Source organism: Botryllus schlosseri, chromosome 10, assembly GCF_051294905.1.
Source record: "Botryllus schlosseri isolate E-star chromosome 10, Bs_hap1, whole genome shotgun sequence".
Taxonomy (NCBI): domain Eukaryota; kingdom Metazoa; phylum Chordata; class Ascidiacea; order Stolidobranchia; family Styelidae; genus Botryllus; species Botryllus schlosseri.
In genome coordinates, this window is record NC_137245.1 from 116,467 (window position 1) to 188,555 (window position 72,089).

Genomic DNA, 72,089 nt, shown 5'->3' on the forward strand with positions numbered 1-72,089 from the left:
TTATTATTATTATCATTGTACACAACAGTGGTGCTTTTAGCCTGTTTAAGGCTTTGTGCTCCACGACATGACAGTATTCGAACTGATCAATGCATTTATTCTTGTCTTTGACATTCTTTCCACTCTGTCATGCATCGGCTCGCGATTCATCGGCTCTTTAGCTGCCGACTTGTAGCTCGCCTCACTGTGATTTCTGGGCTTTTTAAGTCAGTGCAACTGCAGTGAGGTCGGCGATGAGGAGTAAATGAAGCTTGTGGAAGTAGGCTTGAAATCCTGCCTTCTTACTCTGCATTCCCAAGCCTTCCTGACCTTTGCGTTGGAAGGATATGAATGGGAAAATCTGTTCTTCCCCAGTTCATTGCCCTTGGTGGCACTGCATTCATAAACACAGTAGTATTTCGGCACTATATTTCAGTATATGGTATTAAATATTTTATTTCCTTTCCTAATTTCATTATTAATGAAGAAATAAACATTTAACTGTAATCTTGTCGTTTTTATACAGTCTACACGGCTATAGGAATACATCGTAGTGCCGACTATATGTTGAAGTAAATGCAGCGTCCTCCGTTACTGCGTCGTATCCATGGCCATTGTCTCTCGACCAATCAGCGTAAAGTTTGGTTTACGGCCGTATAGCGATACATCAGACACAATGTTATATAATAAACAGATATACAACGATATCGAAACGACCAGGCAGGATTTCTTAATTTTGCATCCATTTCGTCTTTCTTTTAAACCAAGGGTGGCCTACCCGCGACATAAAAGAATAAATATGCCTATGTGGCTTTGTACAATGTGGACGTAATTCAATTAGCATACGGATTGGCGGCGTCTACATACCATTCGAATTTACGAATCGACCCGCAACCCGACATGCAAAATAAATAGCATATATTCACAGATGAAGTTGGTCCTTCGTTGAAACTATCTGGTAAATCAACATAAAGTATAAACTATAGAGCAGTGTGGTTCCCAACGTGGGCGATATCGCCCCCCAGAGGGTGATTTGGTGGCCTAGGGGACGAAAATGACGAAGGGGGCGGAAATGGACAAAGGGGGCAACAGGTCGACCGACATCGAGCCGGAAAGTCGACCTTATATTTTTAGTCAACCCGCCGATGATTACAGATTGTATACCGATTTTTCGGTTCACAAAATCTGGGGGGCGATGAGTCGAAAAAGGTTGGGAACGAACTATAGAGTATTTTTTGAGCGAATTGATTTTGTAACTTCAAATTTTTATTCGCGCTTCGCGCTATGCAGTGCGAATTGATATATTGCACTTCTTTGTGAGTTTTGAAAAGCTCTCGGTTCTACTTGTAGTTGCCCATTCCCGCATTCCAATGGTTCGCGCAAGTCTGTTTCGATGCACACTGTATTTTTCGAGATTAATCAGTAACGTCTATCAACATATCGCTAAATCTCGTTAAGCGAAAGTGAAGTTTCGATTCATTCCAATTCCTATATTGATTGCAAAAATTCAGATCGTGCCCTGCACGCGCGCACCTCAACTAGTGAACACATGGCTGACGCCTCCTAAATTACCCCTAAACGATTTATCGATCGTTTGTGCTGTTATGGTATATAGGGAATGCTATCAAGGACATTGTTGTTGGCCACTGGTTTTGCGTAATCTGCAACTGCAATGTGGATTGTTGATGGAAACAATATGCTAACCACGAAGGAACATGTCAAATTCGTGGCGTTCACTATTCTTTGGAGTGTGATCCTAAATGAAGTCGTTGGTGAGTAGTAAACATCTGGTGCTCCGTCTACAGTATAGTAACAGCATTGAGTAGAATATCCCGTTATATATGTATTTATTGTATATCTATATGCCTACTTGAATAAGAACAGAAATATGATAGTAGGCTATTTACTGCAGATGGGCGTGGCTTCTGCGGCATGACTCGGATGTTCGCACGAACCCCAAAGGCTCGCTCGAGATGAAGCCGCACACTCTAATCATACAGCAGAAGTCGCGCTGATCGGCAGTAAATATCATAATCCTTGTGAATATCCTTGGTTTAGTTCTTTTAGCATTGGTGTTGATGCAGTGTTCATTTTGTACACCGGTGTTGTATAGTATTGCATCGTTTTGTGAGTAAAAGTCGAAAATTTGGGATGCACTTGAATGCCTGCAGATTAGCGTCAGGGTTGCCGAGCTAGCAAAGTTTAAGAGCCACTGATAAATATAACTTAAGCACATACAGTCACAGCGAATGGAACTTCCGTCGCTTTGACAATGACTGATGGGCACAATTTATTGCTTCTTGTGACAAGAGTTTAATTCAACGATATAAGTGCGGCAGAATTGACATGTAACTAATATCCCTCGTTCGCTAGAGCGGACGTTTACATTTTAGTAAACTATAGCAAGCTGGATCTGGATATCGACATTATGATTATTTGCGATTCTAAATTTACAATTGAATAGTAGGCCTATATTCATATTGAAATGAACCAGAATATTTTCGGCTTACACTCGTCAGGGGTAATCGTTAGCAACTAGTAGAGAATTGAAAATTACAGCGTATATCAACAATCGTAGCACAAAATATGACGTCACCAGCATGACATATGTCGAATACGAGAGCGTTCATAGTACTAGTTTTAGATGATACACGAACTCTTTCTGTTGACACAGCCTTTGCTGATGTATTTTGATAAAAGTCGACTCCAAGGCACGCAAATGAAAGTGTGAACGACCCTTTCTAAATTTATAGAAAGTAAACATTACCACCATGAGCACCAATCTAACTGATGTTTACGATGTTGCAATGTGATTGACAATTTGGCTTACTTTTAGTGTTGCCCATTTCCTTGTTATTACTGATATGGTAGGCCTATTCTGCAGTTCTATATTATTCGTTACTACGTGTCTACGTTGCTTCTGTTTCTGTGATGAATTCCTCCCCTGACAATGAACCAGTTCACACTTGGTTTTTGTAGGGTGTCTCCTGTTAGAATTCAACATACGGACAGAATTTAGCGATATTGATTTTCGTGTGGCATGCATCTATAGTCATAGAGCTTGTTGACGTTGACCATATATGCCAGTGGTTCTCAAACTTTTTTAGACACGCCCAACGTTATGACAGTGAAAAATTTCGCGCCTCCTTGTCGTCAAAATTTCAATTGAACGCAGCTTCGCGCCCCCCAGATTGAGAACAACTGATATATGCTAATAAGTGTGACGTTACTGCTACTTACAGATTATGGACTGTTAGAACTTTTACTTTTTAGTTTTAGAAGAGTGTGACGTTTAATAGTTGACCCTACACTGTACAGAAAAATCTTTCAGGAATAAAAATGTGCTTTCACACCCTTCCAATGGGCGAAATCGAGTCAAATACTCCAATTGTGACAATATATGCTAGGGGTGTAGCGCTGTTTTCGTGTACCAAGCTCGAGAAATTTCAAAACGGTGGTGCACGCAAACAGAACCATCTACACCAGAGGCGGGCAACTTCTCCAGTCGGCGGGCCGGATATTGGAAAATTAAGTACTTGGTAGGCCGGATTCCTGAATAGATGCATAAATCACGTATTTATCCGCCAATATAGGGAATAAATCATATTCTTTGTAAACTTTATGTTAACAGCATAGAGACCAAAACCAGCATTCAATGAATTAATTCGCGTAATGTATACTTCAATAGCTGATGAAGTCAATGAGACATCCGTGGTTTCGATCAAAGATTTCAACAAGTTCTTTGAACTCTAGCCGCATGTCGGACGCAGAAACTCTTAGTAAAGACTACACGTGAACATTAGTTAGATAAGTGGTTCTCAGACGTTTTTAGACACGCCCCCTTTATGACAGAGATAGGAATTTCGTGCGCCCATTATCGTGATATCACACAATATCAAAATATCAAAATGAGCTACCAAAATATGCTAGCAATTCTAACAGATAGTTTGATGGCATGAAAAGTCATGGATGTTGATGGGATAATTGTCGAATATGAAATGAGGAATATACACAGGGGAAAATATATGAGCTGGAGGTAAATCGCGTAGTGCGCGAAAAAAATTCCAGTTGACTGCGACTTCGCGCTCCCCTTCAGAGGCTTTCACGCCCCGCCGTTTGAGAACCACTCAGTTAGATCGTAACGAAGCTTTGTCTTGTTAATGTTCATGGTCGAAAATGGTTGCTCGCACACAGACGTAGACTCGCAGGTTATATTAACATGGAGGGTCGAAAACTGTCTGCGGGACGCTCAAAATCCCGTCGCGGGCGGGATCCGGCCGGCGGGTCGTATGTTGTCCGCCCCTGCCCCACACCGTGTGATATATCTTTATAAGAATAAGTGTATGAGTCATTTTTACCCATTAGACGGGTGTGAAAGCCCAATTATCCACCTATACATGGTGTTTAACTGATTTCGACTCTTAGCTAATGTGGAAATCAAATAAATACACCTATATTTTCCACTCACGTATTTACAGTGGTATTCATACCCGCGTACCGACCGTAATATACGGGTGTGAATATCTACCATTGCTACACGAAGCCAGAACCTAGTACAGACTTCCACCACCACCATGTAAATCTAGCACATTTTAATCCAAATGATGCATATTGCATATAGACCGCGATATAATTCTGAGTTATGCTCTGTTGGTATGTAACGGTCTTTAGGGTGTGGATACACACACTTTTCGCTGAGGGTGTACCGTGTATTTTAATAGAATCTGACCTGAACCTTAGATTAGTTTGCGTTAACGATATATTTCGGTTTGATTTGATATTATCACCGTTTCCTAACCTTCTGCATACAAATGCTACTATACTTTGTGTCCTGCAAGGTTCAAAGATGGAGGAGGATCTGGGAGATTTCCTATTTTCGAATTATACGAAGCATGTTCGTCCCTCGAAAACCGTGAATGGCGTCGTCGAAGTGAAATTTTTCATCACGTTTCTTCATTTGATCAGGTGGATTATTAGCAATGAATCTGCAATGGGCCGTAATCTACCAGTAGAATTACTCGCGGTATAAGTTTCTATATATACAGAGGTGTTTAAAGTAGTCAGCGTTGCTACTCAAGTAGAAGTAAAAGTATGTCGCAAATTTCTACTCAATTGCGAGTAGCAGTAGAAATTTACAATTCCTAGTAGAAATCAAAAATGGAGTAGAAATTTTCGTATTCAAGTAAGTAGTTTGAAAAAGAAGATTTGGTTCACGTACTTTTGACAGGTAATTGAATGCCAGTTTCGAAATGACATGGGGTGTCTTTGCAACGAACACGAAATGAGTTGGTGCAAATTTTCAATAATATATTCAGCGACATTTATGACAATCTCACTTAGCAGATTTGTAAAAGCTACCAATCTAGTTAGTTTCAAGTGGCGTGATAGCGTAGTGGTATAACCCACAGCTACAATACCAAAGGGTTGTGGGTTCGACTCCGACGGACGTCGTCTCCAGAACTCCTACCTAAGTATTGGAGGTTTATCCAGGCTCCGCCTCGCCATTTCATCAGCGTAAGCGGTGTCTTAAAAAAAGCTCAGAAGTGGGCCGTGCCACAAGTCGGCAGCTACAGAATTAAAAAAAAAAATATCGGCCTCGTGTGAATGGCCATGACCATAGTACTCGACAAACACCACGAATACCGCAACCAACAATAGCAACTTAGAATTGACGTTCATATAACTACCTCATTTTTGATTAGTTCTACCTCTAGTTCCTGTTGTTGATTTTGAAAATGGAGTCGTCTTAGTTTCAGTTTTAGTTGTGTATTTAAAAAAATATTTGCTGAACAACAAGTAAACAGGTAGGCTATCATCGTTTGGCGTGAATCGTAGTACCGGTGTTCTGTTGTGTGATATTCCTGCAGCCGTTGCTAGCAGCATCTTCACTACTAATAGTGGGTGGTCAGGGTGGCTGTGAAGTTTCGAAACGTGAGTAGTTCTATTTCTAGTTCCGGTTGCCGGATTTGAAAAGAGGGTATAGTTCTACTTCTTAGCTGAGTGTTTTGAAAATTGAGTAGTTCTAGTTCTATTTGCGCGTTTTCAAAAGTGAGGTGCTCTGTTCGAAAAAGCGAGCAGTTTCAGTTGTAGTTCTAGTTGCGCATTTGAAAATCTACTATAGTTCGTACAAGTCTGATGCTTAGATGATCTTAAGTTCCGTTGTCAACAAAAATGTGAAAATGTCAATGCGCACCATGTCCTCGTTCCCATTCTTGCATTGAAGTGTCGATGAAAAGTCGGAACAAATGACAACATCACAATACATCACACTACGTTGGAACGACCCGAGGCTGAGATGGAATCCGGCCGATTTCGGTGGCTTGTCTGGGATCCGAGTGCCGTCGGATTTCGTGTGGAAACCGGATTTGGCGCTGAGTAACAAGTATCAACTAGCTCTAGCTTGTTTTTGTAGAGCACTGATTTTTGAACCTTTTTACACCGAATTGATTTTTTTTATTTCTTACCAGTTAATTACATCTTGGTTCTAAAGTGCCGAGAACGAGTCGATGTTAGTGGTGAATGTTTTCACCGGTTATTCAGATGCGAAATTTATATTATTTAGAAAGTTCGTGTTTGAAAACGCTGACTCGAAAATGTAAGACGGTCCAAACAATTGAGAATTTGCAAATCAACGATAATGGATTTGCTTTTGTTCAAAATCTAAGTAAATACTGAGGCAGATAAGCCACTTGCGCAGTCTGGCCATTGTACTTTGTTATGCCCTAGTATTGTGTTATGCAAACACAATTTTCAATATTTTCGTAATAATTTTCCAGCATAGACGGTAAATATGACAAGTCCGTCCCCGTGAACGCCGTGCTCAATTACACGGGGGATATCGAATGGTTGCCGCCTGCCATATACAAGAGTTCGTGTCAAATTCAAGTGGAGTATTTTCCATTCGACTGGCAAAACTGCTCACTTCGGTAATAGACATTTCGTGATCATGACTTGTACAAACTATTGGAGTTTGAAAATACGAAACTAGAACTGGGGCTATTCAATTTTCAAAACTCGCAAATAAAACTAGAATTAGAAATATACTCCCTCTTCAAAACTAGCAACCAGAACTAGAAATTGAACTAAACTGTAGCAACTACTCACTTTTCAAAATCCATAACTTGAACTAGAACTAGAAATACTCATTTCTCAAAACTACCAACTAAAACTAGAACTAAAACTACTCAGTTTCCAAAAGTTGCTACTTGAACTAGAACTAGAAATAAACACTTTTAGAAATCCACAACTAACACTAGACCTAGAACTAGTCATTTCTCAAAAATAGCAACTAGAATTGGAACTACTCACTTTCTAAACGTTGCAACTAGAACTAGAGCCATATAGGCCTACTCTCTTTACAGAAGTCACAGCTTGAACTAGGACTAGAACTATACTCACTTTTGAAACCTCACAACTTGAACTAGAACCAACGGGCCTTAAACACCCGCGACTATGACCAAAATGAAACTAACTATGGATTCAATTCCGTAGCAACTCGCTCATTTTTGATTTATTTTTAAATGCGTAATTAGAACTGTGAATACCAAAAAAAAAACAGAAGTTAATTGCCTGCCAACTAAGTAGATTGGAAGTGTGTACAAGTCTGGATCTCGTATATGCGAAGATATCAATGACATGTATTCTTTCTGTGTGCAGATTTCAAAGTTTTACGTACGGCATGGACGAAATTAATCTCCACCCAGAGTACAGAAAGGCCGTGGTTGACAAGGAAGCATATACCGACAACGGTTTATTTTGGATAGTATATTGATATTGAAACTATCTCATTGAGCTGACATTCTTGAGATGTAATCGTCAATAATTAGTAGTGAATTGCAAAGAACTTTGTATATCAACAATCGCATCAACAATAGCTGAGTTCTTTTCAATTCTGCACTAAGTTGCTGACGATAACTCCTGACGAGTGTCAGCTGAATATATTCGGATTCATTTCAATATATTATCTAACTGTATTTTACGGCTCTGTGTATCCAAGAGTCTCTTCAAAATCGTTTGTTTGTTATTTATAATCCATTTCAATTTCCCAGTAATAAACTGCACTATACGTTTTCAGGAGAATGGGAAATCGTGCACTGTCCAGTCAGAGTGAACACAAATCCGTCCAATCTTGAAAAGCAGGACGTCACGATGTATCTGATTATCAGAAGAAAACCGCTTTTTTACATCATCAACATCATAGTACCGTGCGTACTTATTTCGTCTCTGTCGGTCGGAGTGTTTTATCTGCCGAGCGAATGCTGTGAAAAGACGAACATGAGTATTTCGGTTTTATTGGGTGAGTTCAACTGTTATACTTGTACCAACTACCTTTAGTTAGTTACCTGTCTAGTTAGTTGACGGTAAACTAAGTATACTGTTTTTGTTAACAACAGTTCTTATTCTAGCTGCGTAATTTGCAATTTGAGTAGTTCTAGTTCTAATTGCGGATTTTGAAAACTGAGTGCTTCTAGTTTAGCTCATCTCGATGCCACAGAGGTGGGATGACACATTTCGAGAACGGTGACTTTCTAAGGATAATGACTGCTCTCAAAATGTTGTTTTTGCACTTCCAACTTCTATTTCAGACCACATCATATTTAGAGCGCTGTCCCGCTATAATCGGACGGAGAGAGCGCTTGAGATAAATGTACAATGCACGGACTAGGCTGGTGTATTCTGATCAAAGTCGACTCCAAGGCACTCAATCGAAATATGACCGGCCTCTTTCAAATATGTCGTCTCGATCATTTTTCGCGCAGACAAGATCATCCCAAAAATCTTTGCCAATTGCATAATTAATGATATTTGCATTTTCTGCATATACACTCAGGGGGTGAGTCAAGGGGCCAGCCATTCGCAGAGCACGATGGGCGTGTTCATATAAATATAGGGTAACGCTGCTGCGGTCCTGGAAATGTTGTGTCGTTTTCCCCAAGTTAACAAAATCCCGGGGTCATTTACATTCATAAACTACATGACTTCGTTGAAGTGCAAGAAGCACGTCTTTGCGTGTTGCAGGGAGCAGTCGGGTTGTCGTAAAAAATCACGTTGGTCTCCACGATGTAACACAATCTGACTTCAAAAATCAATATATTTCCAAAGCTGATGGAAATAGGAATTCGGGTGGAAGCTCAAATTGTAAAAAGCAAGTCGTTTAGTTCAATTAGAACTGGGAGTAGTCTAAATACATAACGACTCATGTAATAGTAAGCAATACTTATTTCAGTACTAAAAAAAAACAGAATTACTTTGCTACGGACCACCTCTGGTTTACCATTTGGAGAAACCCTTGTATTGACATAATTCGATTCACGCTACTGCTTAAAATCAAATATACCTCGCGTGTATAGTGAATTGATAATGTTTGATGACCATCGATCGACGATTAGTTTGCTGATTAGAATTGGTGCTTGTCGTGAAGACTTACCGAAACAAATCGATGTCCAATTTACTCGGCGAAACCCGCGTATTCCGCGCAATCCAATCATACGCACGAACGCGTGGGCCTAGATTAAGTCTTGCTAATACCACACATATTAAACCGATAGTCAAAATATATGTCATCTAGCCTAGCATCTAATGTTTCAGGACAGTTTTATAGCCATTGTTATGTTGGACATGAATTAAAGTATGCTTAACGAAACCTGTAAGCATAGGTGGTCAGTAACGAAGTAGGGGAGATGGAGTACCGATGGATCAAAAATTGGAAAATGATCTCTGGCCCTCAAATCCTCAGCCTAGAATAGCAGATCTTTTGCTGTCTCAACACTTTGATACAAGCTCTACATATCGCGGACATTTACATGAATATCCTCCTTTTCAAAAAATGATAATAAGCCGTACGCTCAAAACTCAAATTTTTCAACTTGTTTTGTTGTGTAGCAATCTAAGCTATAGCAAGCAAATGAAGAATGTTTGTTCGCCACCTTCAAGAATAAAGTAGTTTGTATCAACTCAGATCACGTTTTGATTTCTGCCGAAATTTACAAATTTAATTCCTCATACATATTACCCGCAAATCGACATTTGACTTTCGTAATAGCGATAAAACATCACAGGTAACTCTGGTTTACACCCTCTATATATATGTAGGCGTGTTTCTGCTGTTAAGTGATTAGTTAGTCCAACTATTTTGCTTGATTTGGCTATGGTACCACAGGTCCCCAACCCTATAAATATTGTAATTGAGTTGAAAATGCTCCCCTCAAGAATGATATTGATTCAAAAAAATATGTGCCATGATATACCCTGATACAAGCTTTACACTTGCCATCAAAAAATATTTCGGGTTTGTTAGTCTGGAAGGTGATATAGAAAAATGTAAATGTCGATCCAAATTTATTTCACAGCCCCTAAAACGTAAACCATCTGTCACAGACACCATAACTCACCCAGGTCAAAATGTTTTTCATGTGAGGAAAGATTCTGTCTGCATGCCATTGTAGACAAAGTCGCGTACTGTAATCATGGGGTTATCACAGATAATTTTTCAAGTATTTTCGGTCCCAGTGTCTCCCCTACTTCTACATTTCGAAGTACTTCAAGTTGATTTCGCCTTCTCGCACTAGTTCAAGTGCGTATGATTTTAGACTGCTTCTACAGCACAGTTTATAGTTATTTTAGGAAAATCTAGGCCTAGAATATTTACTTTTTTTACTTACTTGTAAATCTATACTTGAGTATCGACGGTGACTACTTTGACCAACTCTGCTCCGTACTACAATGTTGTGACATCACGAAAATTACCGAAAAAGCATCATGTCTGTCATGATTCTGTTGTAAATCTAAAATCTGCCTCTAAAATTCGCAATTGCCAATCATATCGAATTTCCATCCTGGTTCTATGGTGTGATTCTCAATATATATGACTGGGACGAATTTTATGAGGTGTCAAAATATCAAAATTTTGTCATAATTGTAGCGTTTGGTCAAAACATTGTAAAAATTGTTAACAAAGTCAAAAAAATTATGCAATCTGCATTCCGCTTGTATCGTAGATCATTCGACATTTGACATCTTTTAACCCACTTAATCGGCCTATACCGTTGTAGGCGGCCCATTGTCTGCTCATTATGAATCATAAACGGTCAAATGAAACAAATAACTTGACATAGTGTTATGCTCAACGTACCGCAGTGGTTCTTTTCTCAAGAAGCGCATGATGATAAATTGTGATGTAGAAAACATTGTCAGAATGAAGCAACACGGTTTGTCACCAGCAGTGTACTCGTAACTTCAGTGTTGCCAGCCAACAACCGTGGCTGTTAAACGATCTTTCTCCAAACACTGTCTAGCCAAGAATGCAGAAAAGTATCTTTCGTTGTACCCAACAAATTTTTATTATTTCTACCATAATGCGTGATGTAAGTAGTGGAATTAGTGGCGAGATAGCGCAGTGGTATAATCCGCGGCTGCAACACCAATGGGTGCGGGTTCGAGTCCGACCGAGGTCGACTTCTGAATTAAGATATCTAAGTGTTGGAGGTTTACCTAGGCTCCTCCTCGCCGCCTCATCCGCGTCAGCGGTGTCTTACAAAAGCCTAGAGGTGGGCCGTGCTATAAATCGGCAGTTACGGAAAATAAAAAGAATATCGGCCTGGTGTAAATGACCATAGTAGTCGACAAACACCATGAATACCCAAAACAAAACAAACAAACAAGTAGTGAAATTCTTCATGGGTCCATATTTCGTTAAAGTAAAGTATTTTCATGTAAAAATTTACGAGTTTCTAAGTTGAAAAGTTTTTACAGGCCAAACTACTTCTTAAGGACTGACAGCTCAAACCAGAAATGAACATAAGAAATACAATTATAATATTATGTGCGAAAACGCAAAATTACATACATCAGGGCAAAATGTTGTCGAAATTAAGTTTTTTAACGCCAAAATCTTCCATTTTTCATGTAGTGTATGTATGGAAAGATAAGGTGTTTTCATATATTATATATACAGCAATAAAAATACGTCTCTTGAACCCTGACTGCATTGCCACTCTTCACCACTATGATGTTTGGAATATCGATTGATTGAATCCTGTGGTGTTCACGAAACGTATTCGAGCGCGTGTGTCCATTTAATGATTCAAAATCTCATTAGGTACATGATCTTGTTCTGATAAAGGCGATTTATAGGTCAGTTGGAGTCAAATAATCCCGATTGAAACATTGAAATGCAAGGGTCAGATCAATGACCAACAAGTTGACATTGGTATCCGTGGCAATATTGCTGAACGCACCGCGCAAAGACTAATTCGAAGTTTTTTTTTCGTCCCATCACATATGAATGAGGTGAAATGGTCACAGATTCGGATAACTAGATAATTATAGATCATGATTAGACTCATTAAAGCGAAATGCCGGTAATGTAGTTCTTATCTAACTTGAGGAGTGTTTTACGCTCACATTCGAATTTCAAATTCATTTCTGGTTTTCCTGAAAATGCTACTGGAGAACTACATAGTGCGAAACGAGTCAAGCTTGCTGTACGTACATGCATTTGTACTGTTGGTGATCATGAACATCAACTCTAATTTGATATGAACTGAGCTTGACTATGGTTGTACTTCTTTCTAATTCACAGTTCGTAAATTCAGCCATCCAAATTTGGATTTAATACGGTAAAAATACTGTGTAGCCATCATTCCAATCTAATTTGGAAACGTTGGACATTTTTTAGTCGTTCAAGTCTGCATGCAGCGATTGAAGTGCTAGCCTTGCCGATCATACATGCAAGGTTGTAATGACTCGAGTCAGACTCGAGTCACGATTTTTTTGTGACTCGACTTGACTCGAGTCATTTTCTTGAAATGGGAAAATGACTCGACTCCAGTCAATATTTGGATTGACTCGACTTGTACTCGACCCAAGTCATTGACTTGGCTTATTTTATATGACTCGAATACGAATAAAAATCGCGAATCGTAATGGCTTAATGGCTAGATCAACGCATCTGACGAATTCTGCTGACATCGCTATTTGTCACCACTGCTTTCGTTGCACTTAGTCTGATATCAGATAGGCCGTAAAAACAACAGACAATGGTACATAGTAGCAATACATTGTACAAAATCATCCAGTGACGAAAAGGTAATAAATCCTCCGCAATCAAAGTACCGTACTCAAAACTTTTCAATTATACAAGCAAAGAATCGAAGCAAAGTTCAAATAGAGCCAATGAAATGACTCAGATGGTTCAGTACTTGGAAGAGACTGATAAGCTCACGTGTAGATTTGAAGGCGATGACTATTTGCATTTTTGGGCGACTAGAAAGAATGGAGTATCCAACGCTCTTCAATGAGGTTCAAAAATGCTTGTCAATTCCTGCATCTAGTGCACCAGTGGAAAGTGTATTCAGTAAATGTGGATGTATTCTAAGGCCATGCCGCTTTAATATATCTGAGGATCTGGTATTTTTGAAGTGTAACTCATCATTGATTTGATCTGCCGTCTGTGAAAACACACAAAACCCTCCGTCCATTTGACGTTTTATTAGGTATGTGCATTGTGCACTTGAGTAATAAGGAATGGCTATAATGTTGTGTGATGTTTGTACAGTAGGGCTGTTCAAATATAACTTCTTTTTTATTTTACTTGATGGCTACTTGATAAAATTGTTATGTTGCATTAAAAGAACACTGAATCTGGTTAAATTTTAAAAAGTAGAATCAATGATATGAGAAGAGAAAATTTTGGATTTGAAAATTAATGGAGTAATTTTAGTGAGAAATTCTTTCGTATGATATTATTACATACTAGTGGTAAGCCGACTATTTTTTCATATCCAAAATATCATACTCTGATAACTTCGCTTGTTCTTGTTAGAATTGAGCCAAATTTGCTATGAATCATATTTTTACACAATCTAACAATATCGTGAGGTAGCCAGTAAAATTCCAAAATCTATATTCGTAATTAATCCAAAATTTTCTCCCAGTGCATTACTTTCTACCGGTCGGAATTGAGCCAAATTTGAGTTTTTTTAGGCAATCTAACAATTCTAAGAAGTAGTCGGAAAATTGGAAATTTTTTTAACTGCCCCAATTATTTCTCCAATGCCGTAACTGCGATGTAGTCTGTAATGCAAATGGGAAAACCTTTAGTAATATCAAATGGTATCTGTTTTTTGTCACTGCACATAGCTACATACATGCTTTTACAGCATGCTGGCCAGGTGAAAATACCCCTACATAAACACGCATCTGTTGATTCTCTATTACCTTATTTGTCGACGTGCATTCGTAGGTTCTCTATCAGATAGTATGTAGACTTGAATTCGTTGGTTCTCAATCAGCTATTTGTGAGCTGTCGTCGATGTGGTCGTAATAGAAACTGAATGCTGGTATTTGTGATGTATCAGACTGACAAGACAGATATTTGATTTTAAGTTCTAAGATTAGTAAAGTTATCATATTGGCGGCATGTCCCGTCTATCTGTAGCATCGGTAAATGAGGCCAGGAACTGTCCGTAATCTACCAAAATAAACATGTGCCAAGACTGTGGTAGGGACAAAATAAGCATGTTAGACAAGCAAGGAATTCGATATCACCCAAGCAGGATTGAAAACATTGGATGAACATGACTTCAATACTGTGACTTGGACTCGGACTCGAGTCATAACACTATGACTTGGACTTGACCCGGTAAACGGTGACTTGGACTCGGACTCGACTCGGTGATGAATTGAAAATGACTCGACTTGACTCGAGTCAAAACCACAAAAGTAAGATTGACTCGTGACTCGGAACCATGTGACTTGGTTACAACCCTGCATATATGCGGTGAATATGTCTATATATCTGGACCTTTGATTTATGCCTGCAATGTATCATATTCAGGATTACCGGTTTTCCTTCTGCTTTTGGCTAAACGTGTTCCAGAGACTTCACTAGCAGTTCCCCTGATCGGAAGCTATCTACTGTTCACTATGTTCACCGTTACTTGTTCGGTGATATCCAGGTAATGATGATGAAGAATAAACTAAGTTCGCGGCCCAAGACTACGGTGACTTGCTCAGACCTATATTTTTTATTCTGATTTTCTTTTTTTGCATCGTTCATCCATTGCAGTATGGATCGAATCCATCGTCATCGTCACACTTGTTAGCGATTGTACAGCATCTCCTTGTTTTTGTGTTTCAATTTCATTTTTTTCACGCCCTGTGACAATCATCATTATCAATCTGCGTTTTTCGTTCTCTGTAATCGCTAGCTTAGGTTTTTTGTTTACTTTGCGGAACAAACAGTCGTGATTGTTACATGATTCAAATCAGCGGTCGTCGACTCATCATGAGTCACGGGCCACTTTTGAAATTTCGTAGAGGACGCGGGCCGCAAGAATGCAATATCGAGACAAAATAGAGGCCTAGACCGCACTTTCAGCAACGACGTTTTAAATCTTTACGTCAGTAGGCTACAACGCTGTGCTCTCTAACATGGGCGACTGGCATAGTTTCAACAAAAGAAGTAATATTTTCATGAAGAAATACAAATTCAACGAAAATAGCATTATCATCGATTTCATTTTATTTTGAACTATGAGCTGTACACGATACCTGACGACGCTTTTCAGCGACCAAGAAATCGATATTGACGCTAACGAGACACTATACTAGCTGAAACACTATCTCCTCGTAAAGCGCAGGAGCTTTCTTTGAAACGGCAACAATTGGAACTGATATCATTTTGGCATTTCAATTCGATTTGATTAGCGATCTTCCAACTTCTGAAATCATATTTGTACTCCATCTGTGCTTATTCTATTCTGCCATGCGTCATTTGGTGTTGTGTTTGAATTATACCGCGATATACTTGAGAGGTAAATTCTGTTTCCTTGTCCCACCTTCTGGGCGTGAATACACACTCTTCGCTATAACAATATAAGGTAAAGGTAACGTCGCACACTGTAAAGAAAATCGTGTATTTCGCCGATTTTCGTCCTACCGTAGAGTGCGAATCAGGAAAACGGCACTTTCAGGTATCAAAATGTATCATGTATCAAAACGCCCTTCCGATGGGTGAAAATGAGTCGAATACTCCAATGCTCAATGAGGTGTATAAAAAGCTAATTTTGAACAGCCCTACTTTCTACCCATGGATTCAGAGCGTATCTTTATTACAATTATTCTTTCTAATTCGAATTTCCTGCCTTGCAGCGTTTTCGTATTGAGCATACACCACCGGTCTCCTCTTTTACACAAGTTGGGCAAGAAAACGCGCCAAGTTTTTCTAGAGTTTTTACCACCGTTACTATGCATACCCACTCAAGCTCTTCCGCCGCTAAAAAACATTTCGAAACCGAATCCTGTGAAAGAGGTAAAGAATCAGAGATCGATGTTACATGCCGAATCGAATATGGCAAGTATCTTTTTCATTCTCTCTATTTATTACTGATATGATGCGGATTAGCATTTATCTTACATGCATATTATTCGCTAGTGGATAAGCACTCTGACATAGAGTGGTAACCAAGTCACAATATCCCGAGTCATATGTCATTTTCTTTTTATAGCATTGACTCGAGTGGAGTCATATTCAATTCACCACCGAGTCAAGTCCGAGTCAAAGTCAGGGTGCAATGAGTCGAGTCTTAGGCCTAGTGTTGAGACTCGAGTCCGAGTCCAAATCTTATAGTCCGCAGTTCATTATCAAGATCAGGTCATGTTCAGCACACTTCTGTGAAACTTTTGAGTAATATTGAAGGCCTCGCATTTCGCATTCATAATATAATCATTTTTTTATTGTTCACATGTTTATTCAAATAGATAAAAAAAAAAGGGATGATAATCTAATTTGGAAAAACCTGTGTGTCTATAATTCTAATTCTGACGAGTGTCTGCCGAACACATTCGGGTTTCTTTCAATATCCTTATATTATTCAATTGCACATTCATAATATTGCTTTTTCGTGCCTTGCAGTCTGGCAAATCACATTCATCACAAAAGAATCAACCAAGCCTTCATCAACACATATTGAGAAACCAGGACGATCAAGATTGCAGTGGCGTAGATATCATGGCTTTCGGGAGAAAAAGTATTGGTATCAACGCGGTACCTAGAGTGCCCGCAGACGAACTGAACCAAGCCCAATGCACTTCTGCATGTCCGGGAAAGATGTCGGAACAACACGAATATTTCAGACTTACATGCAATAATATCGCCAATGACAGATCTGAATATGCTGTCAATTCCAGAAATCTTAACCCAGCCGAGAGGAACAGTTTTGTTGAGGAAGAACGATTTGATTCGGTGCTTGGACGTTCAGCTAATGGGAGGTTTGACTCAAACGTAGCCGGTCCAGACGCCACTTCTACGAGTCGAAGATCGAGAATCTCAGACCGCACAGTAGACGAGTGAGTGAAATAGGACAATAGGTACAATCATTGCCGTAACTGCCGCACCCAGAACCTCGAATGGGGGAGGGGGATTATTTCGCAAATCAATATAAATTATAGAATATCTTGTGGGAGATTTAACACGGCTGCAAAATTTCCTTCTTGCTTAGCGCGATTTAGTAGCCTACCATTTTATGTCTACTTTCTAATATGGGAAACCCTCAGCGCCCAATAAAAAAGTACGCACCATTTATTTCAAAATAGGGATGCCAGCACGGGCCATTAACGCTTCACGACATACCAAGACGTCTGAAGTTTCGGCCAGCAAACGACTCTGCGAAGTGTATTACCAACAACAACGTTTGCCGAAAATCACCGCCGCATGTTGGCTGAAACCATCAATATATGGCCAATTGTTCATCGTCCATAGGCGCTGATTAGTCCTGCGCTTGCTACCAGAAGTCACCATCCTCAGCTCTACCAATAAATATGATCATGTGGACTAAGAGAGGATGAGAAAATAATAGGAATAAGTGCAATTACCATTATTATAGACAAAATTCAATTCTTGATATGAAAATGTTTCGCGTTATGCGCGACTGCGCACAAGTATATATTGTATTGTATTGATAAGGTACGACAGCGGTGCTTATAGCCTTATGAGTAGGGCGGGTTTTTTGACATTGTAGCGTTGGGTTAAAATTTGCCAAAATTGTTTACACAGCCAAATTTTTCTTGACCTCTGCATTTCATTTATGTCGAAGATTTTGCACTGCCGGTGAACTTATCATCTGATATTTTACAGCTTGTAGCCTACTTTATAGGCCTACCGTTGTAAACGGTCCATCGTCTGCTCATTTAGAATCATAAACGGTCAAATGACACAATGAAACGCCAACACATAGAAACTTGCTAGAACCGAGACTTGAACCAACAACCATTGGTGTCATGACGGTGTCGTTTAGCCCACTGCATCACTCGCTTCATCACATGTAGCCTATATAGGCCTATAGAGCCCCTATAAAAGTAAAACGTGCTTTTTCTGGTAGTGATAGAAAGACCCACCATGTCAACTATTTTGCAAATAACACATCCGTTCACTTATGTTTATATCATTCACAATTCAGCGAACAATCCTCCGATAAGACGGACCAGGAAACAGATTCTCTTGTGCAGGAGGATCCTACGAATTGGACACACTGTCTCACGGCTGTTATGGTCATGCTGGAATTTGCAAAGTTTAATGACATGCGAAATACGGTTAGCAGTCGATGGACACATGAGTTTGATACCTTATTTCAAGTTGATTTTGCAGAAGTCCAAGCATTGGAAAACCATAGCGATGGTGGTGGACTATATAATGTTCAGAGGATTTCTAGTTTTTTATGTTGCTGGAACTCTTTTCTTCGCGATCAAGGTTAGTTATAGATCCAGTAACTGTCATACTATAGAAACTAACTGCGGGTGGATTCTAAATAAGTGACTTCACTTTTTGAGGACTTCTACAAACCAGAGATTTAGTTAATTTACCGTCAACTAATTACTGTTTTTTGAGTAGTTCTACTTCTAGTTCTATTTGAACATTTTGAAGAGTGACTAGTTCTAGTTGTAGTTTTAGTTTCGCATTTTGAAAAGTGAGTAGTTCTAGCTGTAGTAGTTCTAGTTGAGGATTTTGAAGAGTGAGTAGTTCTAGTTCTAGGTCTATTTGTAGGTCTAGTTCTAATTTCGGATTTTGAAAAGTAAGTAGTCTGTACACGTCTGACTGCTGGGCAACCAGATGCAGCTAGCATCCTCTTATCGCTTCGTAAGGAGACATGATGATGTCATAATTAGTTATAGAAATTAAAATGGGTCTCGTACGAAAGCCGCTCTCGAAAATATAAATTATATCTGGTCAGGGCTCTGAAATACCCCAGAATTCCCCTCTTGAAAGTCGAAAATTGGCGTAGTTTGTTAAATCGGAACAACGCCCATAACGATGGCCTTTTTCGGCGTCCCGTGCCGTCTTCTAGCCAGAGGTGGTCAAAGTAGACAGCATTTTTACTTATGCAGAAGTAGAAGAAACGTTCTAAATTTCTATTCGGGTTTCAGTAGAAATTGAGACATCCAGGCGAGTAAATAACTAAGTATTGTCGGCCTAGTTTTGCACAGAAAACTGAAAACTATCAGGTTTAAGTAGAATTGGTTTGAAACATATCAAGTATGCAAAATCTAAGTGAAGTAGAAGTTGAAGTACTTTGTTTTTGGCCAACTCTGGTTACATTGTCGATGTTTCACTAGGCTAGGCCCAAAATCCTGCAAATATAATTTGTTACAACTGATTCTATTTCAAGGCACTGACCAACTACCCACCAGAGCATCCGTTTCACAGCGGAGATCATGGCTATGTCAGCTGCTGGGACGATGACTCAAACTCGCATTAGTCTGAATCCAGATGAAGATGCACTCCGCGAACATAGCGAATATGAAAGGCACAAAGAAATGAAATGAAAATGCATTGCTATTGGAAAACGATGGCCTGAAGACTATTGATTACCTGAATTTTTGTATTTATTGATATTTTAATTAATCCACTCATTTTGACTTGGTGGATTACAAGGTTTGATTCATGTCGCATAATAAGAAAGGCACGATCTGAATACACAGGTAGTAAGAGTGGTACGTTTGCAACCGATGAATGTTAAGCTACTTCAGCAATTCGGTAAATTTTTACCTCAACGAAAAAACAACTCATGGTTGTAAAGATTTGACTTGACTCGAGTTATTTCCGTAAAATGCGGAAAATTACTCAACTTGACTTGAGTCAATATGTGTATTGACTCGACTTGTACTCGACTCATTTCGCATGAATTAGCCAAGTCATATGATTCTGGACTAGGGCGGCCGAGACCGACATTTCATTGTTACGTCGAAGAATAGTAAGCTACCTCACTGTTGATATCTCGTCTATCAGTACTGGCACTTGGAAATGCGGCCAGGAACTGTTGAAAGTGAGGAAATTTAGTATATTACGAATGCGAAGAATTCGATGTCACCCGTGCAGTGTTGTGAAAAGTGGATTTAGAAAAACTTGAACTGGAAACTGAACAATCAACACAATGACTTGGACGAGGACTTGACGTCGTGGTGAATCGAAAATGACTCGACTTGAATTGACTCGAGTCAAACCTACCAAAGAAAGATTGACTTGTGACTCTGAACCTATCGACTTATTGGTTACAACCCTGGCGATACTTCTATTGACCGGCTTGTGAAAATAACTTGAAATGTGACCTGCTACGATACATGATTTTTAATTTCCGATACTCCAAAACAACTTTACAAATCACAAGATAGATCCCAATGACGGACCCCGTAATCTCTGCGGTATTTGAAATGCGTGTGATTTCAGAAACAGATTTTTATACATGCATTGTTGTAATGATTTCAATCATTATAATTTAAGCAAATCTTTCCAATGGACACTTATCGCTGGATAAACGTGATTTGTATTTGCACCAATACAGTGGTTCCCAACCTTTTTGTCTTCATTCCCCACTTCAGATTTATTCCGAGCCTTCATTCCCCACCAGGACCGTAACCGCTCGGCCCCGCTGAGCCTGTACGCTTTTCCCTGCAACTTATCAGCTACATTGGGTCTACTGTTTAATGCGTCGGCTTACTTCGACTAAACGCCCGAAGCGCGAAAATTTATATAATTCGTGTTTGAATCGGCCGGTTTGATCGGGAATTGCATATATTTTGCTATCAATTTTATCCCCTCTCTGCTCACGTAATCAGATTGAACGGTAAAGCTGAATGAGCTGTGTTGGAAAAGATAGGACCCCTAAATAAGAATTAAACATCTTCGGGTACACCCGTTGGTATATTGACTTCGTCACACTATGCTATTTCGTTACCTCCTATATATATCTGCTATGTCAAAAGATATGGAAATCGCCAAAACTAAAAGGCACACACGATTTCAAATTGGTATTGCTTTACTGGCAAATTATTTTTCCCTGCGGGATGGCATTTGTCCTGTGGGGTTCAGATCACTAGAACAGGAACATTCGGCGCCAGCCATTTAGCGATTTAAAAATATATGTTGTATATTGAATATATATAACGAAGTTTTGGGTCACCACATGGGCATTCCTTCTCGGTCAAGGTCTTCTCGCTGCTGATCGTTCTGGCACACTTCTCGGAGTTGCATGTTACATGGCCTATAATTTCATATGCCTTGGTGCGTCCTGGCGCAGTAATGACCGACGCCGAAGTCTCCATTTCTATAAATTCTATAAATTCTACGTATTTTCATGGGGGAAGGGTACCCACTAATCAGATATTCGGCATTATTAAATCGCACGCCCAGCGCGATAATTTTTTGAAAAAGTGGCATAAATTTCAAAATAAATACTTCAATTTATATTAATTCACGAAATAATTTTGGGCCCCTTCGAGCTCTCCCCCCCCCCCCAATTAGGGGGTTTGGGGTGCGGCAGTTACGGTCCTGTTCCCCACTACCCCGCACTTTTGTCATCACAGAGCAGCTATATTTGCTTGTTTGAGTACACAAGACACACAACCACACCAGTACGCAAGACAACCGCCAATAACTGCATCATAAAACGTATTGTGAACCAATACCAGTAACGCTCAAAATTTCGCGAAAGCGTTATTTCACGTCAGACTAGTCGTGCTGGATGCGTTTGTGAGTTAAAAATGAGGTTTTGTGAACAACACGCAATATAATTTTCGATACATACATTCCAGAGCAGTCAACTGGTAACGGTAATTGCGCATGTGTCTCCGTGAATTTGTTAACTGTCCTGTAAATAATTTTGAACAAATGCGTCTATTCCCCACCAGAAACCCTTGAATTCCCCACCAGTGGGGAATTCTTCACCGTTTGGGAACCACTGCACTAATAGAACACTCAGTTTATGTAACGATTCCGTAATCCGGCCCGCCAAAGGAAGCAGTCTTCTACCCCTCATAATATATGTCGGAAGCTGGAAACACATCACACTGCACCGGTCCGCCCAAATAAGACATATATATATATATACTTTAAAAACATTTAATCCATTTTATAATAAGAAAACATAAAATGAACGGTTGGTAGGTTTTCAACAAGACTTAAAAATCCATAGTCACAGAACACGAGAAATGGCCATGCATTTCTGGTACCAACATTACAGAACAATAGATCGATGCTCGTTCTTATAAAAACAATCGTAGATTTTAAGCAGATTTAATTCTACGCAGTGGATCTATGACGACCCCGATCAATCACGGTGCTCTAATTCACAAGTATTTGCTCGTTCACGATTATCACCACACACAGACGGAAAAGGAATCAATTCATAATGGACAACTTTGCGGACGCTTACAATGGGAAGCCTCAACAGCGCAAGAAATATTTCTGTTTGTCCGGAATACGCAGATATCACCTCACAGATATGCGATTTTTACTAAGGCATCGAAAAATGGAAGCTGCAAGATTACTACAATGGGAAGTATATCGAAACTATCATTGTAGTTGATAAAGTAATTCTTAGCTGCAAGGACCGTATAATTTTATTACTTTAAAGAAACTTATCTCACTTCTCGACTTATACCATAATAACTAATACTCGAACTATTGTGGCCAGCGCTAATATGAAGTTGCCAGTCTCAAGATTGCGTCAACGGTACCGGGGGCGGTGGGTATTCGGGCGGAGATGGCAGTTGCGGTTGCGAATCTAAAAATACATTATCACTCTCAGCAGCAGGAGACCAAGGTGCCGGGTTCGCCCCAGATGATTGCGACACTTGTTGAGCTGGCATTTCAGTGCTATGACGCTGGGCAACATTCCAGTTATGTACTTCGTACGGACTTGCTGGATTTTGATGGTTTTGTGCTGATCCAACTTGATGAGTACATGCAGTCTGTGGGGAGACATAATGCCCGTAAAACACATCACCGCTGTGCGGTCTGATAGCGCGCATCTGTCGTTTTTTGGCGATCATCTGCATGACTTGCATGTCCGTCGAGTTCAAGGACGCCATGCTACGATTGGTGTATTCGTCGCCTAGGTTCGAGGTCACGTGGCCCATTGATCTTTCGTTCGTCCAGTTTGCTCTTGGTATCATAGGAAAACGTGGGAAAAATCCTGGTTTTTGAGACTTAGGCACGCAGTAGTATGGAGATAAATCGACTTGACTCGGTCGCACTCTTTCCCAACCTGTGTCTAAATCAGGGTAGGGCAATCCTAGATTGCTGCGTTTGTGATAAGGCACATTTTCGCGCGAAATTCTGTTTTGGTGACTTCCACAAGGTTGACAATGTCTTCGACAGGTCCTAGACCTGGATTTACCTTCCACCATGCGGTAATAATCGTACCAGTTCACACAGGGGTGCTTTGAGATGTAATCCCACCAGGGCATGTTTTCTAAATGCTTCAAAGTGTCGCCTTCTGTACGTTCGTTGGGTTTTGGCGTAGGCACACGGTATGAATTTTCTTGCGTAGTTTGGTTTTCGACCTGATTTTCAACAATTGGTTCGTCCATAGTATCATTTTTTGATTTACGTCGACTTGCGATGCATGTGCATATCCACATGAAAGCCAGTATGATAATAAGCACGGCGATTACGATGCTGGAGTACAAAATCACGGCCACGCTGTAGGGTACGTTTGGAAACATGTCTTTCGGATTTGTGAGTATTTCCCACAATGACATGTTGTTGTCTGGCACAGTGTCATCCGTGTTTATGGTGTCTTGAGACGTATTCTGTGCTGGAAAGGAGAGGTTGAGTTTGAGATATGATGCGGAATATATTCAGGGGTGATCAATGTAATCTCTGTTGGTACTCAAGTAGAAGTAGATGTAACGCCGTAAATTTCCACGCAATTAGAAGTACTGTTAGTAGTAGTTAGCAGTGTTGGGATGACTCGAGTCATGACTTGACTCGAGTCAGACTCGAGTCACCTTTTTCGTATGACTTGACTTGACTCGAGTCACTTTGCTAAAATGACTTGACTTGACTTGACTCGGCGTATCAGAAATGTGGATTGAATCGTGACTCGGAGCAAAATTCACGAGTCAATTTCAAGTTATCGGTTTTGATAAAAATCACTGTATCTTGCATATGTTCGGATTGTTCGCAAAACGCTGGTATAACCCAGAAAGCGACCAATCATTCAATGATCGTGCGTTTAACTGAGCCTCCATTATTCTCTCACAATTAAATTGACCACAAACGAAGTGATCGAAGCTTGCAGCTTACGTTGTCGTAAACTAGTATAGTAAAGTAATTTCTGTTCTCTGTCTATACCTCAACCAAACCTCTTGTTCTATTGAAATTGAATTCGAATATAGTTTATATAGTCCTGAACCATTGGCGCAGGCTGGAATTGTATCATATCATTTCGTAAATGGGTAATGTATTGCATTTTATCAATTCGTTTCTCAATTCTCTATTTTGGCTTGTTACTATAAACTGACCGATACTGCGCTTTCTTGCATGTATATTTAACTCTATATTCGTTCATCGGTTCAAAATCAATGACCACTCAATATGCATTTCAGAAAGCTAGCAAAATGCAATGGCGTAACCATGCCTCATACTTCGAAAAGGCAACTTGACTTGAATTGTGACTTGACTCGTGACTTGACTTGACTTGACTTGACTCGACTTGACTCGAGTCACCTCCAAAAATCGAGTGACTTGACTTGACTCGAGTCACCTTCGAAAATCGATTGACTTGACTTGACTCGAGTCAAAATGTGCAATGACTCGAAATGACTCGTGACTCGAAGGTAGTGACTTGATCCCAACACTGGTAGTTAGCAAGTAAATCATAAAAAATGTTAAAGTGGAAGTAGACTAAAAAGTACTTTCTGCTACTCAAAATCCAAAGTTTACGAAATTGTGTTGCCTAAAAAACTGTTCAGGTAAGAGTGGGCGTAGTTTAAAACGTGACCCTTGAGTAAAACTTATTCGAAGTCAGGGGTAATCGTCAGCAACTAGTAGAGAATTGGAAGTAACACTGTATATCAACAATCGTTCACACTTTTATTTGGATCCCTTGGAGAGTACTTTTATCAAAATACGCCAAGCGCCACCCAAAGCCTCCACCTGTACCTCCATAAGGAGACCGTGCAACATCAAAAAATAATACATTGAGCTCGAGCGTTCTCTTCGCTTCGATTATCCGAAATTTCATGTTGGTGATGTCATATTTTGCGATACGATTGTGGATATACAATTTTCTTTCCAAATCTCTAAGTTGCTGACGATTACCCCTGGCGAGTGTCAGCCGAAAATATTCGGGTTCATTTCGATATCAATATTCCATTCAATTGTAAAACTTATTACAAAACCACCTACTTTTTAAAACTTTTCTACTTTTTAAATCAAGTCTAATCTAAAACGCGGGTAATTTTGCCTAAAAATATGGTAAAGTAGAAGTGGAAGTAGTCCAAAATCATCCCCAAACTACTTTCTATCTTTGATAATCCAACGCGTTAAAAGTAAGTAGTTTTGAATAACATAATTGGAAGTGGTTTCAAAACATAACCGCAAGCATAATTGGGAGTAGGCTAAAATCTACTTGAAAACTTCAAAAAAGAACAAGTACTTCGCGACTGACCCCATCTGAGTATAACATTGAATTTTCCTCTACAATCCTACCTTGTGACGTCATATTATGTTCGATTCCTCCGATTCGTAGTTAGAATTCGATAAATGTTGACCGGTCGACGATGTCATCCGGGCTTGGCAGCTTCGGCATTTAATAGCGCGAATCTGTCTTCTAAAATTGATAATCAATTCATTAAGAATTTGATCGTTACTATTCCACAATCGTAAGAATTGCTTCCTCTGAGGCATCATTCTCAATTCTGATTCTGAGTCGGTTATTATGCTTCGAGTCGAGTTATACTCGAGTATCGCTCATTATAGCCTCATAGCAGTATGATATGGACAGTAGGGCTCTTCAAAAATGACTTTTTTTCTCAAATCGTACTGGCTACTTGATAAAATTGTTAGGTTACCTAATTTAAGCCTACACACAAAATTTGGTTCAATTTAAACCAGTAACCGGTTTGCTACAGGAGAAGAAAGTTTCTATTTATTATATAAAAATAAATAATAAAAAATTTGAAAATTTTCTGTTCACCCCATGAAAGTGTTAGGCTGTCTATAGAAACGATGCTCACCAAATTAGGTTCAATTCCAACTAGTGGAAGCGGAGTTATTGCCGTCGAAAAATTTGGATTTGAATAAAATAGTATTTACGGTGACCGATTCTTGGTTTATTTATTATAGTTGTGCTCACCGTAAATACTATTTTATAGTATAGTATAGTACAATAGAACGCCCAGTCGAGTTATGGCACAGACATGCAATTTACGAACTGGGGACAAAAATAAAAAAAATAAACCCGAAGCTATATAAAAACGCAGAAATACATAAATTTTCTACCCCAATAAGGTTGACTGAAAATCTTGAAATCATACAAAAAATGGCGTGGAGCGATGAAGACTGGAAAGAAGCAACGCAAAATAAACTATACAAAGCAATAAAAAAAATGAAAGAAAATACGCCCCACTCTAGAACACAGAGCGGAGAAAAAATAAACTGGAACAAAATCCTGCAAACAAAAATCTTCGGACACAACATCATTACAAACGAAGAGATGGTAATAAACTTCAGGGTAGCCCGCAGTGGCTACATTTTCGGAGACAAAAGGAGAGAGAGAAATCTTATATTAAACCAAAATCAAAAACCACTAGATCTGAGATGTAAATTCTGCAATTCACGAGATGACAACATAGACCACATCTTTTCAGAATGCAGATATATACAGAACATAATTCGTAAACTAGAAAAAATATTCGATATAAAACTGACTAAAAACGCCATAAAATATAACATCAAAACAACAAAAATAGAATGGATGATCATTTCTATCATAAAAAGAACTATTATCAAACTGAAAATCGCCTTAGATATCGATAACCGAAAAGTCTCCGAATAAAAACCCGAAAAAAAATACTGGGGAGGATAAAAAAACGACTAGAAAACCTCCCACATAACGTGCGGCAGACGATAGCGCTCCAACAGGTAAGCGCACATATCGATACGATATGACCTAGCCTGAGCGTGAATGAGACTGGAGTCTTTGGTTGTACTAAGGTACTGCCGCCAGTAAACAGTAAAACAAAAATAATGAAGAAAAATTAACGAGAAAACAATTAGAATTATTTAAATACCGTTCAACCCCCTGTGTTAGAACAAAAAATACCGTTTAACCCCTTTGTTGGAAAAATGGAAAAAATAAATAAAAAAGAAGAACCTCAAAAACCCCCAGACCGGAGCAGGCACCTATACCAGATGTAGAGAGGGCCTGCGATGGCCTGGGTATCCGGAGAGCCGCATAAAAAAAAATGAGGATCGTTTCTATAGACAGCCTAACACTTTAATGGGGTGAACAGAAAATTTTCAAATTTTTTATTATTTATTTTTATATAATGAATAGAAACTTTCTTCTCCTGTAGCAAAGCGGTTACTGGCTGGAATTGAACCAAATTTTGTGTGTAGGCTTAAATTAGGTAACCTAACAATTTTATCAAGTAGCCAGCACGATTTAAGAAAAAAAGTCATTTTTGAAGAGCCCTAATGGACAGCCAACATAGCCTATGTACCTTTCATGCGATGACAAAGACTATTATGCCCGTTCTAAATCACATGAAAGATGATTTGAGATTTTTTCGTCCATGTCTACTTCATTGCACTTTGTGACAATGCTGTGGGTCAATCACGGATTCACAGATATGTGTTTTCTACGAACGCACGGAGCTTTGTACTGCATTTTCTGTATCCTGTGATACGACAAACCTTGGTTTCAAGACTTCTACAGTGGAAAAAGTATCGAAAATATTATTCTCGTTGTTAAATTAACTCCTAAATAGTGACAATGAGAGCATTATTTCAGTCCTAATCCAGTCCTACTTTTAACTTTACTACATTGCAATACGAGCGCTCGAATCGCTTATAGTGTTGGTTGAAATGATTTCAGTTGATTTGGCTCAACTGATTATTTGAAGTGCCGAAATATGGACGTCAATGAAACAGTCGTCGAGCACGTCCACGTGCAAGTCAAAATACAAGCAGATTAGTCGATATATGTTCCCAATCAAAATTGAATTTTTGCATTGCTCATTTTCTCAATGACTTTCGCAACTGTTGTTGAAGTTGGGCAACTTCCACTTGTGGCCTGAGTGTTTCTATTCTATTCTTATATTTTATCGTTACTTCATGACCTTTTTCGTAGTATCAGACTTGGTTTTCAGCGTGTCCAAATTAGATTAAAATTAGAATTATAAATACTGTTTCTTTTTCGTATTAGAGCCTCCTTAGAATTATAGCTATACGGTTTTTTAAAATTAGATTCGAATTATAATTAGTGAATTTGAGAATACTTGGAAATGGAATCAAGTTCAGTCCATATTAAATCACACTTGTTTCCCATAAGCATAAGCCGCTTGCGATATTTCTTCAAACTGCGACATCGACTCGATATTATCTACGAGCCGATCATTATAGTCGGTCGGGCTGTAGCTAACCCAATCAGCTCGGCGCTCATACTAAACTCGAAAACGAGTTGTTTCTACATATACGGAAAGTGGATATGCAAATATGCCTCATATCTCAGACCATGTTGTGACCAGCTTGGAATACTAGATAATTTTAGTTGTCAAATCAGACTAATTAGAGTGAAAAGCCGGTAATCTTATCCAATCTAATTTGTGAAATGTTTCTAGGCTCTCATTTTGATTCTAATCTAATTTCTGGTCGTCCTGGAAATACTACGGGAGAACGAGCCAAGCTTGCTATACAGACATTTGCCGTTGGATATGAAGTGAACGTCAAATGTTTGTTGCAGCTCCTTCTAATTCGGAATTAAATTCAATTTCCCAGTTTTTGCGAATTTATAATTTTAATTCTAATCTAATTAGGAAAACGGTTAGGTAAAATTTAAATTCCAATTTAAGTTGGAAAAGCCGATAGTCTTTAGTTGCCCAACTTCGATTGTTAACGCAAATTCGAATTAAATAACCTGAACCTATAAGCTCTGAGCTGTACCTACGCATATTGACTATGACACAATTGTACAACGCTACGCTGTTCTAAAACTGTATTGAACTCGACATTATCTTACACAAATTCATGCTTACTATGGAGATATACAGGGAGTATCGCATTCGTGTATTGTGGATAGCTATGTCCCGTTATAGCGTACAATATCGTATGAAGCAAACCACATCAGACGACTACGCGTAGGCAGCTCTAGTTTCAGATAAAGGTCCTTCACATTAGGAGTGAAGTAGGCTCATGGTAAATGTATCTGGCAGGCATTAATAAATGAGGCGAATGGAGATCACTAAATGAACTAATGGGAGTGTGACCCTCACCACACGAGAGTACTTATCGTAAATGATCTGTCATCAAGTGAATAGTCGTAATTTCGAGAATAGAATATCATTTACCTTATAGTAACTTTATGTGATGCGTTCTCTGATGAAATAGGTAGGGACATAGCCTGATATTAGTTGGATTACATGTCGATATATTATATATAATAACACACTATCTCACTGTATTCCGATGCCATTAAATTTCGACCCGGACAACTAGCTTATTCTAGTTGTTTAATTATACTAATTATAGGGAAATACCGGTGAGCTAATTCCAATATAATTTGTGAAGTGCTTCTATGCGTTCATTTTAATTGTAATCTAATTTCTGGTTTACCTGTAAATGCTATAGGAGCCAAGCTTGGTGTGCAGACATTTGCCATTCTCATGCTGATAAGAATAAACTATATGATTTGATGCAAACTAAACTTCATTCAATGTCCCAGTTTTCGCGAATTTGGTAATTCTAATTCTAATCTAATTTCAAAAAGAGGCATTAGCTATAAATCTACGTTGAAAAAACACTGTGTAGCTATAACTCGAATTCCAGTCTGATTTGAAAAATAAACTCTGAGTAGCATTGTTGGTAGTTTTTGCAATGCTATTTCCCCTCATATTTTTAAACTATATTGGTTGACATTTAGTGTCATGCAAATTTTTGCGGGCAGCTTGCAGTCACCACCGCTGAGCATCGTCGGTTTTGTGGAAAATCTGATTTATGACACTATCAAGTAAGTTTCAGACAGCACCATAATTGGATTAGAAAATGTCATATTCATTTCCCGTGGCAATCCAGTACGGTGATGGACAACAAAAAACTATAGGTAATTTTCAGCTTTCCAAATTAGATTAGAACTGTAATGATAGCTACGCATTTTTTTCAAAATTTGATTAGAATTAGAATTACTGAATTCGCAAAAGTTTTTAAACTGAATTCAATCCCGCATTAGAAGGAAATACAACATGATTCAAGTTCAGTTCATGTCAAATCAGAGTTGAATCACATGCGCATTACGCATGAAAATAGCAAGTGTCTGTGCACCGAGCTTGGCTCGTTTCGCGCAATACGGTTCTCCTATTGTAGACTACATTAAGAACACCATAAATCAGATCAGAATTCAAGTGAGAGCATAGAAAGTAATAAGCGAACTCATAATCGTCATCCAGAATTAGGACCTAAGTGTTGGAGGTTTATCTAGGCTCCTCCTCGCCATCTCATCCGTGCAAGCGGTGTCATAAAAAACTAGAAGTAGGCCGTACTACAAAGTCGGCATCTGCGGTATAAGATGAAGAATATTGGCCTGGTGTAAATGACCATGGTAGTTGATAAACGCCATGAATACCACGTGGCGAGATAGCCCAGTGGTATAATCTGCGGCTGCAACACCAATGGGTGCGGGTTCGAGTCCGACCGAGGTCGACTTCCGAATTCCGATATCTAAGTGTTGGAGGTTTACCTAGGCTCCTCCTCGCCACCTCATCCGCGTCAGCGGTGTCTTACAAAAGCCTACAGGTGGGCCGTGCTATAAGTCGGCAGTTACGGAAAATAAGAAGAATAACGGCCTGGTGTAAATGACCATAGTAGTCGACAAACACCATGAATGCCCCAAAAAACAACAAAACAACCATGAATACCACAAACCAAACAAACTCATTAGCGACAGCACACGGTGACTGTAAAATCGAACCCGCTATTTCATACGGCTGTTATGAACCAGCATATTTGAATCGCAACATTGTTATGGTAGATTTGAACGACATACCTTTGCGATACGAATAGATAAGACGTGAAGATAACGTATATCGCGCACGAGACTCCCGCCACGATAAGCACAGCGAGTTGCCAGTATGATAGTGATGCAACCCCATTTTCTGCAAATGAAATAAGCTATACTCATCGTGCGATGTATATTCGCAACATACCAGGGATATATCTACAACTCCCTAAATATAAAAATTCCTCGTAATACACCAACGTGTTGAACAGTGAACAGCTTTATAGCCATTGACAAGCTAGGACATGAAATGAAGTATAGAATGGCTCCATCTGTACACCTATAAGCTATATAAGAAACATATAAATATTCCAAGTGTATCAGTCGCAGATTATAGATCTCCTACTCCCTACTACCGTGTTGTGCAGTATCGAAAATCGCCGATATTTTTTACTTCTCATGGCCTATGTCGATACTGCAGGGGTTCTCAACTCGCGGGCCGCAAGCGGCCCACAGACGATTATTTTGCGGCCCACGGCATCTTTCATTATGAACGTAATTGCTACTCTGCCACGGGACTGTTATGGCAGACCGATGTGTCATATTTGTCGAAGTACAGTTGTTGTAACGAATTGTAGAAGCTTAAAATGATTCCACGATAGTTTCTTCTGGAGTTATACATATCGCGTGATCTTAGAGAAAACGTTGCTAGCTAAGTTTCAAGCCCAACAATCCATATTTCGAGGTATTGGTAAAATTGCCGACGACGTTACATACGTATTGTTCAAAATTGCTTGGAATAACGCTAAACCCAAGAATTTGCTAGAGGTGTGACTTCAATAATACTTTAACGTACTGTACAAATATTCGCTGTTTCCGGAACTTAGCAGCAAGACCAACATCACCTGACAAATTTCGAAGCTACAGTTGTCTGATTCAACCGTCACCATAAGAGTAACAGCAGTGTCAGTTGATCTTTTATCACATGTTCTGAAACACGTTGTCATGTAGACTACTTTAGCCTAGCATTGGACGAATCCATCGACTTCTCACACATTGCATAGCTAATTATCCAGGTGTGTTTTATCACACTGGACAATGTGGACATATTTCCAGAGGAAATGCTGACGGGGCAAACGTGGGGATGAGATAATATGTGAAAAACATCAACTTGACAAAGCTCACTTCTGAGCTGACTTCTGTACCTATAGGTGCAGGGCTCCAGTCATGGAAGGAAAGGCAAAAGGGTTGATTGGTTTGCTCAGAAATTACCCCGAACTGCCAGACTTCTTCTGATATCAATGAGAGCTCAAAGTGATAATGGCCTCTGTAACGAAAAAGTTACCTTAATTCTATACTTGCTTGTTCACGCATTAAAACAGAGATTTTGATTCTCTAGTGAAGGGGTTTGGAGGTGCATATACCATCTTGGCAACGAATGCAATGCACACTCCATGAAGGGATTTACTTGCGCCGCTGGGAGATGGATATTCTCACAAAAAAAAACAGCAACTGCAAACTTGCGAACGCTGTCCATTATGGCTTTAGAGCAGTGGTTCCCAAACGGTGGGTAATTCCCCACTGGCGGGGAATTCAATGGTTTCTGGTGGGGAATAGACGCATTTGCTCAAAATTATATACAGTCAAGTCTACATATTCACGGAGAGACATGCGCAATAACAGCGTTACCAGTTAACTGCTCTTGAATGTATGTATCGAAAATTATATTGCGTGTTGTTCACAAAACCTCATTTTTTCTGGATAGCCAATGATGGCGTCACAAACGCATCCAGCACGGCTAGTGTGACGTGAAATACCGCTTTCGCGAACTTTTGAGCGGTACTGGTATCGGTTCACTTCACAATACGTTTTATGTTGCTGTCAAAGGCGATTGTCTTGCGTACTGGCGTGGTCTTGTGTCTTGTGTAGTCAAACCAGCAAATAACTGCTCTGTGATGAGAAAAGTACTGGGTAGTGGAGCGGTTGGATAGTGCTGGGTCGAGCTCAAAGTATTTTTTTTTAAATTTATGCCACTTTTTCAAAATAAATTTAGCGCTGGGTGCGCGATTTAATATTGCCGAATATCTGATTATTGGGTACCCTTCCCACACGAAAATGGAGAGTTCGGCGTCGACCATTGCTGCGCCACGACGCTCCAATGCATATGAAGTTATAGGCTATGTAACATACAACTCCGAGAAGTGTGCCACAACGATCAGCAGCGAGAAGACCTTGGCCCAGAAGAAATGCCCTTGTGGTGACCCGAGACTTCGATATATATACAATATGCATGTATGTTTAATTGGCTAAATAGCTGGCGCCGAATGTTCCTGTACTAGCGATCTGAATCCCACAGGACAAATGCCATCCCGCAGGGAAAAATTATTTGCCAGTAAAGCAGTACCAATTTGAAATCGTATGTGCCTTTTAGTTTTGGCGATTTCCATATCTTTTCACATATCAGAGGTCACGAAATAGCATAATGTAACGAAGTCAATATACCAACAGGTCCACCCGAAAATGTTTAATTCTTATTTATGTTTCCTACGTTTTCCAACACACCTCGATCATCTCTACCGGTAAATCTGATTACGAGAGCAGAGAGGGGATAAAAAATCGACACCAAAATATATCCAATTCCCCATCATATTGGCCGATTCAAACACGAATTATATAATTTTTTCGCGCTTCGCGCGTTTAGTCGAAGTAAGGCGAAGCACTAAACAGTAGACCCAATGTAGCTGATAAGTTGCAGGGAAAAAACGTATAGGCTCAGCGGGGCTTACGGGGTTCTAGGGGCGCAAGACTAACGTTTTTTTGGCGGGACTCAGTGAGTCTGTTTTATCAAAACTTTTACATCATTTCAACACACCACAAAACTGAGATACAATGAAAAGATAGGAAGATGTCGAAACAACTTGGAGTAGTCTTTGAGATCAGAAACCCACCTTGACTGACAAAGAGCAGTTGCCGTCCTGGTGGGGAATGAAGGCTCGGAATAAATTTGAAGTGGGGAATGAAGACAAAAAGGTTGGGAACCACTGCTTTAGAGTGCATAAAAATGTACTAAATACCCGTATAAGACTGGCAAATAGGCTGTAGTAGCCTAACTTTAATAATAGCCCATTGATAATGTTCTGCGGCCCGCAGCTTCTTTTGCTGTCAAAATGCGGCCCGTTATCCGAGGGAAGTTGAAAACCCCTGCGATATTGCGTTCAAAGTGTAATATCGACTCGATATGATCGGTGAATCCATAATCGAGCTCTACTTACGACATGCATCGCACGTCAGAGAAGCCGACCATACGCCATTTTGTTGACATTCGGCCACCCTGAAGGTATCCTCGTGTTTGTGCTTGCCAGGACAATATATCCAAATGGTCTGTCCAGGATCAAATGTTTCTTCAGCAGAATCAAGACTACATGCAGCGTGGCTTCGGTAAGTGAATTTGATTTGTGAACGACCATCTGTAATGTACAATAAGAAAGAGTAACGTACAAGGAATTGATGTCAGTATAATTCTATGTATGTGGTACCATTTCGTTCGGCTTTCTTGCTGATAGAACGGGTTGTTATCTCGATTGAGTCCCCTGGTTTCGTGGGGCTTGAAGTGGCGTCGGAGAGACCTTTTTGTGCAGTAGATCCGAGGTCATCTATAACTACCAATTCGATGATATATTGGTTTTATTCAGAACTAGTCAAAGTAGTCAACGTATAGAAGTAGTAGTTACGCCTTAAATTTCTACTCGGGTACAAGTACAACTAGCGATTTACAAGTAAGTAAAAAAGTTGATATCTCAGGCCTTAAAATCTGAAAACTGAAAGTAGAAGTAGTCTACAACCATACCCACTTGAAGAAATAGTGCGAGTAGGAAAAATCTACTTGAGTACTTCGAAAAAAATAGAACTACTTTGTGACTGACTATTATTATTCTGCGGTGATCAGAAACGAAGTAGCTTATTCCTACTTTTTGGAGTTCTCAAGTAGGTTTTGCCAAGAAGTTATGTTAACTGACTATTTCCACTTCTAATTACCAATTTAGACGCTAAAATTCGGCGGAGCGGCATCAACTGCACGAGTAATTCGATTCTTAATCGAGTTTAGGCTGCGATTCGAGTAGCGAGAGACGTGTTTTCTAGTAATGAGATTATATTTACCCTTCACCATGCTATAAATTTTATCAACGGGAATGATAGCTTCAACGCTATTTTACATTGTAAAAGTCTGTGGACCTCGATTGGTCGGATCGCAGCATACGGAACATGTACATGCAAATGACGTATATGTGAAGCAGGGCTGTTCAAAAATAACCTTTACCTTGGTCCTGGGGATTCACTGATTAAATTGTTTGGTTTCCTAAAAAAAAGCTGCACACAAAATTTTGCTCAATTCCAACCAGTATACGCCGACGCAGAGCCAATTGAATTTAAATTGAATTGAATTGAATTCCCGGGATCCAGAAAAAGGTATTTTTGAACAGCCTAATGTGAAGTGATGATCAAGCCACAACATTGGCACAATTTGTAATGAAATAGGCAAGGTCAAGCTGGGTGATACTAGAAAACTCAACTCGATTTTGCCAGGCCCCACCCGTGTCCCCATGATATATCTGTGACAAGTCATTTCAATCTATTCGAGTAGAAGCAATTTGTTACCAACCACTTTTCACAACCACAGCGACTGATATCAGATCCATCCTGAGGAATAGTAGAGTAATCTTACAGCTGGCAAAATGACAATTTTCTTCCTCATCGCTAACCTCACTGCCATAGCAGTGTCTCAAGAAGCCCAGTATGACGGTGAGCGCGCCAGTAAGAAATCGGCAGTAAAGTACAAGTCCGGATGCATGAAAGAGAGAGGACTGAAGTTGGGAGCGCGGGAGTGTGGAAGTCGTCAGGAAAGAATACGGAAGCAAAAATCCTGTACATTACTAATATCATTGTCGTGGAGTACATGACCTTAATAGGCGATAAACACCACCGTTGTATGTGTTAAATAAACAAACAAACAAATGACAATTTTCTAACCTGTTGTTCGGAACGCGAGCCGAAATCCTGATCTTTGAAGTGAATCGTCGCTCTTGAACTTGATACGAGCCCAAGTACCAACGTTCGCCAGTATCTTCTCCGTAGATGATGTATCGCTACCGCAATATCGCACCGTCTCAATACCAACGTGACTTATGGAAACGTAGTCATGCCTGGAATGAAAGCCAGCGTCAACCGAATCGAGTGTGATATTAATAACTGTGATGATGACGACGTATTCTGATCGATATATGTTAACCACGCGAAAGAGCACTCGTGTTGCTAAACACAAAGATGCATGTACAAAATATTTGGGGGTTTCATGTTTATTCAACGAGATTCAATCATTATTTGTATACGCTAGACGGCGCATGCCTTCCTGCATTTCCTGGACAGTGGACAAATCTATTAAGAAACATTCTAGATATAGCCGTCTAAGGGTATTCTGTGTATCGGTAGTAATCTGCCCACCGGACATTCCTCACTGTATTTACCAATCTTGTTGCGTCATCAACTATCTTGTTCGATCTAGTAGTGTATTAGTTGTGTTATCACCGGAATATAAGGAAGACAGCCATTTAGTCCCTTCAAGCTAAATATGCTACTGACTACTTTAAGATCGCGAGCAGTCGACGAGCATGTCCACATTCAAGTCGAAATACGAGCAATTACTACTAAATAAATACAGTCCATCCTCAAGATTGCCTGACCACGACTGACCTATCGATCTCGCTTTCCATGACACGCCGCCCTATTTTCTTGTCGCTTCCTTTTTCTATACTATCTTCTTTACTTTTCATTCAGTGTGCATTAGGGTTATGACTAGAAAAAAAATTTGCCTGCAGCAGGAATTAATGAGCATTTTGGTATAAATTAAAAAAATTATAATCATTTTGTTCAAATCGAAAAAAATGTCCCGCACAAACCAACTTCAATTTTCGACACTGGTCCAAATATAGAAAAAAAATACAATTCAAAGGTATTCTTTGCTACAAATTTAATCTTCATTTATATGTCCTTTTGTACTTCTGGTAAAGTTCATCCACCAATTTGACTTCTCTTTCTGTTATTATGTTAGTGCCAGGGACATCTACAATGGAAATATCCGACTTCCAATGGGATTTTAAGGCACTTTATCGCAGCAGGACATTCGAGCGCAAAAATAGCAGCAAATCATCTTTGGTGTACTCTAGACTAGAGCCCGATCGATATTGGATTATTGGGTCGATACCAATAAAACCGATATCTCACACCTTGACCGAGAACCCCAATACATTCAGCCGATATTCAAAAGAAGTTGGATATACATAAGCACATTTTCAAAGCTTCAGGGCATTTATTTGAACATCTTTACAGCCATTGTTATAATTGAACATTAAATAAACTAGAAAGGCTACATCTGGACACCTGTTAAGTGTAAGCTTTGTGACATATATCAATGTTCTCAGTCTAGCGGTCAAAGATTATAGATTTCTGACTTCCTACCGCCTTGTTATGACGTCACAAAAATTGACGACAATTTTCCAGCTCCAGTGGCTGATACCGCTAGTTCTTTCAAAGTGTGAAATCGTCCCGATATTATCGGCGAACCGATAAACGGTCGGGCTCCAGAATATTCCATCTATAGACATCTGGTTAGAATACCAGGTTTCCTGACACGCGTTTGCGAAGAATAAGCATGATATCTCAATAGTTACTCTCCATCTGGGGACTTGGAAGTACGGAATTATAGCCATTGAGCTCCATCTCGCATTGCGTAGAGATGGAAGTTTATGCCATTTGATTACTGGTAATCTACTATTTCCTCTGAAAGAGAGGCATGCTCTGCACAGCACATAGATAAACTTAAAATCATCCCTCCATCCTCGGTTTTCCAATATTTTCAGTTGAAATCCTGGCTTGATGGATTGTACCAAGTTTTCGTAGTGTTTTACCATATCATCTCCAAATTTGTAGCTGATAGTTGGATTTGTTCAGGATGTGGGACTGAAGAACTCTGATATATGCTTCAAGAATCGATAATATTATGTTGGCAACAAATGTATTGTGGTTTATGAAAACCCTTGCTCATCATTGCAATTTGCAGTTTTGCAACAACGCCATTCCGCCGCCCAGTATCAACAGATGCTGAGTCACATATGATATGACATTTTCAAATTTTCATCATATTCCTCTAATCGGTTTTCTAGACCGCTGAAAATATGTTGACTTGTTCTACTTTCGCCTTTTCGAACAACCAGTTCGATTTGTGTCAGACAAATTGGAATTATACGATCTATACAGTCTACATCTAAAATCGAAATTAATAATTATTTATTAATTATTTAATTTTGACTGTAAGCAAGAAAACGATAGGAATAATTCAATATGAGCGATCAAAATTTACCAAAATATTATTTACATCTTCGCAATTGGAATTGTGTCAGTTAAATTCAAATCAGTCGGTATATATATTATATAGTCCGTATCTACAAAGAAAGCCTATCCTTCATACCGTGAAAACTGGAAAAAAAATTTGCGGGAGGTTTTTGTTTAACCAGTGTTAACTTTTGGTATTTTTGCAATCAGGACACAAAAGTTCATCGTTTGTGACTACAAAATTTTGAATTTTTTTTCTAGTCATAACCCTAGTCTGCATGTCTCCTCTTTACATCGCCTAGGCCCAGGTGGGTGTCTGATTCCATAAGACTACTCCAAGTCGATTCGACATCTTCCTGTCTTTTCATTGTATCGCTTTTTTGTGGTGTATTGAACTGATAAAATTGCTAATAAACCAATGATGAGTATAGGCTACTCATACATGCATCGGTAAATTATCGGAACTTGCAGTGGTATCAGGTGAAGGGAACACAGCTCTATATCTAGGATAATACAGTTGGTTTAGTGACCATAATATGTACCGGTAATCAGCTATTGCGAAGCTGCTATTAATTATTAGTCCTGCTTGAGCTATTAACCCCTGTTGTCGAGTTTGTGATATCGTGTGATAGATTCCTTAAATTTTGATCCGTATAAATAAAAGCTAAATTATGTTCATAAGTAACTTATACCAGAAGGTAATTACAGACCGTGGCGGAGCAGTCCCTTATGGGAGATAAGCGCTACTACAACTTTTTACAATGCTAAGAACAATAATATTAGGATTATCTTACATTTGCTGCATTTCCGCTAAAAAAAAAACGGGCTAAAATAAATATTCAATTACTCACAAACAGTAGTCTGAAGTTTCGATGTCGATATCGATAAAGTTCAACGATAGTCTGTGTCTCATCGTAGGCGCACGTATTGTCCATTCGCAATCACTGTTCGCCTTATATTGAAGTGGATACCCAGGGGACTCTATGATGCCTAACAGCGGAATAAGATCATTCGATAAATATCAGCAAGACCAACCGCATATGTATATTGCAGACTTGTAAAAACTATTACAAACTATCACAGACTATTACTACAGACTTGTACAAACTAACAATCTAGTTAGCAGATATTCATCTGACTACTTTTTTAGTAGTTATAGTTCTAGTTGCACATTTTGACAAAAAAGATTAGTTGTAGTAGGCTTCAACTATGAAAAAAGTGTCGTCGTTTGGCAAGAACCGTGGTACCGGCGCTCTGTTGTGTAATGTTCTTGCAGCCATTGCTAGTTTGGAGTCATCACTACTATAAAAGTGACGTAGCAAAGGCGTGGGTTTGGGGTTTCGACCCAGAGATGGAAGCGGGCCGGGTGAGCCGGACCCGAACCCGGCCCGAACCCGACAAGTTCAGCCCGAACCCGGCCCGAACCCCTCGGTCGAGTTTTCAGCCCGTTTCGGCCCGAAACCAAGTTCAAATAGCAATTTTCAACTGTTGCGAGCAAATAAGCTGATATACGATTCAAATTTCGAGCTTTTCAACGCTTTCAATGCTCTCACTTTGTTTTCTTTTGATAGCAATCTTGCATATGGCAAGAGAACTTAATATATCTGAATGAGAATACGCTGAAAACAGCCCCACTGTTAACTTAGTTCCACCATGCTTTTTGCAAAATATGAACTGTATTAAATGGTTCAATATTAAACTAAATTAAAGAAATAAAGGAATGAAATTGGCCAAGATGAGAAAAAATAGTCTGTTCAAAATACAAGTCAAATGTCATCCATACAAAGGGCGTTGCATTCACACGTTATACGAAGAATTGATTATTTCAATAGCCTCAACAGTTACTGGAGACAGTCGGGTTCGTCTCTGCGACAAGGTCAGACCGCACGAAGAAAAATCTCTTTCGGATTGCGCACTTGAGCACTGGGCTGCAAACATCTTTCTAGCCACCCTGGAGAGCGTTGGAAAGTCCCGTTCATGGTTTCTCCAGAAGTCCAGCGGATTGGGGTGCGATGATGCATTTTGGTATTCCTTGTACCGTTGAAGTTCCTGAAGTAAGTTTCGCTTGATACTGTCAGACGAAGCGAGGCTTGGAGCAGAATGTCTGTCAAGACCGTCGCGAAATTGGGAGAATGGATCATCAAGTTCGATTGGTCGCATTTCTCTTGCTACTGATCGAACATAGTCTTGATTTCCTGGGCTATTGTCGGCAACCTTTTCCATGTGTTCAATTACCCATTTATCAATGTCCGAGAGCAATCTTATCTTGAATGAGACCTCTTCATTACTAATAAGTGGCAGAAATTCAAATCGTTTGAAATTTGGATCGAGAAAGGTAGCTAGCCAGTGATGGGCCTTCAGCGAAGATTTAAAATATACTGTGTCCAAAAGTTGTCTAAGTTCTGTCTTCATGGCCTTGATAACGGGATGGTCATTCTGGCAAGGTTTTGCAAGTTCAAACGCCTTATAATACGCTAGCACGGCGTAGCCTATCGTTGGTTTGGAATTAAATTGCATAACATCAAATATATCGCCGAATGGTTTCATGAATTGTAAAATTTCCGCGTTCATTCTTCGATTAACAGATGCTATGAGCTGCATGCGGTCTCTGTGTGGTTCTGAAAGAATGCGCACCAAAGCTTCATAACTTTCGTTGATGGAATATGCTCTATCAATATAGCCTTGCCATCTCCGAGTTGACGAGCCTTTTTTCAACGACACGGGCAGTTGTTCCTGCACACCGGAGGCTTGATTACAATACTTTACCAGAGAAGATGCATTGTTATCGTAATCGAGCAATTCTGACTGTGAAGTGCATACCCGTGACCACATGGTTGAGAAGCAAGTGTGTAGCCTATGTGCCATACAGTCAAGGCGTGCGGACGTTTCCAACATTCCTACTCGAAAGGCAGCGACAACATTTGCACCGTGGTCGGTAGTTGCCGTAATGTTTGAAGCATCAATAGCATATTCAGCCAATATAGTCTGTATAACCCGTGAAATATTTTCAGCAGTGTGACGTTCAGTCCCAAAATGACGTACCGTCAAAACTTGATGTTTCAGTTCAAAGCACTTATCAATCCAGAAGACGTGTACGTCTAGGTATGACGTATGCTTGTATTCGTCCGTCCACAAGTCCAACGTTACTGCGACGGCTTCGGCTAACTGTGGTTCAACTAAAACCTCTGTTGTCCTTTCCCTTATTACTGCAGCTTTTTCCTTGCAATATAACGATATTGTTTTACGTCCATATATCACGTCTGATACATTAAAACGTCCATGCGTCGCGGACATGTTCACAAATTGCTGTAATAGCTTGATCAGGCCGTCATTTTCAACTGATTGAAAGGCATGATAGCCACGAACGCAAAACTCCAATTCAGCAGTTTTTATGTCCAGCTTTTCAGATTCGCTTAGTCTAAGCGTTTTATTTGCAAACTGTAACATTAGCTGCTGCTTCTTTTTTCCATGAGACCCAGGCTTGCAATGTTCGGAATGGCGCTTGATATGGGACGACCCTGTTTTTTGGCAATCGTATTTTAATACTAGTTTGCAAACACCGCATGAAACTATTCCGGTCAAAATTTCCGGTGTGACACCAATTACATCATTAGTAGGCTGACAACGCCGTGCTACGACTTTCATTGTCCTCCAAAACTCTGATCGACCTGGAGCAGGAGAAAACGTAAATCGTTCTGGATGTCTTTGCAATTCTTTTGATAATTCATGTGTCGTCTGCATTATTTACTGTTAGTGTAGCCTACTATATAACAATACTACCGCTGTCACATAGCCTAATACAATATAAGTTAGTTTCCGTATAGACCTAAAGCAATTCACCATGGACGACAAAATCAATATGGCGCATCTAAAAGCTTTCTTTAATAAATATTAACACCGCCGTAACACATCTATCGATCAATTCTGCTGTGCCACAACGGAAGCCGTCGTCTCATCACCTGCTTCTAGCTGTTCAGTTCAGCATGCCTCATCGAAATTTTAACTAAATTGGTAGTAATCCAGGCTCCAGCATGGTAATCCATCCATCCGTAAGTCATGTTTTCGTCACAATGTGGCCTGAATAATGATCAATGTCTGGCGTATTTGGGACACTTGTTTACTATTTAGCTGACATTGTTTCATTATTCAATCATAGTCTTCGGGCCGTCTTATAATGAAGTTTATCTGGGTTCGTACTGCGTATAAAATTTATTCACAGATATTGCCATACTTACGTGATACGGTATTGGTGTGTCTTATATGTAGTTGTGCCACTTTCGAACAAAATTGCAAATCAAATTTGTAAATTAAGTCAATGCTTTTCGTAGTGACTATTCGGCCCGATTCAATCCCGATAATTTTTATAACTTTATGCCCGAACCCGGCCCGAGCCCGGCCCGAACCCGAAAAGCCCGGCCCGACTTCCATCTCTGTTTCGAACCCCGCCCCCCCATTTCAAACAAATTCGCCACCTGTTCCTTTTGAAAGCCAATTTTATCTGCAATAGCGATTACTGTCATCGGCGATTCAGCGATTACTGTCATCGGTTATCAGTGGGTTGTGATTTAGTTGGTAGCGGATTTCCGACGGTCGGTTGAGTAGTTCTAGTACTATAGTTGCGCATTTTACAATTCCAGTAGTTTGTACAAGCCAGGTCAATTCTGTTCACCAGTAATTACCGCTGTATCCAGTAATCGTTTCGTTTCCACACTGAGGAGTGTCCTGGCTAGACTCTGACGATATTCCGCCGAACGATTTCGTAAGATCTGCTGCGAATTGAACACAAGCATGTTAAAACGTTCTTGAAAAGTTTCAAGGACTTTTATCAAGTGGTTATACCTAGTGATCTAGTGGCGAATTTAAGTCATAAAGTATTGTATGGAATGAAGGTAATGACGAAATCCACGAATCAATATAAAGTATAGGCCTATCCTGATGTGATCACAGTGGCATGCTTATTCTATACCTGAGTTGTTTCTTGAAATGAAGTTAATTTTTACTTTCTAGGGGGTTAAGTATTTCGGTAATTTATTTTTGTTTCAATAGCCACTATTATGTATGCACATTGAGGGCAAATTCAGTCACCACCTTGTCAAAAAACAGGCTTAGGAAACACTTCACTACCGTATTCGGACTAAGCTCTAATAATGAATTCGTGTTCAGAAAGTACAACAATTGTAGCAATAACACAACGATCACCTATTTTGAGAGTCTGTGGAATTGTCGCAACCCAGCACATTGAACATTTCACAGTAACACACGACTTACCTGACAGGAGCACCGCTGTTAGGAAGATTAATTTGCTGACAATATCCATCTCGAATACAGGTGGAGCCTAGGCCTATATCTCAACGAAAGCAGAGACCTATTTTGAGTACAAACTAAAAATGACACGACATTTATCAAACACGGCGAAATAACCAAATCCGTGCTCGTTTATCATTGAAAAATCAAAATTCTCGCACAATAACAGCGACATTTGAATTCATATTGCAATTTTTGAGGCCAGACATATACAGATCACTGGATTTCTAAAATGGGCAACTAGAACTAGAACTGTATTCACTCACTTTTTGAACCGCGCAGCTATAATTGTAACTTGAATTACTCATTTTTGAATACTCGCAACTAGAAATCGAACTTTTCAATACTCGCAACTAGGACTAGGTAAAACTACACACTTTTCAAAACCCAAAACTAGAACTACACAATTTTCACAACTCACAACTAGAACTGGAACTAGAGCTACTCACTTTCCAAAACTCACAACAGGAACTAGAACTACTCACTTTTCAAACTCACAACTAGAACTAGATTTAGAACTACTCACTTTCCAAAACTCCCAACTACATCAAGAACTATACCTAGAACTACTCAATTTTCAAACTCACAACTATAAGTAGAGCTAGAACTAGTCACTTTTCAAAATCTGCAACTAGAACTATTTAAAAATCCAGTAGTCATTCGAACATCAACTAACTAGACTGGACAAGTCTGCCTACGAGCCCACTACAATATGGCTATGTCAAGAATCGCCCCGCTCATTACAACGTTCGACTTTCAAGTACGCTGTATGAACTTATGAAAAATCATCGCCGAACAATCCTTCGGCATGAAAGCATTTTGAGAGCAAGAACTGTTGGCGCAGGGTTACTTGAAGAACACTAAAACAACAAAGGTTTCGATTAAACTTCCTTCGACTACGAGGGCCCCGTACAGGTGTAGTGGAGGCGAATGAGTGGGATGGCTACTTCAGATCAAGCTGTCCGATTATGAGGGCTTTCAAGATTTAAACCCACGTCTGTATATGGTATAATGAAGTTTGTAATATAATTGGAAGATCTGCGAACATATTCTATATCGCAATAGGCGTATGATTCTGATATGGGAAACAATACATATTTGACGAGACACTCGGAAGGTACACAGCTTCAATATTCAATTAATTAATATATTGGTATTGAAATAAACTCGAATAATTTTTGTCAGAGGTAATCGTCAGAAAGTAGTAGAGAATTGAAAATAACATTGTCTATCAACAATCGTACCACTGGCCGAAAATATTTGGGTCTGATGAATAATGAAGTCCTGCGCCTCAAAGAAGCTGTATGAATATCCAAAATCTTTTCAGTAAATAACACATCATTAGCATGAAAACTCGAATAATCGAGCTCAAGCTCAGTGTATTACTTTTGGATGGACACAAGCGCCGACTAACGTGTTTTGGTGATCATAGGCGGAGCAGACTGGAACAAGCGGTAGGGGAGATTGGACGGTACTAAAAAATTTAACACCTCATCACTTAGCAAGAAACTGAGAACCGTTGAATAAAAGGATGGACCAACAGGTGTCGAAGACCAGTTATAGTTTACGACTCGAAGTTTGGAATTGTAATGCAACTTCCATGAAGTTCGCTGCCGCGACTTTCTGCGTGCCGTGATTACTAATGTCCTCCATTTATTGTGTGACACTGCTGGCATGGTTTTAAGGGAGATTTGATGACGATTTTGATTCCACGCACTCTTCCGTTGATTTTTATATATTTTGTAAACAGGCCTTTGGATATCAATGGTCCCCTGTGATCCAGCCAGATTGTGTCGATGTGACCCACCAACTTCTTCAGAACAAAAATCCCCAAAAACTTCAAAACTTCAAAATCGCTATTCTGCCCCTAAAATAGCATGCGGGGCGATCCTGAACTGCTCCGACTAAGTTGGCTACCAATTTAAAGCACATCGGGATTACGGTTGATATGACACTATTAAATCATCGAGTGATCTATATTCTTCATGTCTGTTTTAAAAATATTTACGATGTACCATTGTGCCCCGCCCTCCCTTACGTGTTTGGACTACTGCCACTTCTACTTAAAAGTTTCCAGTATTTAGGCAATGCTCACTCTCAGGGAAAAGAGTGTGCATTCACACCCGTCTACCTTCCCTGATATAAGGGCGTTAATATACACTTATGGCACAGGGAACCAGAACCTATACCTCAGACTTATACCACGGTATAAATATCGAGTACATTTTATTCCAAAGTATGCAGGTAGGATTTATAACAGAGATATCATTCTGAGATAGGTTCTGTTTTCATGTACCACCTTTTTCTGCCCTTTGGCTGCGAATACACACTCGACTAATCGCTAAGAGTGCAGAGCCCACAATTGAGTATTAGATTGATTCGATGCCTAGCCGAGTAATAATCGCTGAATCGAGTGTTTGAGTACCACATGTTATGATGCCATACTTTGAACGCGACCTGTATCGGATATCGATACCGATAAAACCGATCACTAGCACGTTCACCGGTAGCACTAATCTATTCAGCCAATATTCTGAAGATACTGTATTTAGCTTAAAATCGCATTTCCCAAACTTCAGACCATTTGCTTGAACAGCTTTACAGCCGTTGATATTCTTGGAGATTACATAAACTAGAAATGCTGCATCTGGACAATTATAAGCCGAGAAAATCGCCTTTCCGAGACGTCAATAGAATATTATAGAGCAAATAGCAGAATTTAAAGTAGTTTTAGCATCTTCGATAAAAATTCTTTCAATTTCCACTTCCTATCACCGTCTCCATGGGGATGTAGGCGAGAAAGGAGTATAAAGACAAAGACAGGATAAGCCTTGATTAAGTCACAAAACCTTAATGATTCTACACAATTTTTGCCTGAAATATCGCAACGTTGCTACTCATGTCGACGTAAAAGTGACGCCGTAAATTTCTACTGAATTGCGTACAAAAGGTATTATAGCATTTTCCAATACCTATCCTAACTACTTCAAGGAAAAGCAAAAAACGAAAGGATTGAAAAGTTCTCAAACTGGTCTTGAAAAGGAGATTTAGTCGTGGGGGCGGAAATTTCTAGCAATAAACGTTTCTACTTTCCTAATCGTAAGTTGCATTTTGACGCCTTACGCAAAATCACTAATAACACTGCAATAAGTAAAATCTCCGGACAAATATTCGGTAAAAGTAGAATTGCCTCATCATTGACCACCTATGAATTTGTACAACGCTACCATTTCAGAACAATTTTTACAATGATTCCATGCAGGTATTCATTGTCAAAAATTAAAAACGCGTATTAGGCAATAGTATATATTTGTTCGTCGGCGCTTTTAAATAAACAAATTCATTTAAAGAGAAGAAAACATTGCTCACACACAATAAATAGAAGTCACGGTTCGAAGACACTCTTACAAACTCTTCGATATACAATTGAATAATATATTGATATTGAAATAAACCCGAATATGTCAGCTGACACTCGTCAGGGGTAATCGTCATTGTACATCGATAATCGTATCACGAAATTTGACGTCACAGGCACGAAAATGCGAGTGTCAGACGAAATTACTTGAATTTATTTCAATATAGATATGTTATTCAATTTACGCTTCGAGAGAAGACTTTAATAAAAACCCGGGGCGGTTTGACCATTCATAAATTGGTACTACATATTCCAAGGCATTTGGTTGCCAAAGCCAGGAGCGCCTGGATGTGGCATATTTTGGTGTCCTGGAACGGGGAACATGTTGTTGAAAGGGTTGGCTAGGTTCAAGTTCATCATGGATTGCGGACCGAAAGGATTATGTTGCTGTTGAGGCATCTGAAATCCTGGATTCATTCCAAAGAAGGGATAGGATGGATTAAAAAATGGGAATCCGTGGTTTGTTGGTGGCTTCTCCATATCCACTTTTTCTTCGTTAGTTGACTCGCAAGCACATCCGTTTGGGACCTGTGAAATACGTTTACACATGGGTTGTCGATTTCAATTCCTGGCGGCATACATCGTGGTCATTCATACGCTTATTGCATGACGATACACATTTATGCCATAGATCCATTATTACGGACTTCTAGCACCCAGTGCTCTCTTGGCCACACTATAAATCCATCGATGGGAAATAGGTGTATTTATCATATTTCCGCCAAAGCGTAGAGTGTAAATAAGGCAAACGACACCTTCAGGTAAAAATAGTGCTTTCACACCCTTCTTCTAGTGGGTTATTATTATTATTAGTCCAGTGGTGCTTTTTGCCAAATTAAGACTTCGTGCTTCACGACATTACATTTTTTCGTACTCTGAATAGCATTTTTTCGGGTCTCTCATGCAGTGTCTGTCACGCTCGCTTCATTATCGTTTCTTTGCTGCCGAGACTTCTAGCTCGGCTCACTGCAATGTCACTGCAACTGCAGTGAGATCGGCGATGAGTAGCCCAAATAACCTCCGTCCCGTAGAAGTTGGTCACAACCGGGATTCGAACTACTGCCATTAGTGTCGTGACGCTGGCGCTTAACCAACTGCGCCACTCGCTTCCCCCATCCCGCACTAGAGGGTGAAAATGAATCAAACACGCCATTCTGATAGAGATACATCGATCAGGTGTAAGTTATGTTTACGTGTACCACCCATTTGAGATTTCATACGGTTGTACACCTCGGCTACAGCATCCATTACACACAAGGGATATATCACCACAAGAATTGGTGTGAATTACTCATTTTCACCCATTTCAAGGGTGTGAAGTATCTGAGAGTATCTGATTTGCACTTTACGCTAAGGTGAAAATCGGCAAAATACACGGTTTCGTTTACAATATACAGTGTTTCATCTTTCTTTGGTGGTGTTCCCTTGAACGTTATCAAAAAGCTATAAAAACCTTCTTCTAAAGTTTTGATCATCATTTTTTCATCGCAGTAGTCGTCAATATCTTCCTGATAATGGGACAAATTTAACCATTTATTTATCTCATAATTATGTTTTTCAAGTTGTATAATTATGCCATAATTGTGTAAATACTTTCCAAGAAACATGTTGTATGAGCCTATGCACGACTACCGCCCGATATAGCCGATTTATACTATATGAGATGGTGGGAACCCGCATAATAGTCGGTTCAACAGCCATAGTACGTATAAATATTTCGTCAAAGGAGCTATATTTGCCGTATAATTTCAATTGTCAATGCCAATCCACTATGACGTCGCAATTGAATATTCGTGATGTCATGGCTTGCAAAACGATAAAAAAACATGCTTAAACAAGGGCTTTGTTTTTAAACATGTTTGTTTAAATTGATTTTTGTCTCAAATGCAACACTAGTAAGAAAAGTTCAAAACATTTATCTTTTATGCGATTACAAAGAATGCAATGCCAGTTCTACTTCACATTGAAGATAATCTGACATTTTTTTCGACCACGATTATTGCATTTGACCTCGTGATCATGCTGTGCGTTGATCACGACTCCACAGATATGCAATTTCCACTCACATGCGCATCTTTGTACTACATGTTGCGGTCGATCAATCATGGTTTCAAGGTTTCCACATCGGTAAATACTTTCGAAACTATAATTCTCGTTCATATATCAACTTTTAGTGGCGAGGATCGTATCATTCCAGTACAAAAAACCTTTCACTGCCGCCCCGAACCATTAGAATAAAACCTCAATTCAGATTCGATTATCCAATCATTATGCCCATCCCTTAGGTACGGTGATAAATGTTGACTCACCATGACGTAAAGCGATTCGAAACTGATCATCTTCGACATCTCCTTGCTGCTCATCAGAATGGGAAGCATCTTAAGGAACGTGTTGCCGGTCGATGTGGATTTGTCTTGCATCAAAAAGTAACGGAACATGGCCGAAGTCAACATGGATTGCCCGTGTACTGGAGCAGAGGTTGGTGGAGATGGTGAGTGATGCTGTTGCTGGGTGGGTCCTTGATTATGTGAAGGATATGGGACATGGTACGGTTGTGGGTTTGGATTCGGGTACTGATTATAGACAGGTGAGCTTGGTTGATGATGATATTGATTTTGCTGAAAACCGTTAAAAGTCGTAGGGTTAGCGTTTGCGGAATACATCGGCTCTTTTTTAGGTTGCTGTGGCAAATACGTTGATATTTGAGGAGGAGACTGCCTGTACATATTTTGATGTTGCGCAGGCATCGGTCGCTCCTGTTGGTACATATTTTGAGGTTGCGCAGGCATCGGCTGAGGAAATGGAGCACCTTGAAATGGATTGAAACCATCCATTCCTTGGTTTTGTTGAGGAAAAGACATGGGACCCATCGGGTACCCTTGTGGTGCTTGATTCATACGAAGACTTTGTACTAGTGATTGAAATTTCTGCATTTCTGAATTTTGTTCGTTGAATTGTTGACCGGGCTGACCAGAAAGTGCGGGGTTTGGTAGGTATTCTAGAGATCTTTTGGAGTCAGAGTCGTCTGAATGTTCTTTACCAGTCAAAGATCTAGCGTAAAAACCAGATATTGGTACACCAGTTGCTGATTGACTGTTGTAAGACTGTGCAAATGATGATTGGATCGGGCTTGCTATCGGCATTCCGAATTGAGGCTGCCCGAACCCGGCTTGATGTCCTCCGTGTTGGATGATTCCGATGGGCTTCCGATACCGAGACTTGTGAGATTTTTTCGGCTCGTTGTACACCACGAAAAAGGTTCTTTCCACTCGGTATTGCTGTTTGCAGACTTTAGCCGCTGCCTTGCAGGCGCATTTCTCTTCTGTTTCGCAGGAGCAAGGTTGGGCTTTTACACTGATGAATGAGAAAAATGTAGACTGTGAATGAACAACCTGTTGCAGAAGGCGTATATAGTCAAATTAAGTAGCCAAATAGACTGCAGCGATTCGTTTGGTTGATGGATTTTAAATTTTGCTATTGCATTTTCGTAACCACGCCGCAATTTATACATATTGTACATAGTACACAATTGGACGACTAGAAAATTTTTAGCTTTTCCATTAGATTAGAATTTGCATCTACAAAGATTTGTCAAAATTATACCACTATCGGAATTAATCACTTCAGAAAAACCTAGAAATTGCATTGGATTCCGAATTGGAAGAAATACGGCAAAATCAAGTACAGTTCACATCAAATCAGAGTTGCACGAGAATGGCAAATGTCTGTACCGCAAGCTTGTATAGTTTCGCACGATACAATTCTGCTGTAGCATTTTCAGGATAATCAGAAAACATGTGAGAATTAAAATTTGAGCGTAGAAACATTTCGCATATAACAATTACAATCACAATTGGATTACTGGCATTTTCAATATTTTATTTTAAACTTTTCAGAATGCGTTTATTTTTGTAATATGGATCAGCTTTGAGACACAAGTTACGATACGCACGTATGCCGTTATGGATCTTGGACACATCGCACACAGTATACAAATGCAATTGAATTATATTTTGATATTCAAATAATCCCGAGTATTATCTGCCGATACTCGCCAGGAGGAATCGTATGCAACTGGTAAAGAATTGGAAAGAACATGGTATATCGACGAACGTATCTGTCATTGTGTGTACAGTTCTTGTATGATTTCCAATTCTTATGAGAGTGTAAATAATTACCTGCAGACTGCTCCTTCCATTCCTTGGAATGAGTATATGATTCGCTTAGCAGACGTCACGATGGCTCGCGGATTATATTTGAATTGAGGCGAATACGGGTGGTTGGCCAGTCCCACAGTGGGTTGGTACAGACACGTCGTGTTTTGACATTCAGACAAACCGGCGTACAGTTCTTCTGAAGTTTTGTCGCAAATGTCTTCTCGTCTCCTGAAATCATTCATCGATAAGGAAAATGAAGGAAATTAACATCCTCCATAATTTTAATGCGTTCAATCAGCCATTATTAGGATTTGTTACGTTCAGGAATTATCCCATTCTACTAGGAATTACACGGAGATGGTTTAAGTCAGTGGTTCTCAACCTTTTTTTAAACACGCCCCCTTTTTGATAATGAAAAATTTCGCGCCCCCCCAAGGGGGGCGCGCCCCCCAGGTTGAGAACCCCTGGTCTAAGTACTTGGTATTAATGCGCAAGTGGAAGTAATTCAGTACATTTCTACTCAATTACAAGTATAAGGGCCTAATTGCTAGACATTACATAATTACTTGAAGTAGAAGTAGAAAATCCAAGGTATGAAAAGTACTCAAGTATGTAGTATGAAGTATGTAGTTTTGAAAAATGTATATGGAAGCGGCAGTGGCGTGGGAGCATATACTGACCAGCTCTGCAATGAAACCCCAGGAAATGGCACCTGTTACTAATATCAGTGCGAAAAGTATTGTCAGGTGCGTCACACAGACCTGAACAAACTACCGGATATTGAACAGAGCAACTACAATTACTGGAACAAACGATCTTTAAAAATCCGCAACTAACTAACTAAAAGACAAACAACTAAATTCAATCCGTGTCAACTGCCTAATTTTCATTTTATGGGAATAGGATCAGCTGATATACCCAAAACTCACTCCATGGGTACGTCACTGTTAGTAGTCACGACTCCGAGCTAACAATGACCACAAGAACATCACACAACAGAACAACGACGCGTGTTTCTAGTTGTTCGGTATTTTTCAAATGCGAAAATAGAACGAGAACTCCTTATATGACAGTCAACTAACTAAATTTGTAGTTTGTACAAATCGGTCGATACGGGATATCGGGACAATCTACCTTTTATGAAATAAGTTCAAGTACACACCAGGACGGCAGAGGTGATAGCCTATGCGTAGCGCGTACTAGTACTGATTCACATTTTTAACACACGACATCAAGAGCTCTGTAACAAGGAGTACACATTTCCGGGATAATAAGCAGCGGTGACGAGACCAGCAACAAAGTACATCTAGTTGTTTGGTGTGCCCAAGTCGTTTTTTCCATTTGCATTACTAACTCACGTGTAATGCACATGTAATAATGCATGCAGAAAATGAAGTAAAACGCGATGAAAAACTCGACTCTGACGACAAAATGACGACCTTTTTTCATTATTTTTAGCCAACACCGCACATTACCGGAAAACTAGCCGGAGTGATTACCTTTTTTTAGTCAACACAATGTAATCTGTTTCGGATCCCTATGTTACGCACTGTCGTCAAAAGGACCGCGCAGTGAGTTGGTGAGTGCGCGCAGACGCGTGAAAAATTAGAGGGAACATTGGTTGCGACTCACTAGTGCAGTGGTCGGGAACCTTTTTTGTCCGAAGAGCCATATTGGCCCTATTTTTTCCGTCTCAACTCTCAAAGAGCCATACATGCCAATCAACTGCTACGTCGCGATTGGAAATTCGTGACGACATGGTAGTACTAATTGGAACTCATTACATGGGATTCCTCGTTTGCGCGACATTTTCTCTGTAAAATCTGGTATTTATTGTTCGGAAGGAAAGCTAGAAACGCGAAGTAAGATGCAGACTGGCCAAGCCTCACCAATGATAACGCAATTCATCGTAAGTAGCTTAGAATTTATTATAACTGGTATTAATCGAATGTGACTGTCACACTGATTCCGAAATTCTAAATACTTATAGACTTCTCAATATTCAAAGTATTCGGCGGTAACATAACGTTGCGCTATACGCATACATTTTATCGCCGGTGCTACACAGAACGTGGAGAACGTAGAACGCGGATAGCTATGGCGTTCTTTGTAATTCGAGTTTGTAATTGTGAATGTCACATCCACAACAGTTTATTTCGCGCCGTAGATCAGGAAGACAATATGTATTTGAAAACTGCGTTTTAAATAGGCGTCGCCATGTCTGCTCTGCTCTTTGATTCAACGTATCGCACAACTCAAGATTTCGACTCCGACACATCGCCAGGAGGTTTGAGTAACCAGTCATTTCGATGGCGTGTGTTCCAATTCCATCGCGGCTATCATGCCAGTCTGTAATCCCTGCTGCACCACGAAACGATATCGACACACGACAAACGTTTATTACAGAAGAGATATCCTAACATCACGAATACTCGTTATATGAGGCAACTAAATAAACGGCGCAATCAGAGAACTAATCATTAGCCCGCCAATTAACAGCAGTCGAGGTTCGGCTCCAGTATAATACAAACAATACTACAGCATAGAATTCGCGAGTGATATTGGCCGCCGGCGTGACAGTAACTGAAATTAGATGATTTTAAAGAGATGGGGTCCGAGCCCCTAAACCTGAAGACGGCATTGTCTTTACCTCTCAAAGACTTGTTTATACTGCCACGAGAATAATTATTATGGCCATGATGGAAATTTACCAACAAATCGCTGCAAAATATTGATCAATTCAGTAACAAAAAAATATTTGACAAAGAGCCATATCTTATACCCAAAAGAGCCATATATGGCTCGCGAGCCATAGGTTCCCGACCACTGCACTAGTGGGTCGCGGAGCTTTCTGGTGGGTCGCGAAGAATTTCTAAATGTTGCAGTTTCCTATTCAAAATGCCAAGCACCTCATCTTCTCACGTTTAGACGAGCAAATACACGTTCTCATCTTCTAAATTGGATTGTGTTTGAGTCCTAACTAAGACTTATATCGCGTCATAAATCATACACCCCTCTCCTACCTTCCTACTTGCATGCATAATTTGGATTAAAATGCTGTACTTGATTCATACCGCGGTATAAGTCCGATGTATAGGTTCTGGTTTCGTGTCATATGGGTGTATATTTCCACCCTTATATCAGGGGTGGTTCACGGGTGGAAATGAACACTCTTTTCGCTCGGAAGGGGTATATTGTGTTTATATTTTATATTTAAGTAAGAAATCTTACTTGTCACATGGCTCCAGAACGCTTTCCTGGTCTCTAGCTTCCTTCAAGGTCCTTTGAAAGTTCTGAAACAATGGGATGCAGAATGAATCCAACGTTACTGAGTCCAACTCGACTTTTTTCGCAACGCCACGATGATTCGAAATTGCATGCCGGTGACGTCATATTTTGTGATACGATTGTTAATATACAATGTTCTTTCCAATTCTCTACTAGATGCTGACGATTACCGTCAACCGAAAATATTCGGGTTTATTTCAATATCAATACATTATTATTCAATTGTATATTGAATTTCTGTACCTCTCCCGTTGTATAATGGTAAATAATTCGAACAAATATACATCTTTATATAAGCAATTGATGTACATAGTCAACCAACAAAAGTAGATTATAGTATTTTAAGCACAAGCTACGGAAGCTGGATAGGAAATCTTAGATATTTCTTGCACTGATTTTTGAGAATTCGGCACTTGCGAAGGCGAATAATTTGCCTCAGTGAATCCCAAATGCACACTCCATGGTGCTAATTATATGGTCGAGGTTTTCGCGATAAATTGATATATTCCAACACAGCGGTCAATTCCTTTGGATTACTTCGACTGGAATTTGTTGATTCATATCCCTTGAAAGAAATATCAGTATCGGCCAATAGAGGTAAACAAATATCGCCACAATAGTTGGGATTCAGAGAACTATAATCTGCCACTGCTACACTGGGGATATCGATCCATGTCTTATTGATTGCAAGTGTTCAGATGCAGGCTTTCTAGTTAATTTCATGTCGAAGCATAGCAATCGAGCGTCAGCCTGCTCAAATAAATGTTTTCAAGTTTTTGAAATACGCCTTAAGCTAGATGAGTTATCTTTTGAATATCGGCCGAACATATGGCTCAACAACCCGACCGGTATCTAGTTATTACGTCAACCTTAAATTTAATTACTACCAATGTATGCAACTCAAATATAACATTGGAAATGTCATTGGTGCTACGTTTTTTATTATAGATCTTTAAATGTGGCTCTATTGAAGTCTCTGCAAGGCGAAGCTCGCGACGCCCTGTTAATTTGCAACCTGATTGTGATTGTACGGTATCCTTTGAAGGAAATGCGACTTTGCTGTTTGCTATCGCCTCTATTATAAAGTCCAGTTTCGCTCAAGTTCAAAGTCAGAATGTAACGATTCTTGTTTAAAAGTCCCTCTAGCTTTCACAAATAAATTGTATGAAACGAGTTGTAGGCTATTATTAAACAGTTTCGGGCAAAACTTGCAACATTGTGGCGTACACCCATATGAAACCACAAACTCTCTATTACGGCACTATGGAGAAAAATACTCACCAAACCTCTCTACATCAATTTAAAATTTGATGTTTTAGTTCTCTAATTAATGGACAAGCGCCAAACTTCGTACATTTTAGAATTGAGACGTAAAATTCTAAAACTTTTGGCGGACCGGCGGTTTAGAAACACTGGTCTATACTATAATATCGCAAACACCTGGTTGTCGCCATGAATTTATGCTTTATACTCCTTTAAAAATACTGCGAATGCATATTTTAGCTTTCCGTACCGATTGCATACCAACCTCGATATCGGCTACATGTATGTATAATACAAAATGTTGCCTAGTACTAGTAAAATCTATAACCAATTGCCTGCGTTGTTGTTTTAGAACACCACACACAAAAGTCGCATGCTCAGTCATAACAAAAGTCAAACTCACCATAATTTGACTTGCTTCTGCATTTTTAAAGACTGTGATACCTAACAAAGCGCACACAAACAGATGATAACCATTCATGATTGAGTATATGTCGAAAAATCAGCTCCCACTGATATCATAAATGTTTTGCGACAAGACCTTTACTAGTCTTTTATAACATGACACATTCACGTCATAGCATATAGCGTTAATTTTAATCACATCATTATTATCGCTAATATCTCCGATGCCATTTCGGATGTTGAATACAAGGCGCCATGTTTTAACCAACGGCAATTTTATTTCCCGTAATTAAGGCTATCACAGAACATAACGGGACGTACTTATCGACTAATTGGTAAGAGATTGTAAGGGAAAGTTATCATCGAGGCATTCAGTAGCGGTAATGATCGAAGAATATCTCTACATTTTGTTTGCTATTGCGTAGTACGACGATGCTTATTATTCGATAATGGGGTGTAGATTTACATTTTGGGAATTAATGTTCCTCTACGACCCGCGAGTATCGACGTTCAGAGAAAATAAGAGTATTGAACACGATTACTTGAAATTCGTTCTGGTTCATTTCGATTTGCGTATTCCCGATATGGTTGCAATATGTTTCTAAGGACTAATGGCTCTGGGTAAGGTCGATTACCTGAGCGATTCGATTCACTGGCCAACAAAATGATATTTTTTTAGGCAGAACATCTGAGAGCCGTTTCTGGTTTTTTTTTAGGTTGCTGATTACGAATATCACATTAGTTTTGTCAGATTGGCTCTCTGTCAGAAGATATTTATACCCATAAAAAAGCCCAAATTTACTGTATTTACCCTTAAATATTTCACTTGGTAGGAAGAAAATCGTAGTTTCTTTTAATTTTATACTGCGCATAAATGGCTAATTGACTATGAAGAACCCTCATGTCATTCTCAGTCATTCTATCAATATTAACATGGCATGATGAAAAATATTTGTATGTCAAAAAAGCAGTTTGTCAAGCCTAAAAAATTGTACTTCTGCAAAACGGAAATTCATCTTCTCCTGAATCAATTGGTCATTCTACCAAGATTATAGAGGAGTATAAAACTGTAAAATTTGTCCTTGAAAGGATCAACTACTATATTCATATGTGTCTCATTTCTTTTGACGGGTAAATGGATAATTTTCCACTGAATCAACAAAGTGGGTATACCTAGTAAGTAGTAACCCTATCAAACGAGAAGCTTAAATCTGGTATCTGGTATATTCGAATACCGATGAAAGATTCCAATTTCACATTAGGAGGTGTTCACAGCATGTAATTTCTCCTAAGATGTAGTAAATAAAACTTTTTAGCTGATCACAAAGCACCAAACTACAAACAGTTGGTCCGAAAATTCGTAACTGCATATCGAAAACTTGGAACAAACATGAGCATAAAAGTTCACTTCTTGTTCAGTCATCTTGGTATATTTCCCGATCATCTTGTTGATTATAGCAAGGGTAGAGGTTCTAACAAGACATGAGAACAACAAAAGAAAGATACCAGGCCAGATGATATGAACCATTGAACATGAACATATTATGTCAGACCATTGCCGGAACCTTTCGAGAAACTTCACTAAATAGCTTACTGGCGAATATCGTACAAAAAACAATTTCGATTTACCATATATCAATAATATTGTATTCCATCTGATTATTTCAAATTTACAATAAGGGGTTGACGTAAAACTGATTGAACTAATGCCACGTTATTCGAGTATCTAGGTAAATACTCATATGCATGACTGGAGTTTATTTATGTACATGATATCCGTGAAAGTATGTAATTATGATGAATCTAATACTGTTGCTGTATTTTGATTTAAAATAGTCTTTTGTGTGTAAAAATAACAAGTAGATTGAATTTCTAAACTTTATAGTACGACTAAGTCGATTTTATATCCAGTCCTTACCGCGAAAATGGGAGATTTTGGTCAAAATAGCCCCATGGATTATCTCCACAACAAGAGCCAATTTGAAAAAAAACTAAGGTCATATTCGGAATCAGTGCCCTTCAGAACCATTAAAACCACTCTTACTTTGTCTGCCTAAAATATGTGTTGACCAGTGTTATGAATCGACTATTAGGTCTCGAGACGAGTATTCTAGTATGGCTCATTACTACATTGTGAATGATGTGCAAAGTTGACATATGCGACCACAAAGAATGCAATGCCAATTCTACAACGCATTGAAGATGATTGGACATTTTTTCGACCATACCTATTTTATTGCACTTATTTTGTATGCGGCAACGCGACCAATGTAGGTTTACACCCTTCCACAGTATAATATATAGTATCTGAACCAGGGGTACCAAACACGTGGGATCATTTTGTGCGGCCCACGGTCCGGATTTGTTGAAGTATTCAACAATATGTAACTGCCGCATTTCTTTTTTTTTTAGATTTCAGAACTCAAAATTAGCTCTGAAACTACTCCATAAACCTGAAACTACTCACCAAACGTCGCTATCACATCACTCTCAAGAAGGTGACGAGATAGCGCAGTGGTATAATCCGCGACTGCAACACCAATGGGTGCGGGTTCGAGTCCGACCGAGGTGAAATTCAGAATTCCGATGCCTACGGGTTGGATGTTAACCTATAGGCTCCTCCTCGCCACTTCATCCGCGTAAGCGGTGCCTTACAAAAAGTCAGGTGGGCCGTGCTGGGAATGGACAGTTACGGAAAATAATCAGAGGTGGTCAAAGTAGACAAGAAAGATACTCAAGTAGAAGTAGAATTACTTCTTCCATAAGCTACCTAAAACTACTTGAAATAGAAGTAGAATTGACTGACTTTAAAAGTAAGTAAGTAGTTGTGAAAACGATCCTAATTCGTTCACATGGCTTGTTTCATATTGCCGCATACCAACAGGTATCCAATTTTCGTTATAAGGCACGTAGTTTAGTCGAAGAGCAATACGTAGAAGTTATATAGGATACGGTGTGGTGGACCGTCAAAATGCCATATTATGTATCTTTATTTCCGGAAATTAAAGGCATTACTACAGTTGGTTTTATACTTCAACATGCATGTTATCCAGACAAAAGAACTGATATTAATTATAACTCAAAGTATATGATACTGGGAATTGAAAGTGAAATATAAATACTACTTCTAAAAGTGGAACATGTATTCCATGTCTTTAGTCCAGAAGGTTTCAAAGGTAGTGTGCTAAAACAGCTCTAAAACTTAAAAAGTCAGAGTCCACTTTTCCAGATTAGGGCACGCCATGGACATGCTAGCAGTGGTTCTCAACCGGCGGTCCGCGGTGCCGGTCCGCGACGACTTTTTTGCCTGTCCGCGAGGCATATTAGTATTTTGTACCTTAGATTCCAGATGCAAGATGTTGAAGGCGTATCCATTGGTAAAATTGTTAAAACGTCAGAATTTAAACTGATGTAGAACTTCGTGAGATCATATTAGGCCCAGAAACATATTAGATTTGACTTAAAGGGTGATGGACACTGGTTTACATTGAAGGCGAAGGCTGTGTTTGTTTATTATAATTTTGAGCGCCTCATTACGCCTCATTATGCTTCATTACGCTTCGCCTCACTGCGCTCGAGAATCGATCTCCGAGCGTTTTTTTCGTGGCGTAGGGAAGCGCACAGCGGCGGCAACTCGTACTTGCACTCGAATCAGTTTATCGCGATGCCGGTATTGATGAGTAGAGACCGAAAGAAAAAGCGGCTCCTTTTGGCGCTGACTTTGCTACTTTTGACTGAAACTAAAGAAAAGATTGTGGGTTCACCCAATATTGAAGAAAAGAGAAACTTCGGGTAAGTAGACCTCGTAGTGAAATGATCAGATCTGTGCACTGTTGACGCATACCTGTTTTCACCTGAAATTTGACAATGCTTTGTTGAATTCTTGACAAAATTGTTAAATCCCAATATTCTGTAGTAAACTAGGCCGTCACCCCATCAGCCTGCGTTGCTTGGGTGCTAGAGTGGACTCCATTACGGGTCGGACAGGTTAACCGATTACAATATGTTACCTCATGCCGCTGAATACTTTCTTATTGAGCATATATACACAATTGGTACATTTTATCTCGTGTGATAGGGTTTTAATTCTATAATTTCCTTTTTTCATGAATAATGCAATTGACAGGATGCCATGATTGACCGGTTGACTACACAGTTATGAGCAATGCTCCCTCTAAGCTGCACGAATATGCAGAATATGCAAGTACAAGCACCAACATTGTTGAAAAATCCATCCCCTTGCAAACGTTGATCGGGAAACGCTGCAACTATGCACTGTAGGGCGTTGAATTACATCAGCTTCTCAGCAGCAAAAATTTTGATATTAAATATTATGTTAAATTATTATGGAGGGGTCCTACCTTTTCAAACACCCCTCCCTCAGCTCTACCGGTAAATCGGACTGCGTGAGCAGAGAGGATAAAAATTGATAGCAATATATACGAAATTCCCGATCATATTGACCGATTCAGTCATGAATTATTGAAATTTCTCGCGCTTAGCGCGTTTAGGCGAGAAAAGGTGACGTAGTAAACGTAGACCCAATGAAGCAGATAAGCAGCGGGAAACAGTGTATAGCCTGAGTTCGGCTTATCGCCATATGGGGGGCCTGGTTGCGCACTGTTGTCCAAGGGCCTGCGCAGTGAGTTGGCATGTTTGCGCAGACTCGCGAAAAATTAGAGGTAACATTGGTTATGAGCCACTAAAATAGTGGCACTAACAACGGGGATATAAGTTGCCATTTTCTATATGCTCTAGTTTTAGTCGTAATCCGGCATCGGCCACGCGCATGCACTGTGAGGACGACAAGAGATTTAACTGGAAGCCGAGAGTAAGAAATTCTACAGCATTGGGACCACAGATATCTGAATTATGTTTTATGTAACTAATATATTCTCCATGTAACCTGCATATTACGGTTCTGTGAATAACTTTTTTTCGTTTTTTTTGGCATAAAATCTGAGAACCGAGTGTGCACTTTTTGTTTTCTCGAAATTATGTGTCAATTTCACCGATATATTCCTAATTTTAACTAAAGTGAAACCACAACGCCGCAATCGTATAGTTATAATGTTGCCTATGAACATGCTTGACATTCTCTTTCTTGGAAGTATTTCCAGTACCTATTTTAACCTACTCAGAATTTCTTCGTGTGCCGGAAGAAATTGTCTAACGGGCCAGATGCGACCCGCGGGCCGTATGTTGACGCCCCTGCTCTAGAACCATACGTGCAAAAAACGATTTCATTTTAGGCTGATTTCAATTTTTGAAGTGTCACCAGCCCGCCAAATACCTTACAAAATTTCATCGGCCCACGAGGTGATAAAATTTAGAACCACTGCTCTAGTATCAACACTTATGTGAAGTACCAGAAATGCTTTTTTCCACTCATAAATACTATACTAATCATTGTCAGAGCCAATTCTCCATTATCTCACTATCCTTTCAACTTGGCCATTTCAAAAAGTGGACCGATTTCCAGCTAATCCGTGCCGTATCTTTTTTTATTGGCGATGTCTCCATCCAAACACCACCATAGGCCCTTGTCAAGATCAAAACGAATAGAAAAGACATCTCTACCTCTACAGGCATACCTGGAAATCCAATGTTGCCTCTCAGCTGCGCACGTGCGCATACGCGCAGTGCTGACATGGTCTCTGCGCACAGAAAATCTAAGTTGCGCACGAAAAATCCGAAGTGATGACCTTTTTTTAGTCATTACGCACTGTCGGCCAAGTGTCTGCGCAGTAAGTTAATGAGTGTGCGCAGACTCGTAAAAAAATATAGGTAACATTGCCTGGAACATGATTTTTAGTCATGACCGTATGATGAGATTGGTCACCGTAAATACTATTATTTCTAAAATGAACGAAATTCCTATTTGACTGACCTCGGGTTCTACAGGTTGGAATTGAGTCAAATTTGGTAATGTGACGTGACGATTTGACAACAAAGCCGATGAAATTAAAAAAAATTTCGTACACGCCTATTGCTTACATTGAAAAACAGTTCATTCATTAGAAACCATTTGATGTATTATTTTATTTTTAGGCGAATATCATCGACTTGTTCAAGAGCTCCGGCACAATCATCCTGACCGATTCAAAACGTACTTTCATATGACACCTGAAACCTTCGAAAAATTATTATCACTTCTTCGACCAAAAATCACCAAAATCACAACAAATCTGCGAAAACCCATTGGTGCAGCTGAAAGACTTTGCGTGACGTTAAGGTGAGACCAGTATCCTCTTCTCTCTGGCATCCCTCATTTCAATATTATATTTCATTTACAGATATTTAGTGACTGGGGATTCCTATCAGACCATTGGCTTTTCATACCGAATCAGCAAATCTGCTGTTTCAAAAATTGTTCCAGAGGTTTGTTCGGCCATTTGGGATGTTTTACAACCTTTGGTCATGTCACCTCCATCGCAAGTTGAATGGGAAAAGATTGCTGAAGAATTTAACAGAATATGGCATTTTCCAAATTGCCTCGGATCAATAGACGGAAAGCATGTCATGTTGCAAGCACCAGCCAACTCTGGCTCATTATTCTTCAACTATAAGAAATATTTTAGTATTGTGCTACTAGCAGTTGCTGATGCTTCATACAAGTTCAGAGTGGTTGACATTGGTGCGTATGGTGCTCAATGCGACAGCCAGATATTTGCTAATTCGGCTTTTAACAAACATGTTTTGGGAAAGACATTGAGTGTACCCCCAGATAAACCGCTTCATGGGGAAGTTGCTCCTCTCCCTCATGTTTCCATTGCGGATGAAGCGTTCCCTCTGAAAACCAATTTGCTAAGGCCTTTTCCTGGTTGTGATCTAGACGACTCAAAAAGAGTATACAATTATCGATTGTCCCGTGCCAGAAGAGTTGTTGAAAACGCATTTGGAATTCTAACTACTCGATTTCGCGTCTTTCGACGGCCGATAGCTGTTCACCCAGAGAAAGTGGACCTTATCATTAGAGCATGCACTGTGTTGCATAATTTTTTGCGAGATGAATCTTCTTCATATGTGCAAGACACTGAGATCGATCCTATGCCCGAGGATGCTGCTCTTGAGGCAATTGATAGATTTGGTAGACGAAGTAGCCAAAATGCACAAAGTGTACGTGGATCATTTGTACAGTACTTCAACAGTGCTCATGGGTCAGTACCATGGCAGCATGCCAGAGTTAATAGGGTAATGTGATTGCCTAAACATTATAAGTCCACTTTCACAAGTATGTTCATAATCGGACTTGGACAACTAGATAATTCTAGTTGTCTAATTTGACTGAATTAGAATGAAATGCTGGTAATCTAATTCGTAGAAGCTGAAAATTTTCTAGTTGTCTTAAGTATGTTCATAATGAAAGTTCATTGAAACTGGTTGCCACTTAGTAAGTTTTTGTGCATCTTGCTGTCAAATACTGTTGTATGCTCCTGTGTAATATCAACTTGCTATTGGTAATTGTATCTACTGTCTCTCACATTACTGTTCGACAGTGGTATCAAAATGACATGGGTCAATTTAACACATTTTGAGAAAATTGACTTGAAGTAAAGTTTTCATCTTCTTGCAGACATATATTGACCCTAATCAACATACACATGGTTAAGATATTGCCGAAAATTATTGAAAATTTTCAAAAACTGTATTTTTTCAAGTTAAAAAAAAAAAGATACTTTGATTCCACTGCTACGTTATACGAAATTGTTGCTGTATGTATGGCATTTAGAGAGTTGCCTAGATTCCTGCAACTCTAGTAGAATGCATGCTGGTCTCCATTTTCATGGTGTATTTCCTATTAAGTAGGCTATTGCACGACCGTACTAATTAGTTTTATTTGATTGTTATACTGTGAGCTGAGTTTCTGATTGTTATACTGTGAGCTGAACAAAAACTTTCCATGTTGTAGAATAAATGTCTCCCTATCAACTTTTGTCGGGTGATGGACCCTGGTTTACACTGAAGCTATTTTCATATTTTACAAAACTTTCGCCGGACACCAATACTTGATCAGTTGAAAGGGCCTTTTTTGCACAGTAGTTATCGAAAGACCTTGCAAGTTGACACAAAATAACAACAGGTTCGAAACGGTTCGTGTTATTTACAGGATATGTGCGCATCACAGTACAACCATGGAAATTGAAGAAAGAAGGTTACTGCATGCTAATATACATAAAGTATATGGGCACATCACAATTGAAACATAAGTAAACAGACAAAGAAGCGAACTGCATGTTATTTACAGACATTATATGTGTGCATCACAGTAAAACCATGAAAACTGGCAAGGGATGAGGCTACTACATATTCCATGTCTCCAACTAATCTTCACTTCTATTTTCTGCAACTACTTTCATAATTTCAATTTCCACTTTCAGCCTTTTCTCTGGATTGATACTTCTCAAGAGCGGTGCAAGCATGCGTGCGAATAAGTCAACTTCGTCTTCTTTCTCATCTACAAAAATTAAACTAGATGCAATCAGGATATTTTTTCATAAATAAGATTGTAATAATTACCTGCAGTAAGGCGTTCAATCGCAGAAAGAATGGTTCGCTCACGATCTGACGACTGTGAGTCACGTTTGTTTTGCTTTCCTGGAACCAGTTTGCTTAATGGCGTGCTGCAATCACTTGGCAACGATGGCGCTGGATCTCCAGAATGCAATGGTCCTGTAGAGTGATAGGCACATAATATACATCTATTCTATACACATAACGAAATATAATTTGACAGGGTATTCACAAATAATATTTGTAACTTAACTGAGCTTCTGGTAACTAAAGTCTTGTCCAATGTTCCCCCTAAGCTGCGCAAATGCGCATCGCTGATACAGTTTCTGCGCACAGAAAATCAAAGTTGCGCCAAAAAATCCAAAGTGATGACCTTTTTTTGGTATTTATATACTGTTGTCCAAGGGTATGCGCAGTGAGTTGGTGAGTGTGCGCAGACTCGTCAAAAATTAGAGGGAACATTGGTCTTGACAGACGTCTTTTATGTTATATGAAGCTTAAATGTTGTACTAACCTTGATTCTGCAAACCGCCATTCAGAACTTCAGTCAGGTTCAAAGTAACTAGTGGGTCATGTGTATCCAGAGGATCTTGTGTATCCATGGGGTCATGTGTATCGACGGCATTATGTGTATCCTCCAGGGAATCCTGTTCTTCACTACAATTATCGTCGACGTTTGAATATGTGCTGGAATAAGCATATGAATTTATTTCATAATAGGAAATCAATCAGTACCGTAACTAATAGTCATTTACCTTTCAACAACTGCATCCAGAAAATCAAACATTGGCATCAGCTGCCACGGCCTGTAGTTTGACTTTCCCGAACCAGATCTGGTTTGTTCTTGCATATTATTTTTCTCCCGTCGTAATTTATCACGGATATATTTCCATTATTTTTACATTCATCAGCTATGAGAAAAAATAAGCAAAGTAATTGGTGAGTAGTTCGAAGTACTGTACTCGTTTTTTTATAATTACCTGGAAATTGTAGGTCCCGGCTCACGCGTTCCCAGCAGTTTTGCTTAGCCACTTTGTCGCTATACGATTTGTGTGACTTTAAATACAGCGCTGGGAATTGCCTTACCGATTCTATCAGTACCTCCGGATCCATTGTTGCAGATTGCAAAATCACTGCCGTAATAGACATCGTGCCGCGAATGTTTGTTGTTAGGCGCGAACAATCAGCTGATCTCAGTGACGCCTGACTGAGTACAATTTACGCTGGCAGTGTGAACCTCAGCTTCGCCTCACTTAATTTAGCTTAGTTTAGCTTAGCTTAGCTTATTCTCAGTGTACACTACCCTTAAGGTACAAGCTGTCTCTGGTGACGACAAAGTACAAGCTGTCTCCGGTGACGACATACGAGCGACTCGCGAAGCAGGATCTGGCTCGCCAAACCGCGTCATTCGTACGATCGTTCGTTTTCGATTCAATAATTTTGTGGATGGCCAGTTATCGCTGTTGCCAGGTGTTTTCGTGTGGCGCATTGTACTCGTAGTAGGCTACGTCTCGTAGTAGTGGGAAATGAGCAAGAATGCTCGACGAGGTGGTTGGTCATACTTAAAAACGCTTCATCTCTGGATAGTGTCGAAGAGAAGAATATTATTTGAGTTAGCGCGGTCGGCTAATCCACGGCCTTTGGTGCTAAATTAGCCTATGTATCTGGGCAAGTCTGTTTTACCTCGACTCAGCACTCAGCAGACACTACCGTAAAATCACATGAATACCATCATAAAAAGATTTAATTACGAACGAAACTCTCAAAAATGTCATTATAAAGTACAGGGGTGGCCTTCCTGCGGCCGAAGAACGAAATTTGGCGGCTATACTTCAATTAGTATGTGTTGGCGGCCGTCGCCATGAAAATTGAATTTCCGTATTCACTCCAAAATTTTGATATATTTTAATTAATATTGAATTTTCCTTCGCGCTAGGCGCGATTCATTGCGACTTCATTTTGCGATTTCAATATAGTCCTAGCGCCCTCTGCAATCCGAGCCATACAGTACAGATGTGATCAGCAGAGAAAAATGATGCACTCAATATTGAAATACCAACTTGGAATCGTGCGCTCCTCACGAAAGGAATTTGTTTCTGGTACGTTTGGAAGATTACAATATCTTTCCACTCTACCGACATTCCTGTTGTTAGGTCAAGTAATAACAACACGCAGCAAAATGACTGTAATAACAACTGGCCCGCGCGAAGATGCATCATCATTTATATCTTGCCTCTTCAACTCTACCGATGAATCAAATATCATTGGCCGAGAAAAGATGAATATGTGATAGTGATATGTGGAAATACGAATATTAATGACGAAATTTATTCGTGATGCGGAAATATTTTCGCGCCTGGCGCGACCATAACCGATCCCAACAACACCACTATCTAGCAGTGGTTCTTAAAGTATGGGTCGCGACCCAAACATGGGTCGCGAAGGATATAATTTTGGGTCGCGACGGTACCAGAACGGTCCTTTAATATGTATGTAATATTATTTGAGGTCATTGCAACAACAAAAATATCTTCGCATTTCGCGCGATTTACTGTAGTTGGTTTGAGCATATCGGAGGTCACTGAGTTTGGTACCACGGCCAATAAGCGAGACACGTGGAGAAGTCGCCACCACAACATGACTTGATCATGAAGATGTGCCGACCTTTGTATTAAACAAATTGCTTTGAATTCATGATAAGATTTTCTCAACATTGGTTTCTCTGGAAAACACCGTTGGAGACCTGGGACGCTCTAGTGTAGAGTTGTACAACGAGCGGTTGCCGGTATATGAGGTCAAAACCCGCCCACGCTTGGATACATGAATATATGACGTTGGGCCAACATACGGCTGGGCAAAGTGCGGTGCCAAAAAGTTCGGTGGGGATAATTGACCGTCGCGGGGTGGCCAAACCCTTCGTTATTGATATAATTGGTCGGCACCAAAATGCATTCATTTTGGTGTGTGTGGCTTGGGTCGCGAGATCCACTAAAAGTCAGATTTGGGTCGCGGTCTAAAAAGTATAAGAACCACTCTAGCCAATTCGGTGCGCATAGCAATACCATATGAAAAAAGTAGATTAGCCCGAAGATCACCAGAAATGAGCATGTACAGTTAAACATGGGTTTTCGCGTCCAGTTAGTTCCTTACGACTTATATGCCCTCGAATGCAGCCGTAGGCCATATAAGTAATCGACCGTGAATAGCAAAACGGTGGGCCACCCCTGCTCTATTACCATACTTGCAGAAAAATGCAAACATACAATAAATTTTTGGTTGATTTCAATTTTTCAAGGCCCGCCGGTCCGCCAAATATCCTTTGAAATTTTACCGGTCCGCGACGTGAAAAAGGTTGAGAACCACTGTGGTAGATTACGGTATGACAAGTAAATGCTAGATTGCGAAACATCAGTTTCAAACGTTATGATGAGACATATATCCTGTGATGAATTATTTCATATGGGCGAAGGGCGACAATGTGGCGTAAATGGAAGCACGTTAACCCGCTACCTAAATTATATTCGCCTATACTTTCGCGAAATCATATACTGGTCACTCCGTATCCACTGCGCGCGAAGCGCGACGAAAATTCTTGGCTTTACTCAACTTTCATGAAATTTAAATGTTGATACTCCGTGAGAACAGCCCCGAAATTTCTCAGGCTATCTTCCTGATTGGGAGTTTGAACTACTTCTACTTGACAAACTGAAAATAGCGAAAAGTAAGTAAGTAGATCACAAAATATTGCGAATTAGAAGTAGAAGTAGCGAAAATTGGATCTACTTGAGTAAGTACCAGTAGAGGAAAACTGCTTGAGTACTTCGAAAAAGTAGAAGAACTTCGTTACTGACCACCTCTGAAAATAATGAAAATATCGGCCTGGTGTAAATGACCATAGTAGTCGACAAACACCATGAATACCACAAACAAACAAACAAACATCACTTTCAAAAGTCACGATGCGGTGGAAGATCAGCTATAACGTCACAGGACCTATTTATAATCGTAAAACATGACCCGTTGATAATAATTCGTGACTGCAAATTGTGATTTGGACTTGGGCGCGACCTTTTGTAGAATTACTCAAACTCGGACTGAATGGGTAATAAAATAAAAATGACTCGAGTTGAGTCTGGCAAGCGTCACAATCATAGAAGGACTTGAACTAGTCGAGTACAACAACTATTTTATTCAAATATTAAGATATGTGAGATCTTTCCTGTCAGGCGTGAATTCACAATAGTAAATCACATTTTCACGATGTGTGTGGAATGTCAGTCTGCAAGGTCTCACAAATAAGGCCTGCTTGGAAATACTTTGATTACCCCTTGGTGCTCAGCCGGCGGTGCTATCAAAATTTAGGAATTTTGCCCACGACCACATTTGAGCTTGAGATCCCTGATCTGAACTATAATTCTTGTTGATAAATAACTCTTAGTGGCGTTTGGCTTCCTGATCGGTAGGTCTTTGGTCGATCCCCGGCCGGATCAGACCAAAGACCTGATTAGTGACACTGGTATCCATGACTTCCCTGCTTGGCGCTCATGCATTTACTGGGATAGCAAGGAGGGGTGGTGCATGACTTAGAAAGCCGTAAAGGCTATATCTGCACTTCCTTGTCCAGCGGCATATGCACATCATGCACTCATGGTATGCATATGCACAGATCGTGTGTATGGGTATCATGAGTCGGTGTAAATGCCGCAAAAAACATCAAGAACAAAAATAAACTACGTCCTTTCCTTTCCTGGCATGAAGCGTGTAGGATTCCAATACCCGAGAAAACCATCTCTCACTCTACTGGGATAGATAATAATCAGAATTAATGCTCGATTCATATTTTAGAGTATTCAATTCATTGCGCCCACCCTGACACGATCCTTGAACTTAAACAGTTTTCCAACTAGACTACTAAATTGGCCAAATTCCAAATCGCAGATACAGCAAATGCCATCCAAGTGAAGTTGCGATATGTCACAGCGAGATATTGGATAGGAAGGTATCACAGCAACAGAACCGAAGCAACGTCATATTTACAATGGATTATGCGACATCGTAAATAACATACTAACTCTGTTTCGCCAACGATTGATATCTAATTCAGACTAGTGCGGAGTGGATGGACAAATTCTCTGGTCCGGCTCCGATCCGGTTGTTCAATTCTCTGGTCCGGCTCCGATCCGGTCTGGCCGTATCAAGAAAAAGTACTGATCCGGCTCTGGCTAAAAATGAAAAAGCCCGGCCAGAAATCCGGCCCTACGGGGGTTCCGTGAATTGATAAATATGCCTCGTTTATGTTCGCACTGGCTTGGCGGTTATTTGCGTGTGGTTGGTTGGTTGGTAGCTATTTAGTTATAAAAGTCATACTGATCCATAAAGATTATGGCCGTATTATCATTATTATCTCACAACAACGACAGTGGCGCTTATCGCCTGTTTAGGCCTTGTGCGCCACGACAATGCATTCGTAAAGTTCAGTTTCTTTGCTTTTTGTATACTCTGGACGTCTTTCATGCTCGCGCACATCCACTCTTCCATTCGCTCTCACTTTCATGCGTCCTCTTGCTGGTCTCTGCTGCCGACTTTCGGCACTCGGCTCACTCTTCCTCTGGGCTTTTCAAGGCGCTGCGTTAACAGCGGGATCGGCGATGAGGAGCCCAGATAAACCACCGACACATAGAAGTTGGTCCGAACCGGGATTTGAACCACTAACTTTGGTGTCGTGACGCTGGCGCTTATCCAACTGCACCACTCGCTTCCCAGTTATGGCCGTATCAAAAAAGTAGTGATGTGGCTCCAATCCGGTCCGGCCAAAATTGTAAATATCCGGCCGGATATTTAATCCGGCTCCGGTCCATGCTCCGCACTAATTCAGACCCACCCAACACATTCAAGTGGAATATTGTCTCTTTGCTGTTCAGGGACGCATATCGATTACTTTGCATAGCCCGCTACCGCATGCTAGCGGACAGGACCACATGGACGCCGAATATCCATGTTACATTGACTACTGGGAGAATTCGCATCGCGGAAAGCCGTTATAGTTTCAGTGCCATCACTGATTTCCTGTGAAATACCTTGCGCATGAAAGGTTTGTAATTCTAGACGCAGAACGCCCCATCTCAAAAACATGGAGTCGTCCTTCTGAGGCACAGACAACTCACACAAAAACAAATCTGCCATCGCTATTTGTGAGCATCGTTCGTTTCCTTTCTAGATTGAATTTTCGAGCGTTTTAGATATTGCCAACTTCACAGAATTCTGTTCATTTTCGGCGGCTACTAAAACTTGCAAGTTTTGAATAATTCAAAATGACAGTGGCATATATATAACTCATAAAGTGTAACAGTTATAGTTAGTAGACGATCGATTAACTACTGGCATTTTGTGTAGTTCTAATTGCGCGTTAAAAAAAAATTAGTTGCCGAACAACTAGAAAACATGTTATAAAAACCTTTGTTTTTCCAATTTCATCGGCTTGGTTGTCAAATCGCCGGGTTACCTGAAAAACGTTGCACACCAAATTTGACTCACTTCCAACCAGCAGATGCTGAGGACAGTCAAATCGAAATTACGGTAATTTTTGAAGTAATAGTATTTACTGTGACCAATTTCTAACACCGAAATGACCAAAAATCGTGTTCCATGTATGCCTGAAGAGGCAGGGATGTATTTTCCACTTATTTTTATCTTGACAAGGGCCTATAGTGGAGTTTGGATGAAGACATCGCCAGTAAATGAAAATAAAGATATATGACACGCATTAGCTGGAAATTAATCCACTTCATTGAAATAGACGCGTTAAAAGGATGGTGAGATAATTTTCAAATAGAGCACTTTACACGCTGAAATTAACGACCACGAAAAGGGAATAAATTGACA

The 72,089-nt window shown here is 39.8% G+C and overlaps 4 protein-coding genes across 8 annotated transcripts; 1 reads left to right on the plus strand and 3 right to left on the minus strand.

Annotated features, from left to right (window-relative positions):
• Positions 1-3,396: 3,396 nt before the first annotated feature.
• Positions 3,397-19,893, plus strand: LOC145448754 (uncharacterized). Its single transcript, XM_080327213.1, has 11 exons — positions 3,397-4,944; positions 6,203-6,361; positions 6,756-6,905; positions 7,636-7,727; positions 8,054-8,275; positions 14,816-14,936; positions 16,132-16,361; positions 16,809-17,328; positions 18,438-18,570; positions 18,626-18,727; positions 19,644-19,893. The coding sequence occupies exons 1-11, from the start codon at positions 4,622-4,624 to the stop codon at positions 19,731-19,733; spliced, it is 2,142 nt and encodes a 713-aa protein (XP_080183339.1). The 5' UTR covers positions 3,397-4,621; the 3' UTR covers positions 19,734-19,893.
• Positions 19,894-22,354: 2,461 nt separating this feature from the next.
• Positions 22,355-44,919, minus strand: LOC145449032 (uncharacterized). 4 transcript variants are annotated; one of them, XM_080327493.1, is made up of 9 exons: positions 44,127-44,919; positions 43,538-43,627; positions 39,710-39,848; positions 36,501-36,673; positions 35,009-35,125; positions 34,745-34,939; positions 31,521-31,629; positions 25,970-26,090; positions 23,933-24,071 (listed from the first exon to the last, which is right to left on the minus strand). In XM_080327493.1, the coding sequence occupies exons 1-8, from the start codon at positions 44,173-44,175 to the stop codon at positions 25,979-25,981; spliced, it is 984 nt and encodes a 327-aa protein (XP_080183619.1). In that variant the 5' UTR covers positions 44,176-44,919; the 3' UTR covers positions 23,933-24,071; positions 25,970-25,978. The 4 variants fall into 4 exon arrangements, with proteins under 4 accessions (XP_080183616.1, XP_080183619.1, XP_080183618.1 ...); XM_080327492.1 differs by having other exon boundaries at positions 35,009-35,131; positions 43,538-43,624; positions 44,127-44,914; XM_080327491.1 differs by having other exon boundaries at positions 35,009-35,131; positions 44,127-44,910.
• A 2,535-nt stretch (positions 44,920-47,454) lies between these two features.
• On the minus strand, positions 47,455-56,844 carry LOC145449031 (uncharacterized). The gene is made up of 5 exons (XM_080327489.1): positions 56,692-56,844; positions 54,969-55,030; positions 51,759-51,965; positions 49,890-50,934; positions 47,455-48,108 (listed from the first exon to the last, which is right to left on the minus strand). Exons 1-5 carry the CDS (start codon positions 56,767-56,769, stop codon positions 47,824-47,826), a joined length of 1,677 nt encoding a protein of 558 aa, XP_080183615.1. The 5' UTR covers positions 56,770-56,844; the 3' UTR covers positions 47,455-47,823.
• Positions 56,845-64,777: 7,933 nt separating this feature from the next.
• LOC145448416 (uncharacterized) lies at positions 64,778-67,199 on the minus strand. 2 transcript variants are annotated; one of them, XM_080326800.1, is made up of 5 exons: positions 66,188-67,199; positions 65,963-66,118; positions 65,722-65,894; positions 65,214-65,366; positions 64,778-65,142 (listed from the first exon to the last, which is right to left on the minus strand). In XM_080326800.1, the coding sequence occupies exons 2-5, from the start codon at positions 66,055-66,057 to the stop codon at positions 65,018-65,020; spliced, it is 546 nt and encodes a 181-aa protein (XP_080182926.1). In that variant the 5' UTR covers positions 66,058-66,118; positions 66,188-67,199; the 3' UTR covers positions 64,778-65,017. The 2 variants fall into 2 exon arrangements, with proteins under 2 accessions (XP_080182926.1, XP_080182925.1); XM_080326799.1 differs by having other exon boundaries at positions 64,778-65,151; positions 66,188-67,118.
• Positions 67,200-72,089: the final 4,890 nt, after the last annotated feature.

Excerpts from the sequence above, each read along its gene's own strand:
- LOC145449031 (XM_080327489.1), bottom strand. The coding sequence starts at position 56,769 with ATGAATGGTTATCATCTGTTTGTGTGCGCTTTGTTAGGTATCACAGTC. Across the intron at positions 55,031-56,691 it reads CAGAAGCAAGTCAAATTATG|AACTTTCAAAGGACCTTGAA; the intron begins GTGAGTTTGACT and ends CCATTGTTTCAG. Across the intron at positions 48,109-49,889 it reads TCGAATCGCTTTACGTCATG|GTCCCAAACGGATGTGCTTG; the intron begins GTGAGTCAACAT and ends CGTATTTCACAG.
- LOC145448754 (XM_080327213.1), top strand. The coding sequence starts at position 4,622 with ATGCTCTGTTGGTATGTAACGGTCTTTAGGGTGTGGATACACACACTT. Across the intron at positions 16,362-16,808 it reads CTTTTTCATTCTCTCTATTT|TGTCTGCCGAACACATTCGG; the intron begins ATTACTGATATG and ends AATTCTGACGAG. Across the intron at positions 18,728-19,643 it reads CTCTTTTCTTCGCGATCAAG|GCACTGACCAACTACCCACC; the intron begins GTTAGTTATAGA and ends TTCTATTTCAAG.
- LOC145448416 (XM_080326799.1), bottom strand. The coding sequence starts at position 66,057 with ATGCAAGAACAAACCAGATCTGGTTCGGGAAAGTCAAACTACAGGCCG. Across the intron at positions 65,367-65,721 it reads TGGCGGTTTGCAGAATCAAG|GACCATTGCATTCTGGAGAT; the intron begins GTTAGTACAACA and ends ATCACTCTACAG. Across the intron at positions 65,152-65,213 it reads GATTGAACGCCTTACTGCAG|ATGAGAAAGAAGACGAAGTT; the intron begins GTAATTATTACA and ends TAATTTTTGTAG.